Source organism: Carlito syrichta, unplaced genomic scaffold (assembly GCF_000164805.1).
Source record: "Carlito syrichta isolate Samal-C Ts95f unplaced genomic scaffold, Tarsius_syrichta-2.0.1 Scaffold283940, whole genome shotgun sequence".
Lineage (NCBI taxonomy): Eukaryota > Metazoa > Chordata > Mammalia > Primates > Tarsiidae > Carlito > Carlito syrichta.
This window is the reverse complement of record NW_007228036.1, coordinates 1612-73700: the sequence shown is the minus strand read 5'-3', so window position 1 is coordinate 73700 and position 72089 is coordinate 1612. Positions and strand designations below refer to the sequence as shown.

The window sequence follows — 72089 nt, the reverse complement described above, 5'->3', positions numbered from 1 at the left end:
CTTTAGGTTACTTTGAATTCTATCACATTTTATTAATTCCAGAAATTTAATTTTGGGAGGAATGAATATTTCAAAAGTCTACCCTTCACCAAATCTTATTTAGTTTGCTCATAAGTGACTTGGCTTAGTCACCTCACCTACATCACTGGAAATTTATAAGTATTAAATACGATGATGCATGTAAAGTACTTAGCACTGTTTCTGGTAGGTGATAACTTCTGAATAAATGATAGTGAGTCATACCACATGTGCCTTGAAGCAGTATTACAGAATTACCTTTTTTTCTTAGCATGAGAAAATAAGTAAATTTTCTTCGTTTTTACAGAACACTCTGTATTTCAAAGCTAAGTTTTGAGAAAGTCTTCATTCCTGGTACTGTTATCGGTACCCCTATTATTGCCTCATTTTAAAGGTGTTTCTCTCAGAGCAGGTAAACATTTCAGTGTGACTCCATAGTGAGATTCCAAGAATCTCCCAAATGATCCAGAACATGCCAAACTTTATTTGTGACTGAATCCCTGTCTTTTAGCCATCCTTTATAAGGTTCTAAGAACATGATGTTCACGTATGCCCTTTCAACTGCAGTCTGCAGCAAAGGGGCCAGCTTTCTCATACCATTTCTGCCCTAGATGTCTAAATATTTTTTAATATTGGCTTTGTTAGAGATTATATTTTGTCCCCCCATCTTTCCCTAGCCCACATATTCACAAATCCTGGCAATGCTCTCATGAGAGAAGACAATGTCACCAAGTCTATGTTTCTTATTTAACACTTATGAGATGAGACAGGAAAAAATGGAATCAAAGCAAGAAGAAAGACCTATGTCAGTCTGATGTCAGGAAAAGTTGATATTTTACACAATCAAAATTGAAGTGGAAATGATGTGTTTGACTGAATACAAAATATTGTCATAGTTCAGGAAGATTATTAAATGTCTATGGGGTAATACTATGAAACTGGTTCACCAATACAAGAGAAACCACAATCTCTGCTCCTAGCAGAGTCCAGAAATGTGTCCTGTCTTCAGGGAATGTGGCTTAAGCTACACAACTACAGCTTTGATAATATGAAAATACATAGTAGAAACAGGATTATTGTAATTATCAACATGGAGATCAGAACTCCAAGAATTGAAACATATAACTGAAATTTTTATTGTATCAGGAGGACCCCAATGGTAGTTTCATTCAGATTTGATGAAATATCAAATTTTTTTAAATGTGAAGTTTAAGGAAGTCTGAGACTTAAGGCAGGAGACTCAGTCAGTAGGGTCAATGTTTGACTTGCTTGTCTATGCTGTAGCAACTTTGTCTGTATTTATAGTACCTCAACTGCATTCTTCATTTCTATCTATCGTCTATCTATCTACCTACCTACCTACCTACCATCTACATCTATCTATCTATCTAATCTATCTATCATCTAGAGAGGCCAGATAGCCAAAATTAGGATAAAGTAACATTTTCTAAGTAATATTGCTTAGCATGAAAGTACAAGATAAAGAAAATAAGGGAGGCAGAGAATAATAAGTTACAATCTACCTTTTAAAGAACTTACCTTACAGTATGTGATTCATTTCACTATTAAAACTCATCTGATTCTTTTCCCCAAAACTTTCACTTTGTACACACTACATACAGGCACAAGTTTGCAAGACATCACTCAAAGAATAGATACACAGTGTTGAGAAAGAGTGGTCCATATCTATGCAAGGACCAAACTAGTTGAAGCGCCAGTTAGTAGAAACTAACATGGGTAGGAACTTAACTTGATTTATTTTCTCAGGGGAAGTAATTGCTCTTGGGTTTTCAGGTTTCCTCAATGAGCACAAAAACATCAGGAAGAGACCAATGAAAGATTTTTCATAACTATGTACATATTTGCTCATGTGTTTCTTTTTTGAACCCTCCTGGAATAGCTCACGTCTTTCTGGAGCTGATATTTATTCCTAAGGGGAAAGAAGGACTTAACCTTTTCTCTCACCAGTAATTGAGAGACACTCACAACTGCTTGCTCTCCACTTAATATTTTCCAGAATCCATAATGGTTACCATCTCTTTGCACTCTCCAGTTGAATATCACTATTTAATTCACCATCTTTGTATGGAAGCTTGAAGCATCAAAATTTCAAACTTTTTGTTGTTGTTGTTTGTAGTTTTAGAGTATCTTTTTCCCAAGAGTTCTCATACATAATTATTTCCCAATTGTATAAGTAATAATTATATTTTATTACTGTGATAATTTTCATTGCTTTTGCAAGCATGAGTATACACATATTTCATGAATGTATAACATGTAATCATTCCATATGTGTACAAGTGTATCTTTTTTGTAAATTAGCTCTTTATGCTTTTTAAACATTTTTTGTTAGTAGTGTTTTTTTATTGCTTTGCCTGAATGATTAGATAATAAAAACATTAATTTATTGCTTTATTATGAGATAAAATGTGCTTACAAATTTGTCTCTTTAAATGTTTGGTTTTTTTGCACCTTTTTTTTTTTTTTGAGTTGGAGTCTCATTCTTTGTTGCCCAGGCTGGAGTGCAGTGGCACACTCACAGCCACCACAGCCTCGACCTGCTGGGTTTAGGCACTCCTTCCACCTCAGCCTTCCAAGTAGCTGGAACTACAGACACACACCACCACGCCCGGCTAGTTTTTTTTGTGATTTATTGTAGAGACGAGGTCTCACCAAGTTGCCCAGGCTGGTGTCGAACTCCCGAGCTCAGGCAATCCTCTCACCGCAGCCTCCCAAAGTGCTGGGATAACAAACTGAGCTACCACACCCAGGCTTTTGCAGATTTTTTCAACATTCTAGGAGATATTATCAATTAATTCCAGTCTGATTTTCAATGTTGGTATTTTACTCTAAAATAATTTTCCTTACAGCCACATTCATCTGTTGGCTTGTTTTTTATTTTTATTATTATTTGTTTGTTTTTGAGTCAGTTGCCTAGCCTGGAGTGCCGCGGCACAATTTCAGCCACTGCAGTCTAGACCTGTGGGCTCAGGCTTGTATTCCACCTCAGCCTTCCAAGTAGCCAGAACTAAGACACATGCCACCATGTCCAGCTAATATTTTTTTGTTTATTGTAAAGATGAGATCTTAACAAGTTACAGAAGCCAGTCTCAAATCCCTGGGCTTAGGCAATTCTTTCACATCTGCCTCCCAAAGTGCTGAGTATGTTTTCTACTTATAAAATATTTTAGTGCCTTTTTGAGGGTTTTTTTTTTACTTCATCTAGAATTAATTTTACTTTAGCTGTGATATAAGAATGTTTTTATTTTTTATATAATCTGACATTGTAACTGCAATTATTTCAGTAAATTAGTATTTTCTTAGGATTTGGGGTTTACATTTTTAACTTTTGTTTTCCTTATTATAATTTGTTTATTAAGATCTAGCTTTATTACATTATAATCAGAGAAAATGAGCTGCAATATTTACATTTCAAAATCTAATGTTTAGTTCAATATATCATTTTTATGGTTAGTCCCTTTTGTTTGTTTGCTTTCTTTAAAATATTTTTACCTAAATGAATGTCATAAAGAATACCACATCTTTATCTCATACCCAACTGTAACTGATTTTTTTGATATGTACATTGTGAGATTAAGGCAAGATTTAGGTTTTCTTCATCTGAATACCCAAATAATCCAAAATAATTTATTGAATAATCCAGTCTTTATTGCATCACAGGTCATCTTTGTTATATGAATATGTATCTGTTTATTTCCTTCTATTCTGATCAATTTTTCTATTTGTTTAGCTTCATACTACACTCTCTGAATTACTATAGTTTCATAATAAGTTTTAGTATCTTATATTGTGACTTTTCTGTTTTTATTGTATTTTATCTAGATCATCTCAGCCATTTTGGGATCCCATTCCATTTCAATATACACTTTATGATCCACATGTCCATATCCACAAAATTAAATGCTGAAATTTTGTTCGGAATTACATTGAACCTATAAAACAATTTGAAGATAATTCGCATGTTTAAAACAGGAGTCTTCCATTCTATGTCCACGTTACAATCCTTGACACCTTCAGCAACACATATTTTCCTCAAGATATTTTGTAAATTCTGTTGTCATAATATTACACATCTTTACTTTCGTTTATACCTGGATCAGGGGTTCTCATTCTCAGCATTATCGGCATTTGGGGCTAGATAAGTCTTATTGTGAGGGGTTATTCTGTGAATCGTGGGATGTTTAGCAACATCCCTGACTTCTACTACTAGATGCCACTATCTGTGACACTTAACCTCATTCATTCCTAGACATTGCTAAATGACCCTGGTGGGGCAAAACTGCCCCCTGTTGAGAGCCACTAATCTAGATATTTATTATTTTATTTTTGAAATTAAACTTTAACAAATGCAAACAATTGGACACAAACCATAAATGCATAAACATTTTACATAGAGCTGATGATCATACATTATCACTGCTGTATAGCAAGCAATTTATTAAGTGACTGTACCACAATTTATTTTTGTTAAACTACTGATAAGAATTAATAGTTTCCAATTTAACCTATAAAAATAAGTGCTATGCTAAACCTTTGGGATACGAGGGGAGAATCCCAAAAAATAGGAATTTATTTATGAAAAATTATGTATGTATTCTTACATGTTTAAATTTCAGCCACCTTCAAAGTACTCTCCATATGATATAATCCACCTATTGAGACTTTTTCCACTGCTCAAAACAGTTTTGAACTTGTCAATTTGATGCATTTTAGTGCTTCTGCCATTTCATTTCACCTCTTCTGCATCAGCAAAATGTTTTCCCTTGAGGACTTTTTCATCCAGGGAAATAAAAGAAAGTTGCTTCGGGCAAGATTGGGTGAATGGGGAGGGTGGGGCATGGGAGTCATGCTGTTTTGGTCAAAAACTGCTGAACACGTCTCAAAACTTCCAGATAAAAACCTTAGTTGACCGTTTGATTCAGAGGAACAAATTCCAAGTGTTCCACAAGGTGTCCGCCTTCCAAGAAAATTATACCAGGTTTTCTTGGGTTCCCCTTTTGTAGATAAGTACATACATACATAGATATATTGGATATAGTTATTGATGACATATATTTATGGAATTCCCATGGCAAATATATATTTGATATTATATGCCTTTCTTTGGATACACATTTGGATATGCATGCATGCAAATCTACACACATGTGCACAAACACACAGAAATACACTTTTATCACATTCACACACACCTAGGAATGTATCATAAGGAATGCATATAATTAGTTTTAGTAGATACTGCCACACAGTTTTACAAAACCAAGTTTTACAGTAGCAGTGCTTGAAATGTTCAGTTTTCCCACATATTGTCATCACTGTATTTTTAATTTTAGCTCTTTTTATACAGATGTATCTTACTGTGGTGTTAAAATCTGTATTTTTCTGATGAATAATGATATCAAGCATGCTTTAATTATCTGACTTTTTGGATACTATTATGTATGTTATTACTTTTTGAAATGTTAGTGATATTTTCCATTCTTAAATTTTTTATTTCTGTTCAATATAAGACAATATTGAAAGGGTAAAAAACTAGCACCAGTGTAAAAAGATGTGCAGTACATGTATTTGACAAGGGATTCAGATTCAAAATAAATTATTCCTACAAAACAATAAGAATTATATAGCCCTATCTAATTGGAATATTGGGCAAAGAACATGCATCAAAAATTCATAGCAGAACAAGTTTAAATGGCCTTTAAAAGATACTTAAGATGTACCTTGAACAATTATCATAATACTATAAGAAAGGGATTGGCAGTAACAGGAAACTGCCTGGGGAGCAGGGATGGGATTGACTGTTGAGGGAAACTGCCAGCGGAGGGAGGGGCACACTTCATCAACAAGGGTAACTGCATAATCAACATTTGTACACCTAACCCCGAATTGTACCCCACATCTTTAAAGTAAAATTTAAACAAATAAAAATAAATAAATAAATAAAATAAAAAGATGCTTAAGCACCACCCCCTCGAGTCCCCTCCTGCTATAGGAGCTTTTCTGTTCTCTCATTAAATCCTGGCTTCAAAAAAAAAAAAAATGCCTAAACTTATTATTAGTCAGTGAAATGCAAAATATTGTAACAAGTTACCAATTCCTAGTCATCAGATTGAGAAATAATGAAAACATCTATTGCTGTCTTGGGTGAAGAGAAAGCTTTATCTCACACCTTGCTAATATAAATGTAAATATTTACAGCATCTTTTTTCAGAAGACTATCTGACGATAATTATCAAATTTTAAAATATAAATATTCTTAGATCCAGTAATATCACTCCAGGAATATATTTCATTAAACTATAAGTATCAATACATAAATATGTTTATTCAAGTATTTATGTAAATACACATTTTACAGTGACAAAATAACTGAAAACCAATATCTCTAACAAAGAATAATTGAATAAATCATAGTGCTGCTAACTGCTACATAATGAAATATTAAACAACTGTTTTAAAAGGTTGAATTATTTGAGGGGTTTTCATGATGTATTTTCAGTGTGTGGGAAGGACAAGTACATTAGTGTGGTTAGCAATGTGTCATTTTTCTAAATGAAACAATAATAATTTGTATATCATATAGAGAAAGGGACAGAAAAATATCAGTCAGGTTATTAGTCTGAGTTTAAGGGATTGTGGTGATGAGAAGCAATCCAAAATGTTTAATATGACTAAGATAATATTATAGCATATATGACATAGTCCAATCACAATCATGCAAAACATAATAACATTTTAGTGAGCATCATAACACATATACAAAGATAGTATCATAAGATTTAATGGAGCTAAAAACTTTCTATCACCTGATGATAGCCATCCTAACATCATAGTGCAATGCTTTATTTACATGTTTGTGGTGATGCTGGTGAAAACAAATCCACGGTGTTGCCAGGCAAACAAAAGTCCAATACATACAATTACACACAACACATAATGATTGATAATGAAAACAACTATGTTACTGGTTTACATATTTACTATTCTATACTTTTTATAGTTATTAATGGGCATACTCCTTCTACTTGCACATTAAAAAAAGAGTCTCAGGCAAGTCCTTCAGGAGGTATTACAGAAGAAGATATTGTTTATCGTAGGAGATGACAGTTCCATGCGTTGTTTTCCCCCTGAAAAATTCCAGTGGGACAAGGGGCAGAAGGGGAAGACAGTGATATTGATGATCCTGACCTATGCATATGCATAGGCTAATGTGTGTGTTTGTGCCCTAGATCTTAACAAAAATGTTTAAAATTTAAAAAATTAAGAAGTTAAGAATGGGAAAAAAGCTTACTTAATAAGGATATAAAGAAAGAAAACTTTTGTACAGCTTGCCATGTGTTTGTGTATTAAGCTGTGTTATTATAAAAAGTTCGAAAAGGTTTTTTTAAATCTCCAATTTACTTTTTACTAAGTAAAAAGATTACAGACAGTAAGATAAGGTTAATTTATTATTGGAGAAAGAATAATAATTTTTTAATAAATTTATTGTAGCCTAAATGTACAATGTTTTATAAAGTCCACAGTGGTATACTGCAATGTCTTAGGTCTCTACATTCACTCACTGGCTCACCCAGAGCAGCTTCAGGTCTTGCAAGCTCCATTCATGGTAAGTGCCCTAGACAGGTATACCATTTTTATCTTTTATATAATATTTCTACTGTACTTTTTAATGTTTAGACCTATTTAGATACACAAATACTTGCTATTGTGCTATAATTGCCTACAGTATTCAGTACAGTAACATGCTCCACAGGTTTGTGACCTAGGAGCAATAGACTATACTATGGAGCTAAGGTATATAGTCAGCTATACTATCTAGGTTTGTATTAGTACACTCTGCAATGTTTACACAATGACAAAATCACCTAACGATGCACTTCTTAGAATATATCCCAACCTTTATGTGACACGACTATACTTTAACATTATTTACTTTAGTGCAAGCATAAGGAAATCAGCAGATAAAAGAATTGAATATTGATCTACCAGCTATTGGAATGTCCCTATTTTAAGTGAAAAAACAAGCTAAACAAATATATCTCAGTTAAAACACTACCCAGCCGGGCTCGGTGGCTCAGCCTGTAATCCTGCGCCTTTGGGAGGCTGAGATGAGTGGATTGCCTGAGCCCGCGGGTTTGAGACCCGCCTGGGCAGCGAGACCTCATCTCTACAATAAATCAAAAACTAGCTGGGTGTGGTAGCGCACGCCTGTAATTCCGGCTGCCTGTAATTCCGGCTACTTGGAAGGCTGAGGCGGAAGGATTGCCAGAGCCCAGCAGGTCGAGGCTGCGGTGGCCAGGAGCGGCCACTGCACTCCAGTCTGGGTAACAGAGTGAGACTCCAACTCAAAAAAAAAAACAAAAAAAAACACTACCCATTTCCCACACACCCTCATGAAATAAGCAGTCCAAATAATAATAATAATAACCAGTCTTGTAAAAGGAATGAAAACATGGAAACCCAAGTAGAATTAATGCAAAGTCATGCCTAATTAATATCTGATGAGGGTTCCACTATGGTTTCTGTAGACTGCTTAACACCACAGAGTGCCCACCATCCCCACAGGCATAAACTCTGAAAACACTGCTGGTCTGTTGTCACTGCTAAATTTGGAAACTCTATGTTGCTCATCTGAATTCATTCTCTCTGACATGTGCCTTTTATTATCCCATGCCTCACATCTAAAGGTTGATATATTTTACTGAGCAAGACAAGATCTCATGCCTATGTTCTCTATTTGCTAGAGTGAATGAGAGAGTATCTGATATTGTAGTTTCCATAGCAGAAGGCAGTCCTACTTACAGGAAGTGAGTTTGAAAGAGACACAGCCAAAATATATAAATAAATACGTACCCCTAAAAAGATCCATGACAGTCCACCACATGGACTGCACACCATTCCTATACATCCTTTCCTTCATATTGACATACCCCTGGACACACACACACACACACACACACACACACACACACACACACACACACATACACACACACACAATGTTGGCACCTAACACAATGCAACTTTATTCCTTATATTACTCCCTCCACAGAAGGAAGCATTGCAATATATCACCATTCACTTGATCCAGATCCAAGTCTGTAGTCTGCATGATATCAATTTAATCTCTAACTTGGAAGTAACTGTAACGTAACATCATGTCACATCTTGTATATAATAATGGAGTAAGCAAAGAGGAAAAATTTACAATAAGTAAACATATGTATGCCAAAGCAATGTAGAAAATACATGCAGGAGTACAACAGTTATTTTGCAAGTGATTATGAGGTAGTAGTTAACATTAGTGACTTCTGTCTTCAACAATTTTTCTTAGCAGAAAACTCAGCATGCAGTGTTGTCAGTGGGGTGAGTCAAACAATTATTCCTGAAATACCCAAACATGTTTTGATCTTGTTAATTTAAGTTGCAGTTATTTACTATTAATTTTTGCCCTCAGACATGGATATGTGCAGAAGCATTCCACAGGATTACCTAGAGTCACTGCCTGGGTAAGAAATAGTACGAAGTAGCAAGTCTTGTCTTATGCGCTAGTATAAGCATTTTGTTCAATTAAAATATAGCCAGGGGAATAAAAGCCAAGAATTCTGTAATTTTTGCTTTCCTATGACAGACTAGATATTTCTTGCCATGTAGTGTGCCAAGAAAATAAAGCCTTGAAGAGTTACTCTTTGTAAAAGTAGGGAGACCATGGGAAGTCGTGTCCTTCCTTCTATATCTGTACCTCATTTAGATCCTTCGAACTATTTACTTAGTACTTCAAAAATAAGATAAAATAAAAACATTTCAGCATGGTACAAGCCATCATTCTTGAAAATTATCAAAAGCCTATATTTTGTATACTAGTCTAACTAGCTCCAAGGCAAATAGGTTTCTAGAAATGTCACTGAGGAAACAATGTCTTTATTTCCATAGAATTTTCTCCTATAAATATGTTGCATGTGAATTTTCAAGATGTTTAGGATATCTTCTATTTCCCATTCACCAGGTCCTATTAGCAGGATGTTATAAATATAGTCAACCAACCCATTATCCTGTGAATTGGTAAGTGGACAAATTAGTGCAGATTAAATTGTTACACAATAATCATAAAGGCAAAACATGCCCCCAAATAGTATCTGACCCATAGAAAGTGATAAAAATTTGGTTTTGACTAAATTAATACAAGGTATAAAGACGAATTTTTCTTTAAAAGATACCAAAAAAGGGACAAAGTGAAAATTGATAGATTCAACTAAGTTAAAATTAATCTATTTATTGAAAGATACTGCAAAGCGAGAGAAAAGCTAAATTACACTGTGCAGAAACCTGTTATTATTCACATATTGTTTGGAAAAAGATAAAACAGTGTGAAAGAAGAGAATGAAAACAAGAGAGAAAAATGTGTTTTATTTGTACAATAGATACAACAAAAGTTTTTTAAAGTTAAACTATGCTACAGTCATCAAAATCAGTGAGTTTTAAAAAACATAATTTTTAGGAAAGAATATTGTTGTATGATTTTTTTCTATTTAAATTCAAAACAGGAATAGTTGGCAAACTTATTTTAAAAATAAGAGTTAACAGTAATTTCAGGAAAACTATTATCTCTAGTAGAGAAAGAAGAGGATGCCATGAGAAAAAAAGGGCAAAAAATGCTTTTAGTAATTTTTGTAACATTTTATTTTTAAATTGGATCATAACTACATACTTTGTTTTATCATTTTGTATGTGTGTGTGTGTGTAGGTCTGTGTGAATTTTGCATGGGAAAATTATTTACATATTACATATTTTGCATTTGTAAATGTTGATAAATTAAAAACATTCATCAGTTGATATCACTGTGCTAATGGCTGCATGACTATATTCTAGTAAGATCACATCTAGATCAGGAGATAAGATATTGGTGACTTCCTGATTAAACACAGTTCCCTGTCATTCTTCACCTATTAAACTTCAGAGTTAGATGGATATATGATTAAAATTGCCATCCTGGATCTTTCAGGAATGTGATAGTGGTATTAATCTCCATGAGCCTCACCAAAGATGCAGTCGTTTTTATGATACTTTTACTAGAAGTGAGAGACCCAGGGGTTTCCAGGTGTCCCTCCCTATCAAAACAGCCCATACTTACTCCAGATTTAGAGAGCAAATGTGGAGGTCTCTCAGTTGCTAAGAACATCAATTCTATTATAACTCCACGCTCCTGAACCAAGAAATAATTGTCAAGTAATTTGACATTCTACTAAAGTGGACTTTGTTCGGAACTCCATATGAATTTCTATATTATCTTTTTTAGATCTGTGAAAAATGATGCTGTTAGTTTGACAGAAATTGCTTTGAATCTGTAAATTGTTTTAGGCAGTTTGGACATTTTAACAATATTGACTTTTTCAATCCACGAGCATGGGATGTTTTTTCCATTTGTTTGTGTCATCTTTGATTTCTTTCAACAATATTTTGTAGTTCCCTTTGTAGAGATTGTTCATCTCTTTGGTTAGATGTATTGCAAAGTATGTTATTTCTTTTGTGGCTGTTGTGACTGGGATTGTGTTTTTAATTTGGTTCTCAATCTGTTTGATGTTGGGGAATAGAAATGCAACTGATTTTTGAGCATTGATTTTTGTCTTACTAAAGTCGTTTATCAGTGCTAGGAGTTTTTTGGTGGATTCTTTAGGGTTTTCTTGATATAGAATCATATCATTTGCAAAAAGAAATAACTTTCTTTTTTCCTATTTGGATACCTCTTTTTTTTTTTCTTTTGCCTGCTTGTTATGGCTAGGACTTCCACCAGGGAGAATATTTTAAGCTTCTGCCTGTTAAGTATGATGTTGACTGTGGTTTTGTCGTAGATGTTTCCGATTATTTTCAGGAATGTCCTTTGATGCCTAGAAGATTGAAGGTTTTTATCACGAAGGGAATTGGGATTTTATTAAATACTTTTTCTGCATCTCTTCAGATAATCTTGTGGTTCTTGGTTTTGCTTCTTTCTGTTTATGTGGTGGATTACATTAATTGATTTGCATATATTAAATCAGCCTTACATCCTGGAAATAAAGTTTACCTGGTCATATGAATGATCTTTATTATGTGCTTTTGGAAATGGTTTGCTAGTATTTTGTTGAGGATTTTTGCATCTATATTCATCAGGTATATCGATCTGCAGTTTTCTTTTTCTGTTGTATCTTTGCCATTTTTTGGTATCAAGATCTATTTGGATAAGACTGGACTTTTCTGTTTAAAAATTTTTTCTTCTCTCTTTTTTCTTTGAGATACACCAAAAGTAGAAGATAAGATAGTGTCTTTTTGGAAGATGTTTCTTCACTCCCTCCATGTTCCCCTTCACATAGAAAATTGAATGGAAAACAAATGTAGGTCTGGGGTGAAAACAACCATCTAGACTTCCTAATATAGAAAAATATATCTTTCTTAACTTCCTAAGGTCAAGCATTCATATTGGAATTTAGAACTGAACTAAAACTCCAGTTTATAATCAAGTATTATTTTGCCTAGTATTATTATATGTAATTATATAAGGTATTACCATAAGAAACAACACAGAACAGGAGAACTCTCATGTCTTATTCCAGGGAGAATGCTTTAAGCTTCTGCCTGTTAAGTATGATATTGGCTATGGATTTTTCATAGATGGTTTTTATTATTTTCAGGAATGACAGGGGAAATGTTGATGTTTGGAGACTTAAGTGTCTTCCATCTTCATTTCTAAATGTAGAATTATCGATTCAAAAAAACCCTAAATCTAATTTAAATTCAGTGTCATGAGGAGTACATATAAACTAGAAAATCATGTCCTTGAAGTAGAGGAATGTACTAATAAATACAAACTAAAATATTTAATGATGACTTTGTATGATTTCTTAAGTAAGGAATGGTTTATTCAAAATATAGACCAAGTGCAATGTGTGGCACAATATGCTACTTAAACATTGCACATTAGCAATAGCTCAAAACAAATAACTAAAACATATTAAACATAAGGCAAAAAGTATTTAACAGATATTTATTGGTCTGTAGTTTGCTCAGCACTAGTTGAGAGCTAATCTATTCTCAAGGTTGACTGGTGAATTCATATCATTTGTCTATGTAGACTTATATGAGATTTTATCTACTAATTAAGCAGTATGAGCTTTCACTTTTGGAAAAGTCCTTATTCTCTTTAGAATTCAGGTTTTTTTCAAAAGTAAAATGGAGGCGTGTTCTGGATCATTTCTGTAAAGATCCTTCCAGCTCTAACCTGTGTTTGACTCTTAAGGAATTGCTACATTTTTCATTTCATCTAGTTTAGTCTTCTATTTACATACTGGATGATCTAGACACTTTAGCTCAAAATAGTGCTGCCTATTCTACTGCAATGTTCTAGTCATTTACTTCTGAGTTAAATTCAAAGGATACTCTTAAAGTAATTAATATACAGCATTTACATAGTACATTTGACTTTAAAGTTCTTTCCATTCTGTACCTTTGTGGAATAAGTAAGTAAGGTATCATTATCTCCAACTTACAAAAGAAGAAACAAAAACCCAAAGAAATGAAAGGGGCCTCCTGATTCCTAAATCCCTGCCTTAGCAGTAGTCTATGCTACAAGGACACTACTAGCAACTATGTAAACTTCCTAGAATAGCCACAGTTCAGGTGTTGCTGTTAACAAAATCCACTGTAACCTATCTCCACATAAGTTAATTGCTCCTAAAGGGTGAAACAGAAGTGGTATAAGCCCCTTCTTTCTCATCCCATGGGGCCTAGAGGAAGGAAGAAATTATTTGCCAGAAAATGAGACTCCAGAGGGCAAAGCCTAGGGACACTGCAGTCAGCAGTTTCAAAAGGGTAAAAAAGGGAGGTACAAGTCCAGTAGCAAACAGAAAGAGCATAGTGACATAAGTAAAGGGGGGCATGTCGAAAGGGAAGACCAGAAAACCTGCTGATCTCAAAAAGGGGCCTCCACAAGGAGCAGTGAAGCGTGAGAAGATGCTGAGGCAAGCATCAGGCAATGGCCTCACAGCAGATTCACATCCAGGTAGTGGTCTCCAACAGAAAAGCTTCTGAAGGGGAGGTAGCAGTGCAGTAATGGAAATTCTTCTGAGATATATATGCAATAAAAGAATGTTAGAAATGGTAAGAACAGAGAAGGCATATTAGATCCTCCTCGGAGCACCATGCTTTTTAAATACCTGAGTTGGTATTTATCTTTGCCTTTGTACTCTCCTTACTAAAGGCCTGTCTACCTCTTGGAGTTTCTTGACACATGTGAGTTTCAGGGTCTGTCATAAGCCTAGTTCAGTTAATACAGAATTTTAAATAGTCAAATGAAGTATATGCATCCTAATGTCCTTCCTCCCCCTGCAACGCTTCTTGTGAAAATTGCTTCTTTTCCTATCACACAGATAAGTATATCATATGCTGATAATATAATGTGGTACTGACTAAAATGTATGAGTCAAATAATTGGAGCAGTTAATGGTAAGACAAGGGTAGTTTTTTGTCTTTCCAGGGATATAAAATTATATGTCTCCATAGAGAATATAGATTATAAAAGTGAATTACAACTGAGTTGTCAAGGTAGCAAGAAAAAAATATGGTACAGAAAATAATTGGGACTAGGAGGAAAATTGATTTTCTCTGTGTAAGAACAAAATTTTAAACGGGAATTTATATAAATGTAGAAAAGATTGGTATTCTTTTTTTGGTGAGAAATTAAAACTACCACATTCCTCTTAATTCAAATGAGAGATTGAGACTAGAAATTTTCAGAGATCTGTCCAAAATAATATGACTAGTGATGATCTCAATACTGAAATTCTTATGACTTTGGAAGTCAGATTATGACACTTAAGTGATATTGTCTTAGATTTAATGCCTAGATAATAGGGACATCCAGGTAGAGGGAAATTAATTTGCTCAATACTATCTGAGAATCTTTCTGTGAAAGATATACTGCAAACTTGGAATGAAAAGAAAAATAAAACAAAGTCCCTGTAGGAGCTCATAACCTAATGAGGAAATTAGGCACACACAGGATTGAATTGCAACATGGTTATAGTAAACCTATTATCAAAACATGAATGAAGTCATGTGGAGCCTATGAAGAATGAGTGATCATTTGAAAGAAAGGGAGGAAGGGCTTTACTGAGTAGGCAACATTTGAATGGGATTTTAAAAGATTAGTGGAAACTTTTAACACAGCAAAAGAGCATGATCATTCCTGATTAATGGGACTAATATATAAGGAAAGAGAAAAAACATGGTTAGAGCTCAGTTATAGGATGGAGTACTGAGGGTCACTAGAGAAGTAGGTCAACACGGAATTTTAAGATTTTCTGTTACTATGGACCATGCCAGTAAATTTGCTCTTTCTCCTTGGACGATGTGGCACCATTAAAGGCTGTTAATCAAGGAAGTACATAGGGAATTACGAAGAATTGCCTCAGAAATTGTTTCAAACTAGATTTTAGAGTTGTATTTTGGGAGATTATTCCATTTCTATGCAGTTCAAACCCTAATCTTAACGGGACAGACTGTTTTGGTTTATCTAGGACTCTCTAGGCTTAGCACAGAAAGTTCCAAGTCTCAGGAATCTCTGAGACTCTAGCAAAATTATTTTTACTGAGAAAGGTAGTCTCTGTGACACCATCGATTGAGAAGGTATGATGTGGGATACATCGCAACCCATAGTGCAGAAGAGGAGAGAAAGTGACCATATGACAGATGTAGCTGTGACCACAACTCCCTTGCCCCTGAGGAGTCCAGCTGGAAGCCCCATTTCATTCTACACCCTCTGAAACCTTCTGAGGGAATCTGGGTTGCCCTGGAGTCTGTGTGAGTGTGGCAAACCGTATGGATGTTTGCTTTCAGTTTGTAAACAGACTATTAGAGTACATATTGGTGGAAGGAAGGTGACACTAGGAAGAACAACTCACATGGCCTCTCAGTATCTAGGAGAGCTCCATCATCCCTCAGTCATTTCCTGATTTCTCCCTTTCACTGTGACTAATGCCACTCACCAGTAGTCCTGGGAGAAGAGGTCCTTTGTGATGCTGCTTACATCTGGAGGGCTCTCATCTATTAAGCAGTTCACTGGAAGCCACAGTTCACTGCAGACCTGAGGCACGTATGCAAAGAGTGACTTTGCCTAACAGTATAGCACCACAACACATATTTGATGGAAAATAATAGCTAATGTTTACTGGGTGCTACTATGAATCATATGAATTAATTTATTTAATCCTTTTGATAATCCTATGAAGTCGGCACTATTATTGAAACAGGTCAAAAATATGAAATGGATTTTCTAAGATTACCAGTCTTAGAAGGGCTAAGATAGTGGAAAACCTAGAATTTTTTAACCCAGTAAGACTTTAGAGACCATGCTTTTAAGATACAATATACAGTGCCCTACTGTATGGATAGATAGATGAACAAATGAATTAATGGATGGAAAAAATTGGCTATACTTGTCCAGAAGTACACAGAATAGAAGATAACCTGGTACCCTGTGTCTAGAATTTTATATTGCTTCCTTATTCTGAAGGATTATAACTAGCACGTGAATTTTTATATTGAGTTTTTGAAAATACATATTTATAGCAAACACTTCAGAGAGTTTGAATATGTTGGGTTCAATGTGCAACCTAGATAGTATTTTTTAATCTGTACAATTTTTTGCTGAGCACACTTACATTAGAAAATATAATTGTCACTCTTATGTTCCTAGAAAACCAACGGATGCAATCTAATTCTCTGCCATACAAATCAAAAATCAAACTGAAGGAAAACAAGAGAACAAATATTTCTTTATTAATTAATATAGATTTCATGCAATTATACTTATACTTCTTCCTGTCCTGAATTACATGCACATAATCTGTTACTTGTAACCTTGGAGAGATGACTGTTTTCTGCAACCAAGCAGAATCCTAGAATCAGGAGCTGAGGAGAGTGGTCAGGAGAGAGAACAACAAAGAGCAAGGTCATGTGAGACAAAAGAGAATGAGAGAGAGAGAAAGACAGAGAGATCCTCTCCAGTCCACGATAGAATAGATGTGCCATGCCCAGAGATTTTGAGGGGTATTGAGCATTTCCTTCTGCTATTTCTTTTGGCAGATGTGAACAGCAAGGAAATGCAAAGTGGAAACTGGACTTCCGTGTCTCACTTCCTTTTGGTGGGCCTGCACCACTCCCCACAGCTGGGGGTACCACTCTTCCTAGCTTTCCTTGTCATCTACCTACTCACTGTCTCTGGCAATGGGCTCATCATCCTCACTGTCTTAGTGGACATCCGACTCCACCGCCCCATGTACTGGTTCCTGTGTCACCTCTCCTTCTTAGACATGACCATTTCCTCTGCTATTGTCCCCAAGATGTTGGCTGGCTTTCTCCTAGATAGTAAGGTTATCTCCTTTGGGGGCTGTGTAATTCAACTATTTTCTTTCCATTTCCTGGGCTGCACTGAATGCTTCCTTTACACACTCATGGCTTATGACCGCTTCCTGGCCATTTGTAAGCCCTTACACTATGCTACCATCATGAACCGCAAAGTCTGTAACTCTCTGGCTCTTGGCACCTGGCTAGGAGGGACAATCCACTCACTTTTCCAAACAAGTTTCATGTTTAGGCTGCCCTTCTGTGGCCCCAATCGAGTAGACTACTTCTTCTGTGACATTCCAGCCATGCTGCGTCTAGCCTGTGCTGACACCACCATCAACGAACTGGTCACCTTTGTGGACATTGGCTTCCTGGCCCTCACCTGCTTTGTGCTCATACTCACTTCCTACGGCTACATCGTGGCTGCCATCCTGCGAATCCGGTCAACAGATGGGCGCCTCAATGCCTTCTCCACCTGTGCTGCCCACCTCACCGTTGTCATTGTTTACTATGTGCCCTGCACCTTCATTTACCTGCGACCTGGCTCACAGGAGCCCTTGGATGGGGTGGTAGCTGTCTTCTACACTGTCATCACTCCCTTGTTGAACCCCATCATCTATACACTGCGTAACAAAGAAATGAAGGCTGCATTACAGAGGCTGGGGGGCCACAAGGAAGTACAGTTTCACTGACTCCACTCATCACAGACATGCAGTAGACACTAAAATGCAGAGAAGTGGATGGGCCACCAAATAATTGTGAAGACTGAAAACCAAAAGTGAAACAAGGATTCACACAGAGAATAGTGGACTCCTACGAAGATAGCTGGGAACCTAGAAAGTTCTACGCTGTTACCTGCTCTCACACACGGTTTTCCACATGTCTTCCTTCAGTACCAGTGAAAATCAATCAGAGCAACTCAGGCAGGGTGGCACCTTGCAGGAAAAATACAAAATAAGTAAAATGTCCACATGAAAGCCCTGTCTCTCTATGGCATCTATCTGTGTGTATATTATTGCTTCTAGTTCCTGAATTGATAAAAGCCATAAATAACTTTTCTACATACCATCTGATTTTACCTTGACAATTATGTGAGGTGAGTGTTACTAGTATTCCCATGTACCTGTTGGGAAACTGGAGTCCAAGGAAATAAGAGGTTTTTCCAAACTATCTTATCTCTGCTTTTTACCTTGACAAAAACGGTACAAAATGACCTTGGACTTGAACTTAAGGAGGCAATTTCACCTCAATGTGATGGAGCTATTACATATGTACTGCATCATGACCTGCGTATGTTTAGACTTCTGAGCTTGCACAGGGCTTCATTTTGGTAAAACTGAAGTAAATGTGTCAAGAATAATCTTTTTTGCTCTTCAAACATAAATTGGGTCTTCTTAGTGCTTCCATGGATATTAATTAAGCAGAGTATCTGAGATGAGAGACGAATGCATGTGCTACCACGCTCCTGCGTGTAGTTTCTGGGTATGAGTGTGGGCACGGTAGAATGGGGCATGTACCAGGTTGCTAACAGATGAGCAAATAGCCTGTCCTAGTAGCCTTTCTCATAAAAAAATGTTGCCAGTGTCTAAAAATAGATCCTTCACTCACAGAATCTCCTGAATGCCAGAGATGTTTTTGGTAATGTTTCAAAAGTACGTGGGCAAATACAGCCTAAAAGGATCACTATATTCCCCAAACTCTGTTCCAATTGTTAAATAAAAAAACTCTCTGGGATAATAGAGTAAAACTGATTTCTATGCACCAGAAGCTTGTTAAGAAGACATGGGTGTTGTCAGTGACTTCTTGTTGTCATAGCAGGGATGCAAGGTTAAACCCCAAGATATGCATGAATAAGAAAACCAATTCAACTCAACACAATTTTTTTCAGTATAAATCTAAAACCATGACATTGTCAATTTCAAATAAGCTTATAATCTTGTGAGAATAAAGCATTTTATATATGAGGCAGGGAGATAAAATATATGACCAGAAAATCAATAAGAAATAATTGGTATAATAAGAACTGATACAGAGAGAGAGATCATTTGGTCTGAAATTTATAAAGCTGGCTTCTTGAAAAATGTAAGATAATCTGTGGTTTGAAAGTCTTGTAAGCTCTAGTCAGCAAGAAAAGAAAGGAGATACAATTTTTCTTGTGATGGGAGCAATATAAGCCCTGGGGCAATCCTAGGAGAATGCTCTAGAGAGGCCTAATTAACTATTTTAGGAAGAACAGCCTGAGGCAGTTACAAATTCAATTTGGCAAACATTAAAAATTATAAACTCTATTTGGCAAACATACAAAACCGAAGCACAATGGGCACCTAAACACTTTAGGGTGCAAAGGGAGGTAGAACTTAGGTAATCAGCCCCAGGGCTAGAACAGAGCCTACCCAAAGTCAGATGAAAGCCAACACAAGGACCTTTTTCTCACCAGGGCCAATGATACACTAGGCAAAAAAATGACAGGTCACATAACAAAAAAATTTGATTGGTTGTTTTGCTTTTAATAAAGAAATATAAATAATCTCATTATTTTATATTCAAAAACTACCACATAAAAATAGCAAGCAACAAATTTTACTTTATTCTCTATTCACAAACAGCAGTGGAGTTAATACGTTAATTCATCTCTTTTAGTCCAGATTTGAACTCACCACTAGAAAGAACTACACAGAGTACTATTTCTTATGCAACTTCACCTCTTGAAAGGATATTTTGTTTTCATGTTTGTTTTGAGGTTCTCTAACCTGGAGAATGAGAAAAAAATAAAGCAGAAGAGAAAAAGTAGTGTTAACTTGTGTAAATATTTCTCCACTCTTGAAAATAGAAGCTAAAAATATATTATTGTTTAGGATTTGAATATGAAGTATACTTTGGCTTCTTCCTACCTTTGGCTTTTTATTATAAAATTAAAATACATATATGCCAACATTTATTCAGATTTTATTAATATATGTTTTTTAGTACCAAACTTTTTACAGTGAATCTTTTTTTTAATTTCAGACTTCTTTTTTTTTCCCCCTTTATTTTAAAGATGTGGGTGGAGTACAATTCAGGGTTAAGTATACAAATGTTCATTATGCAGGTATTCTTGTTGATGAAGTGTGTCCCTCCTTCCCCTGGCAGTTTCCCTCAACTGCCAATTCCACCCCTCTCCCAATAGTGAATCTTTAAAATACTTGTAAATATCCAAAAGGGCCACTTTCCCACTCTTTTCTATTCATGATAAGATTATTTCTGGCTATTTTATCATATTTGTTTAGGTTATTTTCCAAATATTTTTTACAAGTAGTAAACAAACAAAAACATTTCTAGCATCTTAGTTAAGCTCACACTGAAATTAGAAATCATTTTAAGAATAGTCACCATTCCCATTATATTCAGTCTTTCTGTCTTAGGACAAGATATGCCTATTCCTTTCTTCAAATCTTCTTTTACACACCTCACTAAAGCGTTTTACTTGTGGTTAATATATTATTTCTGGTCATGACCTGATAGCCATTCTAAGTTTACATATACATCTGTTCAGATCACTTGTGTAATGATTTCTAAATTTTAATGCTCAGCAAGAATCCTCATTATTCTTATTCTGAAATTCCTGGAGGACACTTCAACTTAACATTTTCCACTTAATATTTTCAAAATTCATTTTCTTTATCTATAAAATAGAGTTAAGCAAAATGATTTCTAAAGTGCCCTATATTTTGAGGTTCAAAAGTTTTATAATTGTTCTATTTCAACTACACCCATGAAAGGTTGTGATAAATGAGTGTTCAAATGGTTCCTGACTTATGATGGTATGAAATCATTGGGATTTTTTTCTTATGGTACAGTATACAATAAATTTTATTAGGCATCCAGCATTTTATTTTAAAATAAGCTTTGTGTTCAATGACTTTGCCTAACTGTAGGCTAATACAACTGTTTTGAGCACACTAAAGGTAAGTTAGGCTAATTTACTATGTCTGGTAGGTTAGGTGTATTAAAATGCATTTTCAGCTCTAGATATTTTCAATTTACAATGGGTTTACTGTCATGTAAACCCATTATAAGTGGAAGAGCATCTATAATAGAAAAAAATAGTCTTTTGAAAGAGATAAGAGATGTCACAGCAAAATCTCAAATTTTTGTCAAAATTGACAATCACTAACCACATATTTTCATCCACCATTTATGTGCTATGCGTAGAGGAAGAAATATAGTAAGTATAATTTGTTCAAAAATTTATTTCTATTTGCATTTATTGAGCATTTTGACTTTATTTCCTTGGGTTCAAAGGGCAAGGCTAGAACAAATTGATGTAAGTTTAAGTATCATAATTTAAATTGTATGTAAAGAATATTCAAGCATATATGAACCGTCCAGTATTGGAGTTGACTTTTCTATCCGGTAATGATATTCTCATACTAAAATGGTAATGGCAAAATCAGTGATGTGGGTAACTTGTTTAAGGTTAATGGCTACTGTTAATAGACATTCCTCTGTATTATTATTTTTATTTCAAAAAAGTAGAATTGAGGTATTTAACATGAGGAGATGAGGAATTGAGCAACGTGTCAAATATCCTTCAACCAATAGGTGACAGTTATAGGACAATAAGCCCAAATCCATCTGATTCCACAGCTAATGCTCTTTTTATTTCAATCTTTCAAAAATGCTTATTTTTAAAAATGCATAGCATTGTCCTTCCTCTTAGAAAACTATAATACATGCAAATAGAAAAGTGGAGAAACATGTTAGGATAATTTGTGAAAAGACTACATATCAAAATACACTATAAATGCCACTGAGTTCACAGAGGAAAGATTTTATGGAGGAGATAGGCTTGATTTTAACCTCAGATAGTAGCTTAGATTCTTGCTACTCCAAGTGAAATCCATGGAATAGCACTATGGGCATCACATCGGAGCTTGTTAAAAAGGCAAACTCTCAGACTCTACTCCAGACCTGTTGAATTAGGATTTGCATCTTTTTAGGGTCCTTTTATAAGTTTTAGATTCAGGGGTACATATACATGTCCGTTATATGGACATATTGTGTAATGGTGGAGATTGGGTCTCAGGTGGCCCATTCCCCAGATAGTGAACATTGTACCCCATTCATAATTTCTGAACTTTAGCCCCTATCCCCTTCTCTCCCCAGTTGGTGTCCCCAGTGTCTACCTTTTTTCATCTTTGTGACAATTTAGTTCCCACATATGAGTGAGAATTTGTAATGTTTGGTTTTCTGTTTCTGAGTCATTTCACTTAGGATGATTATCTCCAGTTCCATCCATGTTACTGCAAAGGACATGATTTCATTCCTTTCTTATGGCTGCATAGTAGTCATGGTGTATATATACCACATTTTCTTTACGCAGTCAATTGTCTGTGGACACTTAGGTTTGTTCCATAATTTTGCTATTGAAAATAATGCTACAGTGAACATACGAGTACAGGTATATTTTTATAAATTGATTTTTTTCTTTGGTTGGATCCTTAGTAGTGGGATTGCTGGGTCAAATGATAATTCAATTTTTAGTTATTTGAGAAATCTTCAGACTGTTTTCCATAGAGGTTGAACTAGTTTACTACTACAACAACAACAGCGGATGAATTTTCCCTTTTCTCCACAACCACACCAGCAACTGTTTTCCTTGATATCTTTCTAATAATAGACATTATGACTGATGTGAATTGATACCTCTTTGTGGCTTTTCTCTGATATTTGCATTTCTCTGATAATTAGTGATGATAAGCAGTTTTTATTTATTTGTTAGCCACTTGCATGTCTTCTTTTGAAAGTTTGTCTATTCATGTCCTTTGCGCACTTTTAGATAAGGTTATCTGATTTTTTCATGTTGAGTTGTTTGAGTGCCTTGTAGATTCTGGATATTAGTCTTTTGCCTGAGGCATAATTTGCAAATATTTTCTCTCATTCAGTCGGTTTTCTGTTCACTCTGTTGATTATTTCTTTTGCTGTGCAGAAGTTTTTTTAGTTTAAGTCCCATTTGTTTATTTTAGTTTTTGTTTCAGTTGCTTTTGGGGTCTTTGTCATAAATTATTTGCCCAGGCCAATGTCCAGGAGAATCTTTCTAGGTTTTCTTCTAGGATTTGTATAGTTTCATGTCTTACATTTAAGTCTTTGTTCCATCTTTTGTTAATTTTTGTATATGGTGAGAGATAGGGGTCCAGTTTCATTCTTTTGCAAATGGCTAGCTAATTGTCACAGCACCACTTATTGACTAGTATATCCTTTCCATTGTTTATTTTTATTAGCTTTGTCAAAGTAAGTTGGTTTTAGGAATGTGTTTTATTTCTGGGTTCTCCATTCTGTTTCATTGGTCAGTCTGTGTATTCTTATACCAGGACAATTTGAAGTCAGGAAGTGTGATGCCTCTGAAATAGTTTACAGGAAGTAAAATTATCTCTGTTCATGAATGGCATGCTTGTATACCTAGAAACCTCCAAAGACTCTTTCAAAAAGCTTCTAAAACAGATAAATGACTACAGTTAAGTCTCAGAATACCAAAGTTATTGTACAAAAATTGGTAACATTTCTATACACCAAAAATGCTCAAGGTGATTACCAAGTGAATAGCTCAATCACATTCACACTAGCCACAACAAATAAAATACCTAGGAATATAGCTACCTAAAGAAGTAAAAGATCTCTACAAGGATTTGCATTTTAACAAGATTCTCAGGTGTTTTATGTGCACAATAAGGTCTGAGAAGCTTTAGGTAAGTTATCAGATAAAGATGAAGTTCATTTCATCAAGGTGGAATAGAGTAGGATGAGGAGAACAGGAGGAGATTATGGTAAATTTAGGAGAAAATCTACTTGAAAGAGAAATACCTATTGAATAGAGAAATGTACTTGAATAGAAAAAGGTTATAGGAAACAAGAATAGATACTAATCACATTTTAAACATTTTTTAGTTACAAGTTAAGAATTTTATATTGCTTGTAAATCTGTGTGTGAGGTTGAGGTGAATCGCATTCTAGGAAGGGACCAATGAGATAAACTCTTGAGATTTGATCAGTCAGTGATGTTCAGGATGGAGTGATTTATTAAAGGATAGAGGTGAGAGTCAAGAAGAGTTTGTAGGGGATTATTATTAATATCCAGCTACAATGAAATTGGAGACTCAGGGTAATCGTTACAAAAATTAAAATGCACATACAGATAGGAGATACGTTGCAAGATTAAAGACTATTTACAGCTAAAAGGAAATTATGGAAAACTCATATAGAACTCTGGTATTGTGCTTGAGCAGCCTGTAATCCTGTGCTTTGGGAGGCTGAGGTGAGTGGATTGCCTGAGTCCATGGGTTCAAGACCCGCCTGGGCAGCTGGAGAGACCTCATCTCTACAATAAATCAAAAAAATTAGCCGGATGTGGTAGCGTGCGCCTGTAGTTCCAGCTACTTGGAAGGCTGAGGCGGAAGGATTGCTGGAGCCCAGCAGGTGGAGGCTGCGGTGGCGAGCGGCCACTGCACTCCAGTCTGGGTGACAGAATGAGATTTCAACTCAAAAGAAAAAAAAGAAAAAGAAAAAGTATGTATAAAAAAAATTTCTAAACATTTAAAGGGCTGAAACCCAAATAAAAGCATACTATAACGCACAGAAATTACCCTAATTATTTAGTGAACATAAAATTCCAAGGTTTGAGAGAGTGTTTGTAGCTCAAATTCTAAAAGTCTCACTCTGGGTGAATGGCAGGTAGGACTGCTGTATGTATTTCTAATAAAATAATAAAATACAAATTTCAGGCAAGAGTTCACAGGAGTTGGATAAAATTTACCATACCTCCATCTGTAGCTCTGCTAAAGAACATAGCAAAATCAGAAACACAAAATTCTGGAAAAAATCAACCTTTCCAAGCCTTTCCATGGGAGATGGACTTCCCAGGCCTTCTAGACAATCATGTATTTATTCAGATAGGACATTAGTACTAACACAACCTGGTTTTATTTTGTGTGCTTAATGTAGCTAACAATTCTTTTTACTGAGATATTCAAACAGAAATGCAGACAATAGTAACATTCTAGGATCTTTAAGGACCTACACACAATAATTCTACGTATCTTTATATGAACAATGGTACAAATTGTACTTGGAGGTGGCCTCTTGGGGAAGGGAAATGTTAAAAATGCAAGGAGTGGACTCAGTTAAGTAAAAAGGGGAGTAATTACCAGCTACTATGAGTGAAAAGATGGTCAGGGGTCAAATAGCCCAACCACAATACCCCTATTCAGTGTCACTGTGACGAGAATCTCTTATCTTAATGACTGTGAGCTTCAAACTTCAACCTCTTCCCCTGTATCTCTTTCTTTATCAATATTGTATAGGTAGCATTTGTTTAGCCTTTATCAATATTGTATAGGTAGCATTTGTTTAGCCTTTATTAAACCATTTTTATTGAATATCTAAATTTTTTTTTTTAAAGCATCTCTAGGCTCTGTAGGTGACACAAATATGACTCAATGAAGGGCAAAACACTAATAAAACGTATTGGTTATTTACACAGAAAGAAAATACTATGCTTGGATAACAGGGAGAAAACTAATTTGCCTTAAAAAGTTTAGAATATGCCTTGGACAGTGGTATATTTATCTTTTAAGTGGAGAATAAGGAATGGTCAATGTAAAAGCATTGTATGGGAAAAATTTAAAGGATGGTGACAGATGTCAACGTAAACAATTAAGAGAAATTAAAATAAGCCAAGTGTGAATGTTTAAGTTATTAACTATAGTTATTAACTAAAGTTTAAGTTGTTAATTAAAAAATTTAAAAGATGGATGTCAGAAAACTATTGCAAAGAAGAACATGAAATCATAGAATGCTAGATTTATCATAATAAAGACTACTGTATACCGAGCAAATTACTCAGCAATTACTATTTTGCACACACACACAAATATATATATATAATTCTTGTCAAAATGTTCAAGTTAATTATTTTAAATCATTTTTCAAATAAGGAAACTAAAGTTTATACATTTCAAGGAAACTTACCAGGTCACTCAACTTGTATGAAGCCTAGATTTAAATGTAGGTCTACTTTTGCCCAAACCTCATAATCACTTTCAGTGTATCATAGTGCCTTGAAGGTCATCAAAAACAAAGTCCTTACTACATGAGATCCTAATTTAATCAGAGCATTGCAAGTTGTGTTTTGTCTTTCTTTCAACAGCTTTATTGAGGTAAAATTAACTCATGTTAAGTATATATTTCACTAATTATTTAAAAGTTTACACCAGCCGTGCAACCATGTTCGTGGACTAGTTTTAAAACATTTCTATCACCTTGTACCTACTTGCTGTCAGTCTGTGTTCAACCACCCACAGCCTTAAAAATCCACTAATTTATTCCAACCATTCATTCATGTTTACTCATTTCATATAGACATAATCATAAAGCATGTGGTCTTTGGTGTCTGATTTCTTTCACTTGGCATTTTTCAGAGGTTCAGACACATGCTGGAGTATCAGTACTTCGTTTATAATTGCACAGTATTTCATAAAATCCACATGCTATAATTGATGTCACTTGGATTAGTTTAACATTTTGGCTATTATAAAAATACTGCTTATTAGAATTCATATTCAAATTCTTATGTGAACATACATTTTCTAATATTTTAGGTATATACCTAGGGGTGAAATTGCTGTGTCATGTGGTAATTATGTTTATCTTTTGAAGAGCTGCCAAACATTTTCCCCCCAGTGGCTATCCCATTTTATATCCTCACCAGCAATTTATTTCTTAGTGTCCTTGCCAACACATAAATAACACTTTCTTTTTCTTTTGTGATGGCCACTGTAGTAGGTTTAAAATGGTATCTTATTGTTTGATTTTCATTTACATAAAGAATATTTTATGGCTTATTTAGTCATATCTTATTTGGTGCAATGTCTATTCAAATATTTGCACATTGTTAAATTGGGTTTATGAGTTCTTATTACTGAGCCGTAAGAGTTCTTTACATAGCCTACACAATTCTGCATTAAATGTAAGACATGAAAATATTTTATTCCAGACTATATGCTTTGTCTTTTATATACAAGATGCTTTAAAATTAGAGTTGTCACAGTTGGGGTATAACTTTATCTGAATATTGCACTCAACAGCAGGTTAATGATACTTGGCCTTGAAAGAAAACCTAGAAAACAAAATTTTTAAAAATTTAAAAGATGAGATAGTAGGAACAAACATAAAAAAGAATGAAAACAGTATTATTAATATTCCCATAGGGAGGTAACTTGTTAGGAAGTTTAATTTACAGGAATTGGTAAAATGATCTATAATAGTCAGCTAGCTCAAATTGGTCGATAGTCTCATTCCAGTCATCTATCTTCTACTTAATTTTTTTTACTTTCTAATAATTAATGGCATATGAGTGTTGAATCCTTTATTTTGTGGTCTAATGGCAAAGAAATTTTTCTACTTTTGCTTGTCTAGAAGTCTTTATTTCATCTTCATTTTCATGAGATATTTTACTGAATATGAAATTATAGGTTGACATTTTTTTTTCTTTTGTTGCTTTAAAGTTATTACTCCCATGTCTTCTGGTTTGCAATATTTCTGATAAGAAACCTCATTCTTATCTTTGTTCCTTTGACATAATGAATGTTTTACTCCTCTGTCTGTTTTTAAAATTTTCTACATCAGTGATTTCCAACATTTTGATTGTGGTACGCCTTGGTATAATTTTCTTTATGCTTATGTTACTTGGTGTCTATTGAGTTTCTTTTATCTTAGAGTCTATAATTTTCATAAAATTTTAGAAAGTTTGGCCAATGTTTTTTCAAATATTATTTCTATCTTACTCTTTTCCTCTCCTTCTGGTATTCCAATTACATGCATGTGAAACTGCTTAAAATCTCCCCTCAAGTAATTAAGGCCCTGTTAATAAAACAAAGTTATAAAAATAAAGATGAAAAACAATTTTGGTAATTTCTAAAACTATGTCTTCGAGTTCACTAATCTTTTTTTCCGCAATGTCTGAACTACTGTTAATTTAAATTTCTTTTTAGTTTCAGTTATTATATATGTATGACCTATATAATCTCCATTTGGAATTTTATGACAGGTATAATGCAGTTTTTACTCTTGGCCTAATATGTCCCACTATTAAGATATTAGCCTTTGAGGAATCTAACCAATGCTGCAGGTATCATTGGGTGTAGCAACCTGGAAACTGCCAGGAAATCTTAGAACATACCTCATTTGCTTCTCTTCATCCAGGAATCATAGTCCTGTGCTGCCTTTTGTCCAATGGCTGAAAGAGTTAATTCATAGATATTTGTCTGGTTTCCTATACTTTATAGTTAAATATCATTTCCTTTAGCAGTTAATTTTTTTATGAACAGATGCGAAATCTGCTATTGATTTTTGAATGGTGATTTCATATTCGAAGCATTTTCTGAGTTACCCTATTTAATATAAATATCTGTCTGTGAGATCTCTGTTTTATTTTTGAACATTATATCTGAAATAGAAAAAATAAAATATGAAATAATTATTTTATAATTCTCCTTTTGTCCAGTCTTTATTTAAAAGGAACAATAATTATTCTGCATTTTAAAAAACTATCTCACTAAACTTGTGAATATGTGGTTCATTTAAATAGAGTGCTCTGTGATACAGTAATAAAAAAACATTAAAATTTAACAGAAGAGTTTTGGTTATCTAATTAAACAAATAGAAACAAGATTCCATTGAGATTTAATTTAACTATTTCTTTCACTATACCCTAAACACCAGATTTCTTCTTTTAGACTTGTATTTACTACAAAGAGATAAATGTCAGCCAACTGGACTTATAATATACAGATCTATGCACCTATAGTGTATATTGGACCTCTAAGTTTGTGGTAGTTCTTGAATTCTAATTTTACCTTTTTCACAGTAAAGAGTATTAGTTTATTAATTATTTGTTTACTATTCTTTATGTAGCTGCAGTGAATATACATCAGTATATCTATATTTACCATTTATTTCCCTTTTCTATTCAATAACCCAAGAACTATTCATGCTTTCTGAAAAAAAACATTCTAATGAAGAAAGAAGATCTTTAAAATTTCATAAAGAAGCTACTAATGTTTATATCAAGATATGACTCTGGTTTGTTTCTGATTTGAAAATAAAGCAAAGCTTATTTCTTCCACATAACCAGTCTCTCTTTTTCCTATATTACATTGACTAGCAATTTTTTTAAAATGTTGGTTATAATTGGCAAACTTGCTTTTTCTCTGACTTTAAAAAAAATTCAGTTGAATTTTTCCCATTAAATATGATGTTCCTAGACAAAAAATAATTTTGCAAGTTATTCTTTACCATGTTTTTTAAAGTTCCTTTCAATTATTATTTTACTAAGACATTTTTTCTTATAATGAATGTGGAATTTAATGTAATGTTTTTCTGAATTTATTTTATATTTTGTCCTCCCATTAATTTATTAAAATGGTAAATTTCAAAAAAAGTTTTATGATATTAAGATATCCCTATAGCATGTGAAAATATCATTTCATGCTGACATATTTGCTTCTATTAGTTGTATCTATATTCATAAACAATACTAGTCTATAATTTTGTGTACTGTCTTTACTTGAAACTGATGTCAAAGTTATGTTAATTTATTTTTACCGGGCTTGGTGACTCCGCCTGTAATCCCACGCTTTGGGAAGCTAAGGTGAGTGGATTGCCTGAGACTGCAGGTTCGAGACCTGCCTGGGCAACTTGGTGAGACCTCATCTCTACAATAAATCAAAAATCAGTCAGGCGGGGTAGCACATGCCTGTAGTTCCAGCTACTTGGAAGGCTGAGGTGGAAGGATTGCCAGAGCCCAGCAGGTCGAGGCTGTGGTGGCAGGGAGCGGCTACTGCACTCCAGTCTGGGCAACAGTGTGAGACTCCATCTAAAAAAAAAAAATTATTTTTATATATATTTTTTTATTTTAAAATAGTGGGTACAGTTATTAAGGGTTAGGTATACAAATATTCATTGTGCAGGTACCCTTGCTGATGAGGTGGCCCCCCTTTCCCCAGACAGATATTGATTACCGTTAGTCTCACCTCCCTTCCCCTCCCTGCCTTCCCCCCAATAGTTTCCAGTCACTGTCAATTCTTTATTATAGTATTATGGTAGTTGTCCAAGGTCCACTTATGAGTGAGAACATGTGTTACTCAGATCTTTGTTTCTGTGAGAGATCACTCAGTATTATAAACTCTAATTCCATCCAGGTTGCTGTGAAATTCATGATTTTGTTCTTTTTTATGGCTGCATAATATTCCATTGTGCATATTACCACATTTTTTTAATCCAGTCCTCTTTTGATGGACAGTATGGTTGGTTCCATGATCTCGCTATTGTGAGCAATGCTGCGATAAACATATGTGTGCGGGTAACTTTTTTATAGAGTGACTTGAATTCTTCAGGGTATAGTCCCAGTAAGGGGATTGCGGGGTCATATGAGGGGTTGATATTTAGAGCTTTTAGGAATTGCTACAGTGATTTCCACAGAGGCTGTACTAGTTTACACTCCCACCAACAATGTAGAAGTGTTCCCTTTATGCCACATCTTCTCCAGCATCTGTTATTTTTTGAGTTATTGATGATGGCCATTCTGACTGTTTTAATTTGCATCTCCTTGATGATTACTGAGGTTGAACATTTCTTCATGTATTTGTTGGCTTTTCGTATGTCTTCTTTTGAGAAGTTTCTGTTCATATCTTTTGCCCACTTTGTAATGGGGTTGTTTGCTTTTTTATTTTTAGCACGTTTGAGTTCCTCGTAGATCCTTGATGTTAGGCCTTTGTCAGACATGGAGTTGGCAAATACTTTTTCCCAGTCTGTGGGCTGTCTCCCCGCTCTCTTGATGGTTTCTTTGGCTTTGCAGAAGCTTGTCAGTTTAATGAGGTCACTTGTCTATCTTATCTCTTATAGCCTGTGCATTTCGGGTTTTGCTCAGAAATTGGATGTCAGTTCCAACTTCCATAAGGATGTGTCCTGCATTTTCTAAAGTTCTTATAAAGTTATGTTAATTTAACAAACCTTTTTAAATGTAGTCTCTGAAAATGCTTCATAACGTCAACTCTGAGAAAGATGTTAGTAAAAAAAGAAAGGAAGAAAGGAAGGAAAAAGGAAGAAGAGAAAGGGAAGAAAAAAGAAGAAAGATGGTAAACATCATAAGTTACAAAAATGTGCATGTAAGACTGAAACAAAGGTGGGATGAAGGTGAAAGACCAATGTAAAAACTTTATTATGATAGAGTAGATAATGCAACTAAAAAGTGAAAGGAGGAAAATGGAATAAGTTCATTGTTGCATAGCTAATATATGGATGTTAAAGGATACTGAAAATAACTGGTAAGCCTGGCGGCAACTAATGAAATAATAGAATAGGAGATTAAACCAAATAAAGACAGTAAAACTAAAGAAAATTATAGAGCAAATGTCAGTTCAAAATTGCTAAGTAAAATAACTCTAATGCCACATTAAGAAAATAATATACCACGACCAAGTAGAAGGTATTACAGAAATACAAGATTGGTTTAATATTAATCTGTTAATATCATATCAATATTAATAGATTTACAAAATAGTCATATAGTTATCTTCACAGATACTTTAAAAATCTTTGACAAAATTTAAAATTTTTTAAGGAAATAGGATATGATAAATACATTTTTCATCTTTTATAGTTTAATATCATATTAAGAAATTGATCAAACACTATACCCCAAAAAAACCATAACAAGACCATATTTGCACAAAAAACAAATTTTGATATTGTAACTCATTTCTTAATAGACTTAACTTTCCAAGAACCAACATCCATGATAAATACTTAACATGATACCTTATGTATGGGTGTATTACTACTACAACAAATAGTATCTTATTTAATTGGAAGACACTAGAGACATTTCCAAAACAACAAGAACAAGAAAAGGATACCAAATCTCTCTGCTAATACATAACACTACTAAAAGAATTAGCTAATGCAATTATGCAAAAGAAATAAACTAGAGAAATAAGAGTGGGTAAAAAAATATACTTCTATATGCAAATTATATGATATTATAACTAGAATATTCCAGAGAATAATAAAACTAACTCAAGTAACAAAAGTAACTAGTAATGTAGAAGGATTTAACACCAGCATGCAGGAATCAAAGTTTTCGTATATACAAACAATAAAGAGAACAAATTCTCTTCACACCAAATAGGGAAAATTCTATTTATAAAAAATAGAGAAAATTCTATTTGCTAAAGCAACAAAGAAGATTCAATATATAGAAATAAATTGAGTAAGAAATGTTCAAATTTATATGAGGATTTTTTTTTTTTTTTAAGACAGCAGGATTTATTGAGAGGACAGAAAAGTTCCCACAGTGAGAGGGCACTCAATGGGGTTGCCCTATAAGGAAAATTTTTAAACATTCCTTAAAAAACATAAAAGCGTATATAAACAAATGTAAAGTATCCTGGGTTCTTTAATTGTATGAATTCCCATTATAGAAATGACAGTTCTTTCTAAATTAATGTATAAATTTGACACAGTCTCAATAAAAATAACAAGTAATTCACAAAGTTTGACAAGTTGATACTAAAGTTCATATGGAAGCACAAACTCGCAAGTTTGTACTATAAAACACAGGGAAAGAAAACTATTAGGGAGACTACCCATATCTAGCATTAAAGTACATAATAAAGCCTCTATACTTTAAACATTGTAGTACTGATACCCAAATAAACCAACTGACATGTAGAATAGACTAGAAACTCAAAAAAGAGCTTCAGATACTAATATAAATTTAATATATGACAAATATGGCATCTTAATCACTGGGGGAAAAATTGACCTCAATAAATGATGCTGGGACAACTGGGTATTCATTTGAAAAAAAGATAAAATTAGGTCTAGATCTCATTCCCCATATAGAAGAATAAGCAGCAAAAACAAAATATGAAACCATACAAATACAAAATGAAAATATGAGTGAATTACTCTTTCACCATGGTATAGGAAAATACTTTTGAACTATGTCTCAAAATCCACAAGCAATGTAAGAAAACATTTTGAATGTGTAAGTGACTTTATTTGGATAATAAGAGTCATATTTCTCACTGCTTGAAAAGAAAGCATAAAGAGAGCCTGACATATATAAAAGTAAATATAGATGTTGTATACAGATGGGCTAATATTTATTCACATATTTTCTGTTTGCTGAGAAAGCCTAGGAGTAATGACATCCAAGTAGCAATGAGTGCACCTAGAAACCAGATATTGGCTTATAATACCATTTTCCAATGAAGGAGCTCCTTAGAGAAGTCACAGAGTCTAGGGTTGGGCAGGGAAAGTACAAGAGGAGCCTGCAAAATCTTGTTGCTCTGGGAAATAAAGAAGCATATAAAAAAGATAGAACACGTCAACTGGATATAAATGATAACTGATGTAACTCCAAATAATCAAAGCTAGTATAACTTGAGAAATAAACAATTATATTGGATTATAACATAGAATAAAATACATGAGCATATAGACATAACTGATAGAATAAGTAAATAAATGAGTAAGAAGAAACAGTTCCTCCTTATAGAATAATTCTAATGAATAATGTAGAAAGATGAAGGATTTTTTAATCACCATTAGACATTGGTATAAGAACAAGCATATAGATGAATAGAACAGGATAGATATTCTGGAAGCAAAGCCTCCATTTCTCAACCAACTAATCTCTGACAAAGCCTCCACCAACAACCACTAGGGATAGAAGAACCTATTCGGTAAATGCTGGGAAAACTGACTGACCGCATGCAGAAGATTGAAATAAGACCCCTACCTATCACCATACACAAAAACCAACTCTAAATGGATCAAAGACCTACATGTAAAACCTCAAACTACGAGAATCTTAGAAAATGCAGGAGACACCCTTATGGAAATTGGAACTGGCAACTAATTCCTGATCAAAATCCCAGATGTCTATACCACAAGAAATAAGATAGACAAGTGGGACCTCATCAAACTGAAGAGCTTCTGCATAGCAAAAAAAACCATCAAGAAAGCAGGGAGACAGCCCACAGAATGGAAAAAAATATTTGCCAACTGTATATCTGACAAAGACCTAACAACCAGGATCTACAAGGAACTCAAACATGCCCAAAGGGGCGGGGGAGGGGGGAACCCCATTAAAAAGAGAACAAAAGACATGAATAGACTCTTCTCAAAAGAAGACATATGGAAAGCCAACAAGCACACAAAAAAGTGTGCAGCCTCACTAATCATCAGAGAAATGGAAATCAAAACTACATTGAGATACCACCTAACCACAGTAAAATGCCATCATTAATAAAACAAAAACAACAGATGTTGGTGAGGATGTGGAGAAAAGTGAACACTTCTACACTGCTGGTGGGAATGCAAACTAGTTCAACCTCTATGGAAAACAGTGTGGCGATTTCTAAAAGAACTGGACATTGACCTTCCATATGACCCAGCGATCCCCCTCCTAGTAATACCTGGAGGAACTCAAAGCATTCTACAAAAAAGGTACCTGCCCACACATGTTTATTGCAGCACTATTCTCAATAGCAAAAATATGGAACCAACTGTGCTGCCCATCAAAACTAGACTGGATTTAAAAAAATGTGGTACATACACAAGATGGAATAATATGCAACCATAAAGAAGGACACATTTATGAATTTCACAGCAACTTGGATGAATTTAGAGTCTATAATACTGAGTGATCTATCAAGGAACTGAGTATCACATGTTCTCACTTATAAGTGGACCCTGATTATTAACCATGATGCTATAAGAAAGGGATTGGCAGTAGCTGGAAAATGCCAGTGGAGGGAGAGGCGGGCACATAACATCAATAAGGGTACTTGATCTCAAAGCAAGCAAAGTGGGGAACAAAGGAAGGTCCAAACTTTACTTTTACAATGACCACTTGTATACCTCATCCTGAATTGTACCCCACATCTTTAAAGTAAATAAATAAGTAATCACCATTAGACAAACCTTAAAGTAACATTTTTTGGCAGGCAAAATACACTGAGAGATTCTAAAAACAGTGTGGGAACATTTGTGGAGATAAAGAATATAAGCATAGTCAAAGTATCACCCCCATAAAGATGTTTGATACAATTAGTTAAAAAACATACTGGCATCATGTATGATACAGGGTCCCTCTGGATGCTCTGAAAAAGATGCAACATTACTTTTCTGGTAACACTGCCCAAAATTCATGACCTCAATCTATTCAGGATAAAGCATTATCCATACCCAAACTGAGAGACATTCTATAAAATTATTGCCCAGTACTCATCAAAAGTTTGAAAGTCTTGAACAATGAGTAAAGAATAAGAGATTATCATGGATTGGAGAAAATTAGGGAGACTTAACAAATAAATGCAATTTAAGATCCTGAACTAGATCCTAGAATAGAAAAAAGTTGTTGGGAGAAAAAACTGGTGACATTTAAATATGTTTTGCAGCTGAATTAATAATATGTTTCTAAGGTCAATTTCTTGATTTTTATAATTTTACTATGACTCATAAGTTGTTAACGTTAGAGGAAGCTGGGTCAAGGCATATGTGAATACTGATCTTTTTGTAACTTTTCTGCACGTTTAATATTCTAAAATAAAGAAGATATTTCTAATTAGAAAGAATTTAAATATTTTACTCATTATTAAGCAAGGGATATTTTTCCATTTATGGAAGTCATTTTATTTGCATTGCTCAGAAGACTTTCCTTCGTTGGATTTTCTTCTGACTTTTTAACAGCATATTGAGGTATAATTTCCATATTGTAAAATTAACCTGTTTAAAGTGTGTAATTAAATGATTGCTAGTAAATTTACAAAGTTGTTTAACTGTTACCACAATCCAATTTTAGAACAATTTCATCACTTCAGAAAGATTCCTTATTCCCATTTGTACTCATTTTCTGTTCATCCCCAGTTCTAGGCATTCACTAATCTTTTTCTTTTTACAGCTTTTTCTTTTAGTACACTTCATAAAAATGGATTCCAAATATAATATGTAATCTTTTTTTGCCTGGCTTCTTTCACTTTGCATAATGATTTTGAAAGTCATCCATTTTATAAACTATATTAGTATTTTGTTTCTTCTTATTGCTGAGTGGTGTTCTACTGTGTAAATATACTTATTTCATGTATCCATTCACCAGGCGATGAACAGCAAACCTGATTTCCAGACTTTGGCTACCATAGGTAATTCTGCTATAAGCATCCACATGCAAATGTTTGTATGGATACAAATGTGTGTTTTTCTTGTATAGATTCTTAAAAGTGGAAATGCTAGGTCATATGGTAAATTCATTTTTAACTTTTTAAGAAACTTCCAAACTATTTTCCAAGATGGGTTGTCTATTTTACATTTTCATTGGCAATGTATGAGGCTTTCAGTTTCTCCACATGCAATCTTTGTCTTTTAACATTACACCCAAAATGGCAAACATAATTGGTTCAAATATCAAGAACACATATACCAGACTGCCAAAAAAATACATATTTTAAGAGATGTTATCTATGTATTACTTTTCAAATTTGAATCAAATTACAGTAGCAACATGTAGTATGACACCCGCTCAACTGTGCTTCCACCATTTTCTTTGACTGTCCTGCCTGTCACATGGTGATGTTAGCATTTATTTGACTAATGCCATCTTTTGAGCAAACATCATACTTAAAATGTGTATACATTTTTTGACATGCCTGTATATAACTGATATAAATAACATTATGTGTTGATTCACACAACATTAAAAGGAGCTGTCTTGTGAAATAGGAATTACTTCTTTACTAAACCTCATCAAGCAGAAGTTCTATAACTTTTTGTCAGAAACATCATTGGACAGATCATTACATTAAATGAATTACTAGATATAAAGAAATGTAAAGTCCTGTGCTGTGTGTCCTGTTCTATTCTAAAAAATAAGGATGATGGCTATATAAAATGAAGCATCAATAATAATATCCCATTTTAAATATGAGAAATGAAGGAACAGAGAAATCAAGTAGCACAATGCATATATTTTAGCTAATAAGTGACTGGCCAGGGGTTTAAACTTAATTTTATAGGCATCCAAAAAAATTTTGTTCTTTGTTATTTCTACTGTTCTATCCCAAATATATTAGAGAAAGTATACTCTTTTTTTCCCTTTGTTCATCTTAGGGAGACATGACCTATGCTTATAGATAATTAAGACAGTTCAAAGTAGTGCATGCTTAAGTATTTATTAATAATTATTATAAATACCATCAAGTTTCAGAAATTAATAAATCAATGTGAGAAAAAATATTAGAAAAACTCCTAGAGGAAGTAAAGTTCAAACTTACTCATTGAGAGTACATTTGAAAAAGTAGAGATTAGAGATACATCTAACATATTAGGCAGCAGAGAACATTAAGGAAGAAAATTATGTTAAACTTATTGTTTCAAGAAGACTGACAAACAAGTTGAATATGAAATCATTTTATATAATAGCGAGTAAATAAGAGATGAGACATAAAATGCCATTGTGAAAATCTAGGTTTAAAATATGCAGAAGTGGGGTTAGGTAAAATTCATGGGAATTGAAGGGATAACAGGAGAAAAAAAGCAGTTAAAAATTTTTTTTTCACATAACACAATCTAATTAGGATCAGGAGGTGAGAGGTGGGAAGAATAAGGAGAAGTCTTACATTTTGATTATGGCCTGGTGGAAAGGCTCAACAAGAAAAGGATAGGTAAACAATGCCCAAAATTTTGAAACCATGCAGGAAGAGCAAGAAATGTACTGAATAAATTGTCCCAATAATTACTCATTCCACTCTCCAAGGCTTCATTGTCATACACTTGAGAGTTGTGGGTAGCTGACATTCCAAAGAACTCCTCTGAGTGAAGAAGGATAGGCTGTTGTGTTCTTGGCTGATGCAATAGCACCTGAACTCTGGGCAAGACTCGCCCAAAGATGGGCTGCAACTCCCTGATGACTTAGCAATAAGAACCTGCCTATTCACATCTGCAGCATGGCAGAATAAATGCGAAGGGCGGAGGCATCACAATTTTGGAATACATACAAATTTATATTCAGTAAGAGCAAGATTTATAATCCATATTTATACTGCTATTATTTAGGAAGTACATTTCTGCAACTAAGACTTACAGTCCTTTTTGTACCTCACAAAGACTGCAGAGCTCATGGTGAAAGATTCATTATGAAGAAACAAGCAGCAAGAAACACTAGAACAAATCAAAACTGTAATTGAATCTGCTTTCCGGCAAGACCAAGATGAAGTGACCCGATGAATAATGATACTTTAGGAAAAGAAAACAGCTATTTACTCTGCTAATGTCAGTTTTATTGCAAAGGGGATGACTAAGCAATTTGTGTGAGAAGAAGGCCATGGCAATGGAGTACCCAAACAGGACTGTGGTGAGCCACTTTTTCCTGGAGGGTCTGATGTACACAGCTGAACATCCTACCCTCTTCTTTGTCCTCTTTTTCTTTGTCTATAGCATCACGGTGACAGGGAATCTCCTCATTCTCATAACTGTGGGCTCTGACTCTCACCTCCGCTCCCCCATGTATCACTTTCTGGGGCACCTTTCCTTTCTGGATGCATGTTTGTCTACAGTGACAGTGCCCAAGGTCATGGCCGGCCTGCTGACTCTGGATGGGAAGGTGATCTCCTTTGAGGGCTGTGCTGTACAACTTTACTGCTTCCACTTCCTGGCCAGCACTGAGTGCTTTCTGTACACAGTCATGGCCTACGACCGCTACCTGGCCATCTGTCAACCCCTTCAATACCCAGTGACCATGAACAGGCAGATGTGTGCAGGGCTAGCTGGGGTCACCTGGGCCATAGGTGCCATGCACTCTGCAATCCATACTTCCCTCACCTTCTACCTGTTCTACTGTGGGCCTCACCACATTGCCTACTTCTTCTGCGACATCCCCCCTGTGCTGAAGCTGGCTTGTGCGGACACCACCATAAATGAGCTTGTCATGCTTGCCAACATCGGCATCGTGGCTGCAGGCTGCCTGATCCTCATCATCACTTCCTACGTCTTCATCGTGGCATCTGTGTTGCGCATCCGCACAGCCGAGGGCCGGCAGCGAGCCTTCTCCACTTGCACCGCCCACCTCACCGTGGTGCTCTTGTACTATATGCCACCTGTCTGTATCTACCTGCAGCCTCGCTCCAGTGGAGCAGGAGCTGGGGCCCCTGCTGTCTTCTACACAATAGTCACTCCCACACTCAACCCTTTCATTTACACCCTGCGGAACAAAGAGGTGAAGCATGCTCTGAGAAGGCTTCTGTGCCATGGCTCTCAAGAGTCTCCAGCAGGCAGCCTGCCCACCTAACCTGTGTTGTCACACTGTTAATTTGCCTGCCAGGAAAGCAACTGCTCACATCTCAAAGTGAATAGGGGAAATCATTTAAGTGGAAATCCGAATAACTGAGTTTCAGCACAGCCACAAACTTTTCTCCTACTTTGGCCTAGTGGCCTGCCTCAATGTGTCTTATGAACTTTTCATCCATAAGACAAAAGGACTGGATTAGGTGACGTCTAGAGTCTCTCCAAAGTAAGTTCTATGACTCAGAGGTATGTGAAAGGCTATTCATATCCTTATTTATTTTAGTAATTCTTTTACTTCTTATGAAATAGTTTCGTTAAATATATATTACATAGTAAAGAGTACTGTAAACAAAATATAAGGTACAAACAACAAAATGAAGCTTGTACATATATCCCCCAGTTTAAGAGAAGAAAATCCATTTTTTTAAATGATAAAATACAAGGAGAAAAGTGACTAGCCCAAGGTTACTTAGAAAGTGTCATTATCTTTATTCTCCTACCAACTATATAACTAAGGCCATACTGAGTAATAGAAATAACATGGATTTTGTAGTCAGTAGAACCTATCAGTATTCTACTTCTGATCCCACCAGTCACCAGTTGCAGAATTTTGCATAACTTTTATCACACAGTGTTTCAGTCTCCACTTTTAAAAGTAAGTTTAAAAATAACCACTTTTTAGGATATCATAAGGACTAAATGAAATAGTTAAGTACCTAGGGGTGTTCCAGTTTCTTACCAAGCAAGCTAAAGAGATCAAAGAGAGTTTATCATACAAGCTAAGGTTCAAACTGTCTGAATATTTGGCAAGCTTTTGATGTCTTAACTGACAACAAATTATAGAGCAACAATGAAAACAACATTTCTGGACGTCAAAATGATAAAAGGTAACTTAAGTTTCTAACTAAAGTGGCTTGCCATATAAGTGGGAGGAGTCATGCTGTTCAGAAAATGAGTGAATGGCCCTAAACTACTCTATGGACTGAAAGGGGCCTTTAATGCCAAACTAAAGAATTCAGATTATCCCCTGGGCCTATTACCTGTTTATTTTTCCTCTTCCTCATCATCCATAGAAATACATTCTTTCTGAGAAGTCACTTCTTTAAATGCTAAATTGTAGGATAAATGAAAAAAGAGAGAGAACAAAAAGACAGGTGGTAGAATGACTAGTTTATAATCTATTATAACATCTTAGACAAAAGAGGAAAAATATTGTTAAACTTGGGTGATGATGTTGGAGATGAAGGATTTTAAAGTATTTTAAAGAGGAAAAACAAAGACTATAAGTATGGGAATAGTAACTAATCATTTTTGATACACATATGTGCAGGACACTATGCTAGTTGCTTTATCTTTATTAATTCTCCTGAGAACTAGATTTCAAAGCAATATTTTTATTTTTATTCATATTATACAGATAAGAGAACTGAAACTAAGAGTGGTAAAGTAACTTTTACAAGGCCATGCTAATAATAGTAGTTGAAGCCAGGATTTCAGCTCAAATCTGTATGACTTCACAAACCACACATTTTAATTACACAATAGTTCCTTAGAGATCATTAAGTCCCACCTCCATTGTTTATTCAATTATAGTAGAAGTCTTACAACTTTTTAACCTTTAATCAAAAAACATCCTCTTTGAGATAAGGATTTCCCAACCTTTGAATAGTGCCTAGTCTTCTATAAATGCAGGGTTTGAATGTAGCGTTCCTAGAGAGAAGAAAATGCATTTTTAAAAGAGAGAAAGAAATTCAGTGAAGATGAAGCATTCACCCAGAATTCAGAGCTGTTCTCTCTTGTTCAAATATCTCAGAGTTACTGACAGAAGTAAATTCTGGAAGACCAGAAGTAACTCAGGCAAACTCATCATCCCCCTTAGGGTAGACTTCAAGTACAGGTAGAGTATATGAAGAGTCAAATATAAGAGGTGGTGCTAAAACAAGCTATAATTTTGTCTTACACCTTTCCTCGATCTTGTCAAATGGCTACCTTCTAGAAATTAAAGGATACATTATGGAAGAAGATTCTGGCTATATCATTCCAATCATATTGTTCTCTTCTCCTCAACTTTGGCCTTAACACTTTTATATCCAATAAGAATCCTTCACCCTCTTGAATTTTACTCCTCCATTTTCAGTCCTGTTGCTTTGGCAGCATGGATTCTTCATCACATTGGCTTATTATGTGCCTTCATCATAGCACTAATTGACATCCTGCTTTATATTGTTATTAATGTTTTATGTGTACAACTAGATTGTAAAAACTTTAAGAGCAAAAACCACTTATCCCTCTTAAGTGTCCTGAGCAAAGCAACTCAGCAAAATATTGAACTCAGTAAAATATTTGTTTAGTCCAGTTTTTAGGATCCAGAAATAAAATAATACACATACATATTCTTCACAATAAGTTGTTAAGTAGGAATTTTTGTTTTGCGTTCAGTAAGGAAAAGAGAAATTATTCATCTCAATTGTTTTCTACTTTTAGATATTTCTATTTTGGTGTTTAGTTTTCAGATTTAGGAGATTTGGTGTATGTGCTAGCATAGGCTTACTTGAAATTTGAAGAGAAAGGGGACTAAAAATTAATTAGCATTAATTAAAATTTTAAAACTTGACCAAAGGAGAAGTACACAAGATTATTATTTTCCCAGCCCCTATAATGCAAATACTATAGGAACCTGTATTTTTCCTTATGATGAATATGTGTCAAAATGGACAGGAAACAAAAGTATTATTTGGAAAGGATAATTTGCAGGGAAAGGCATGCCATAAGCGTAACTACCTAAGCATTCTTACTTTTGATCATCCTATGGCATGGAGTTTTTGAGGCAGAAGTTTATCAGGCCTTTTGAAAGTGGAGTGTACAAAGGAAATTCTGATACATGAAATCAAGTGTACTAAACATCCTCAGAGAAGGACTTCCAAGGAATCAATTGCATTCAAATAATAAATATACAAGTGATTTATGATTTTAGGTTATAGTTTAATCAAGTGAAGATCTGTAAAACGTATACTTGTGTCCCTCTTGCTGACAGTTTCAGAATTTGATAAAATAGCATTACTTTATAAATACTACAAATATTCTGGTACTTAGAGTTTTTATTGCTAAGTTTACATCCACCTATTATTTTAATTATTATTTACAGTACTGCCATGTAAATTAGAATAAATGTCTAAAAACACTAAAAGAAGCACAGCACAGACTGTAGCTATGATAAGGTAACATAGGAATGTTGTAAAAATGTACAGACTTTGGAGTCAAAGGTTCCAGACAATCAACTTTATCGCTTTTTAATCAAGAGAGGTTCTTTCTGACATAAAGATTTCCCAATATTTTAATAGAAGTCCTTGAACTTAGATCATTCTCTATTATACACACACATACACACACTCAAAAGTTTATCAAATTCTAATACATTGGGACAGTTTATATTTTCCAAAAGTGACTATAACAAACTCCCCCAAACCAGTATCCTTCATCTTTACCTTGTTCTTGATCTTAAGAGAAAACCATTTAGGTTTTTTCATGATGTTAACTTAGGTTAGCAATAAATTATCTGTGGGATTTTTATAGATGTCCTTTATCAGCTTGAGAAAGTCCCCTTCTATTCCTAATTTGCTCAGAGTTTTTCTTAAGACTGAATGCTATTATTGTCCAGTGTTTTTTCTTCAACTACTGACATGGTGATATACTTTTTCTCTTCAAATCTATTCATATGATGAGTTAACAATGTTTGGTTTCCAATGTTAAACAAATCTGTACTCTTGGAATAAACCCCATTTGATTTTCATGTATTATCTTTTTACATATTGTTTAATTTGACATGCTAAGAGTTTAAGTGTTCTGTATGTAGGTTCTTGAGAGATATTGGTTTGTATATTTTGTTTATTAAATGTTTTTGTCTACTTTTGGTATCAGAATAATACTGTCCTCACAAACTGAGATGGTATTTTAAATTTTTTAATTTGGGGGAATTGACTGTTTCTCTCCTTAAATGTTTGCCAAGAGTTACTAATGTGATTGCTGTTGTCATACACTGTACTTCTACTTATACATTTGTTAAAAACTCTACAATACCCTCTTATTATTTCTGGTCTGAATTGATCGTTTTTTTTAAAAAAAGAGATTAAATAATAACAAAATGGCTTTATATTTACCCATATATTTACCATTTCTGGCACACTTTATTTCTTGATGTAGACAGCTTTCAATATAGTGTTATTTTCAACATCTTTACCACTTTTCAATGTCTATAAGAATTCCAGCACCAGAAGTTTTCTGGTGATAAATTCTTTTGACTTTGTTATTTTTGGAAAAGGCTTTACATTCATTTATAACTAAGCTTTTATTTTTTGGTAAATTTAGACTTACAGGAAGTTATAAGAGAATACAAAAAGAATACCACCAAATGGCAGAAAAGGAGTTTTTTGCATTTGTTCTAATACAAAAACATCAATTTAGATAGGCAAAAAAATGTTTTCATAAGAGCTAAGGAATTCATGTGACAATACCTTAGTGAAGCACAGAATAAGAAGAAAGGAGAGAGAATAGTTTTACATTACTTGCGTTAACCTTTCCCCAACCCCAGGCAGCACAGGAATGAGAAAGATACTCTCCTTGTGAAGAAGGAGAATGACATAAGCACCAGACTTTGCATGAATCAGCACCACCCTCCTCCCCCCAAGTAAACCCCAGCATCAGTCCAATCCCTGCAGCCCCAGGCTTCATGCTTACTCTCAGAGGCCCAGGCTTCACATCTATACCCATTGGCAAAGTGAAGAATAATAAAGATCAGAACAGAAATGAATGAAATGGAGACTAAAAAATTTTAAAAGGTAATTGAAGCTACAAGTTGGTTTTTTGAATAGATAAACAAAATTTATACAATGTAGACAAAACTTACTTTTAAAAGATTCAAATAAATTATAAACAAAAAAGATATTACAACTGATACTGTAGACATATAAAGGGTCATAAAAGACTACTATGAATAATTATGTGTCAACAAACTGGATGACTTGGAAAAAATGACTAAATTCCTAGAAGCATACAATTTATCAAGATCGAATCATGAAAAAAAAAAATAACACCTGAACAGACAAATGACAAGTAAAAAGATTGGGTTAGTAATAAATAAGAAGCCTCCCATTGAAGAGAATCCAGAGCATGATGGCTTCACTAGAGAATTCTACCAACATTTAAAGAGGAAATTAATCTCAATTCTTCTCAAATTCTTACAAAAAACTGACAAGGAAGAAAACTTCCAAACATATTTGATAAGGTCAGCATTACTGTGTACCGAAGTCACAAAATAACACTACAAGAAAATTACAGTTCAATATTTCTAAGGGATGTAGATGAAAAAATTCTCAACAAAATACTAACAAACTGAATTAAACATCACAGTAAAAGGAGCATACACTATGATCAAGTAGGATTTATGCCTAAGATGCAAGGACAATTCAACACACCTAAATCAAGAAATGTCATACACCACATTAAGAACAAAAATAAAATTGTAAGATCATCTCAATAGATATGGAAAAGGCATTTAATGAAATATCCTTTTGTGATTAAAAACTCTCAACAAATCAAGTACAAAAGGAATGGTCCCCAATACAATAAAGTCCACATATGACAAGCTCACAGCTAACATCATATTCCACTATGAAAAGCTGAAAATTTTTCTCTAAAATTAAGAACAAGACAAGGATGACCACTCTCTTCACTTCTTTTCAACATAGTACTGAAGTCCAAACCAGATCAGTTAGATTAAAAAAAAAAAAGAAATTAATGTATTCAAATAAGGAAAGAAGAATTAAAATTGCCTGTTTGTAAATAGCATGATATATAGAGAAAACACCATAAACACTACGTGAAAGAAACTGTTAGAACTAATAAATTAGTTTGTTAAAGTTGTAGGATACCAAGTCGACCTACAAAAAGTAGCTGTGTGTTTTTGTACACTAGAAGTGAATTAACTCAGTAAAGTTAAGAAAATAATCTCATTTATAATAGCATCAAAAATAAAACAGGTACTTAGCAATAAACAACCAAGGAGATAAAGACTTACACAATTAAAACTAGAAAGCATTGATGAAAGAATTAAAGCAGATACAAACAAATGTAAAGACATTCCATACTTATGGACTGAAAAATAAATATTGTTAAAATGCTCATGCTACCCAAAGCAACTTATAGAGTCAATGCAAGCTGTATCAAAATCCCAATGGCATTTTTTGCAAAAATAGAAAAACAATTCTAAAACTCATATGGAACCACAAAAACCCCTGAATGGCCAAAGCAATCTTGAATAAGAAGGCAAAGCTGGAGTCGTCATACTAACTGATATTAAAATATATTACATAACCACAGTAGTCAAAATATAATAGGATTGCCATAAAAATGAACATAAAGATAAATAGAACAGAATGGAAAACCTAGAAATAAACCCATCCCCATATGTATGATCAACTGATCTTCAACAAAAGTGAAAAAAGTACACAGTGAGGTAAGACAGTCTCTTCAATAAATGGTATTGAGTATCTACATGCAATAGAATGAAATTGCACCTTTATCTTATACCATACACAAAAAATAACTCGTAATAGACTAAAAACTTAAAAGTAATCCTTGTAAGTATAAGTAAAATTATAAAACTTCAAAAAGAAAACAGAGAAGGAAATCTTGAAATTTTTCCTAACAATGATTTCTTGTATATGATCTCAAAAACACAGCAACAAAGGCAAAAATGAATAAGTGGAATTACCTCAAACTAAAAAGCTTCTGCACAACAAAGGAAAAAATCAACAAAATGAAAAGGCAACTCACAGGATAGGATAAAATATTTTCAAATCATACATCTGATAAAAGGTTAATATCTAGAATCTATAGGAAACTCTTACAGCTTAATGGTAATAAAATAAAACAGCCCGATTTTAAAATGTACAGAGAACCTGAATGAACGTTTCCCCCAAAGAAGACATAAGGGCCAACAAACATACGAAAAGTGTTCAATATCACATGCAAGACACAAACAATAGCATTATGTGCAAAGAAACAGGAACAAGTATGTTTACTCTTTTAGTAACTGTCTTGAATACGCAAGTGGACATTACTCCAAGGGCATCTTGACCAGATACAGATAGTCTTGGCCAGGGGCCATCCTTCCTATCAGGGAATAGTCATCAGCAGAGGAGGAGCAGGGCATGTATCTTGCTTTTACCCCACAAAATTAAAGCTATAGTGAAATATCAGCTCACTTCTCTTAAGATGGCTATTATCCAAAAAAAAAAAAGGATAGCAAATGTTGATGAGGATGTGAAGAAAAGAGAATCCTTATATACTATTGCCAGGAACATAAATAAGTGCAGGCAATATAGAACTGTGGAAGTTACTCAAAAAGTTAAAAATAGAACACCATATGAATTAACAATCCCACTTCTGAGTATATATCTAAAAGATTGAAATCAGGATCTTAAAGAGATATCTGTACTTCTGTGTTTATTGCAGCACTATTCACAAAACCCAAGACATGGAAGTAACTTAAATGTCCATCCATGGTTGAATATGTAAAGAAAATGTGATATATACATACAGTAGAATATCGTTAAGTCTTTAAAATAGTAGGAAATCCTACCATTTGTGACAACATTGGTGAAGCTGAAAGACATTATGGTAAGTAAAGTAAGCCAGACACTGAAGAGCCAATACTTCATGATCTCACTAACAAGTGAAAGTCTTTTTTAAAAAATGTTGAGCTCATAATAACAGACAGTAGAATGGTGGTCGTCAGGAATTGGGGGATGGGGAAATGGGAGGTATTCAAATGTACAAAATTTCTGTCATACAGGATGAATAAGTCCTAGAGATCTACATCACTTGACAGTGCATCTAGCTGACAATATCGTACAGTATATGTAAAAATTTATTAAAAGGGAAGATCTTAAATTGCTTATATCAAAAAATCAGTTAATTAATAATTAATAGACATGTTTATGGCATTGATTGTAGCAATGGTTATAGATAGTTATAGGGGTGTGTACTCATATCTAAGCTCATTGAAGTGTACAAATTAAATTTATACAACCTTTTATATGTCAATTATGCTTCAATGAAGTTAAAATGTTTCTTTCAGTGTACTTATTAGAACTCAAAAAAGCTTAGGAAAAATGAGTGAGCTTGAACTTGAAGATAGGGCCATCGGAACTTCCTAAACATAAATTCAAAAAAGAAAAAAGTGAAAAAACGAACAGAATATTTGCTAATACTTTGAAACTTTCCAACAGTGTAAAATATGCATGATTAAAATAGTTCCTTCCTTACTGCAGATATATTCAGTTGTATAAATATACTACAATATTTTCCCACTACCTTGTTGATGAACATTTGGATTATTTTCAGTTTTTGCTTTTGCAAACAAAGTTACTGTGAACATTCACCTACACGTTTTGTTTAATATATATTTATTTCTCTTGGGTAAATATATAGAAGTACAATAGCTGAATCATATTATACTTGTATGTTTAACTTTTTTAAAGCCTGTCAAAATGTTTTTCAAAGTTTTTATCATTTTGCATTCCTCTCAGCAGTGCATAAGAATTCCAGTTTTTCTACAACCATGCTCAGTTAGTATGACCATGGTCCATCCTTTTTAATTTAAGACATTCTAATATGTGTGTAATGGATCTCTTTACAGCTAATTTGCATTTACTTAATGAATAATGATATGGAGCATTTATCTATTTATTTTAAATATGTGGGGTACAATTTAGGATTAGGTATGCAAATGGTCTTTGTTCAGGTCCTTATGTTTGTCCTTCTTTAAGGTTGCATAATATCCCATTGTGTGTATGTACCACATTTTCTTATCCAGTCCAGCTTCGATGGGCAACATGGTTGGTTCCATGTTTGTGCAATTGTGAACAGAGCTGCAACAAACATACATGTGCAGATATCTTTTTTGTAGAATGATTTGAGTTCCTCCGGATATGTTCTCAATAGGGAAATTGCTGGGTCACATGGAAGGTCAATTTCTAGTTCTTTCAGAAATCACCACACTGTCTTCCAAAGAGGTTTGCATTCCCACAAACACTGTTGAAGCTTTCCTTTTTCTCCACATCCTTGCCAGCATCTGTTGATGTTTGTTTTATTAATGATGGCCATTCTTACTGGGTTTAGATGGTATCTCAATGTGGTTTTGATTTGCATTTCTCTGATAAGCAGTGAGGCTGTGCACTTTTTCATGTGTCTGTTGGCTGCCATATATCTTCTTTTGAGAAGTTTCTATTCATGTCTTCTGCCCACTTTTTAATGGGGCTGTTCGTTTTTATCCTATCGGCACGTTTGAGTTCCTTGTAGATCCTAGATGTTAGGCCTTTGTCGGATATACAGTTGGCAATTTTTTTTTTTGCCCATTTTTTAATTCAAATTTTTTCTTGTTGATTTTTGAGAATTTTTTAGGTACTCTGAATACAAATAATATCAGACATTATTTACAGATACTTTTTCCTAGTCTGTCTTTTATTTTTGTTCTTTAAAGAATAGAATAGTTCTTTGTTTTTCAAAGAACAGAAAAAAAATCTTAATTTTGATGAATTCTAATGTCTCATTTATTTATTCTGGATTGTGTTTTGGTGTCATATTTAAGAACTCTTTGCTAATCTCAAAGTCCCAATAATTTTTTCTTATGTTCTATTTTCAAAGCTCTATGACTTGAGGTTTACATTTAAGTCTACAATCTATTTTGAATTTTTTTTATATGATATGGGTAATAGATCTAAGTTAATTTCTTGCATATGCATATTTAATTACTTACACCATTTGTCAAAAAGCAGTTCAAGCTCAAGTCAACAAAGATATCTTGATAAAGAGATTAGTGGTGGTGATTGGGTGGTTGGTGGGGAAAAGGAACTGGTACTGCTGGGCATTGATGGATGTCTTTGTGCTTCTGAGGAGAGTTAGCTAAATGAAGGAGTGTGGAGTGGAATTGCTGGGTTAAATGAGAGTTTATGTTTAACCATTTTCAAAAGAGGTTCTACTGTTTTTATATTCCCACCAGCAATGTATAAGAGTTTCAGATTATACACATCTTCATCAACACTTGGTATTGTCATTGTAGTGTGTTATAGAATCACACTTTGTTTTTAATTTTTACATCCTTAATAAAGAATTTTACTGAGCATCTTTTCATATGTTTATTAACCATTGGTATAAAATTTTTGATGAAATGTCTGCTTAAATATTGATCCTATTTTTTTATTTGGTTGTTCCTCTTTAATATTAAGTTGTAAGATACAATTACGAAAATAAAAAGTCCAGCCACAAACTTAGAGAATTTATTTTCAAAATGTTTATTTGATAAAGGACTTGTACTAGGAATAAACAACTACTACAACTTACATTTTTATGGTATATCTTTTTTTATTATTTTACATTCAACCCACCTATGTCATTATATTTGAAGTGAGTTTTTTTTTTTTTTTGAGTTGGAGTCTCACTCTGTCACCCAGACTGGAATGCAGTGGCCGCTCCCGGCCACCGCAGCATCGACCTGCTGGGCTCCGACAATCCTTCCACCGCAGCCTTGCGAGTAGCCAGAATTACAGGCATGCACTACCACACCCGGCTGATTTTTTTATTTATTGTAGAGATGAAGTCTTGCTGCCCAGGCAGGTCTCGAACCCGCCGGCTCAGGCAATCCACTCACCTCAGCCTCCCAAAGGCATGGGATTACAGGCTGAGCCACCGAGTCCAGCTGAGATTTTGTTTTTTTTTATAGGCAGCATTCTGTTGGGTCATTTTTAAATGCACTTTGATATATACCTTTTAATTGAGCTATTAATTTAGTTTATTTACATCATTTTATTGTTTTATTGATGTTTAGGACTTACTTCATCATTGTATTATTTGTTTTCTATTTTTTCCCTCTGTTTCTTGTTCTTCTTTTTCCCATCTTGCCGTCCTCTGGGCTATTTGATATTTTTCAGAATTCAATTTCAATTTTTATAGTAATTTAAAGTATATCTCTCTGTATAAGTTTTTAGCATTTGCCCTAGATATTGCAATATACATATGTAACTTAGGTCTACTGGCACTGATATTCTACAATCTTTAGTGAAGTATAGAAATCTTGCTTCTATTTACTTCCTTTTACCCTTTTTCATTTTACAAAATCTTCTTAAGTATTTCCCATATGTACACTGAGTGTCACATTAGATGATGTTATTATCTGTTTTGGCTGTCAAAGGTAATTTTTAAAACATGTGATGATAGCGTATTACATTTATATCTATTTTTACCTATTTTAATGTTCTTTTTTTCCTGGAGAACTTCTGTTATCATTTCCTTTCTGTTTGGTATACCTTATTTATTTAGTTATTCTATAAGGGTAGGTATGCTTGTCTCAAATTATATTAGACTTCCTTTATCTGAAAATGTTCTTATTTTTCTTTCATTCCTGAAGATTATATTTGTGGAATAAAAATTTGAGATGGTTTCTTCCTTTCAGCACTTAAAAACATTGAGTGACTTTTTCTGGCAATTATTACTTAAAATAAATAATTCCCTGCCATTCTTGTTATTGTATCCCATTTTTTCTCTACCTGCATTAAAAAAATTTTTGATTTGGGTTTTTTGCTTGTTTGTTTATAGCTTCCAAAGTTTCATTGCAATAGATTATGTCATGAATTTCTTTTAGATTATTCTGTTTGTATTTGCACAGCTCTTGAATCTGTAGGTTTCTGTTTGGATTTGCATAGACCTTGAATCTGTAGGTTCATGTTTTTCATTAAATTTGAGAAACTCTCAGCCACTATGTCTCTGAATATTGGTTTCAACTTTACACTTCTGCTCTTTTCTTTCTGTAACTCCAAAGTCAAAAATATTAGATGTGTTGTACTGTTCCACTGGTCTCTGAGACTTTGTTTACTTTAATTTCATCTATTTTTTCTCTATTGTTCAGGTTATGCCATATCTCTTGATTTGTCTTTGAGTTCACTATTTCTTTCCTTTGTGGTCTCCTATTTACTCTTAGGCCCATTCTGTTAGTTTTAAATTTTTATTTGCTTTAAATTTTATTTGTATAATTTCTCGTTTTTTGTTTTAATAAAATAATGTTCATATGTATAAGTACAAAAAATATAATGTATATGTATAAGAAGTAATAGAAGTCCTATGTACCTTTTCCCCAATTTCCCCTCATGGTAACATCTTGCAAAATAATAGTACAGTATCACAGGATCTTACAATTGCCCTTTTATAGCCATACCCAATTCTCTCAACCTACTTCCTCCTTGACATTTACAGTCACTAATCTGTGTGCCATGTTTATATTTTTTTTTATTTCAAGAACGTTATATAAGTAGAGTAACATAGTATATAATCTTTGATATTGACCTTTTATTCACTTAACGTATTTCTCCAAATATTTATCCAGATTGTTGCATGTATCAGTAGTATGTTTTTTTTTAATTGCCGGGTAGTATGTCATGGTATGGAAATATAATAGTTTGTTTAACCTTTTACACTTGGAAGGAAATCTTAGTTATTTCCATATTTTAGCTATTATGAATAAAATGACCATAACAATGTATAGTTTAGGTTTTTTGTATAATTTTAACATTTCTAGAATAAATACCCAGGAGTGCAGCTGTTGAGTTGACTGGTAGCTGAATATTTAGTGCTTTAAAAAAAACTATCAAACTGTCTTTCAGAGTAGATATTATATCATTTAACACTTCCTTAAGCAATATATGCATGATCCCATTTCTTCAAATCTATGCCAACATTTACTATTGTTACCACATTTCATTTTAGTCATTCTGATAGATGTAGAGTTATGTCTTGTGTAGTTTTAATTTTTATCTCCTAATGACTAGTTATATTAAATATTTTTTCATGTTAAATTTTTTTGTTTGTTTGTTTTTTTGGTGTATGTTATCTTTGTAAGCTATCTCTTTATATATTTTGCTCATTTTCTAATAGGACTGTTTTTTAACTGTGAAATTTTGGGAGTTCTTTATGCTTTTCAGAATAATTCCATAAAGTTATTTACTAAATGTGTAGTTTATAAATGTGTTCTTCCTGTCTATAGCTTGTTTTTTCATCCTTTAACAGTGTTTTCTACAGAGTAAAAGTTTTTAGTTTTGATGAAATTGAATTCATCCTTTTTTTTTCTTTTCTGGATCAAACTTCTTGTGTCAAGTCCAAAAACACTTTGCTTAATCCTATATCCCCAAAAAAATTATTGCATTATTTTTCTAAAACTTTTATAATTATCTATGTCTTACATATATGTTTGTAATCCATTTTGATTTAATTTTTTGATAAGGTGTCAATCAAATTAACATTAATTTTTTAACTATAGATGTCCAGTTTGTCCTGCACTATTGTTTAGAAAGTTGTTGCCATTCCTCTATTGAATAGTTTTTCCACCTTTTGTAAAGTTCATTTTAACATATATTTTGGGGTATATTTTAGGATTTTCTATTATTTTCCATGAGCAATGTATCTATCCCTCCACTTATACCATGTGGTCTTGACTATTATAGCTGTATAATAACATATATAATAAGTTTGAAATCAACTAAAATGTTATTTTACCAGTTTGTTCTTTTTCAAGTTTTCTTGCTATTCTAGTTTCTTTTCTAGATGATATTTATACGAAACTCTTGCATCTAAAAAACTCTTGCATCAAAATCTTGCTGAGATTTTGATAAAAGTTGTTTTAACCTATATGCTAATTTGGGGCAATTAACATCTTTATTATGTTGAGTCTTCTAATCCATGAAAAAAAGTCTCTTCATTTATTCAGAATATCTTGTGTTTCTTTCATCAACATTGTATGGTTATCAGCATATAAGCCCTGTGTCTGTTTTATTATATTTATACATAAGCATTTAATTTTTCTTTTTTTCTTTTTTCTTTTTTTTTTTGAGTTGGAGTCTCACTCTATCGCCCAGACTGGAGTGCAGTGGCCGCTCCCGGTCCTTGCAGCCTCGACCTGCTGGGCTCCGACGATCCTTCCACCTCAGCCTTCCGAGTAGCCGGAATTACAGGCATGCGCTACCACACCCGGCTGATTTTTTGATTTTTGTAGAGATGAGGTCTCGCTGCCCAGGCGGGTCTCGAACCCGCAGGATCAGGCAATCCATTCACCTCAGCCTCCCAAAGGCACGGGATTACAGGCTGAGCCACCGAGCCCGGCTGCATTTAATTTTTCAGTGATGCTAACTGGTATTGTTTTAATTTCAATGTCCATGTATTTAGTGGTAGTTTAATGCATGTAATAATTTGTATGAATTTCAAAATATTTATGCTGAATGGAGAAAGGCAAGCCAAAAAAATGCGTATTTATTTTTATGGCATATCATAAAATGCGAAAGAGTCTATTATGACACAGAGCTTAGTAGTTTCCTGGGGATAGAACTAAGAGATGGACAGATGTGAAAGAGGAGGATTACTAAGGGTTATAAGGATACTTTGGAGGTGGGGGAGGTGCTATAGACTGAATGTTTGTGTCCTCCCAAAATTCCAGTGTTGAAACCAAACTCCCAATGTGATCATATTTGAAAGTATGAGTTTGGGGAGTTGATTAGGTCATGGAAACAGCACCTCATGAATGGGATTAGTACTCTTATAAAAGGGAGTCCAGAGAACTTCCTTGACACTTCATGTAAAGACACAGGAAGAAGATGGCGATTGTCTTAATCCATATTATGCTGCTATAACAGAATACTGAAGAATGAATAATGAGCAGAAATGTAATGGCTTATAGTTCTGGAGTTGAAAAGTTCAATAACAAGGCACTGACATCTGGTGAGGGCCTTCTTGCAGAAAGACAAGAAAAGATGAGAAGGTAAAATTGCAGTCTCAAGCATTTATGTGTGTATGTGTATGTGTATTTCTTTTTTCTTTTTATTATTTTTAATGGATGCATAATAATTATATATATTTATAAGGTATAGTATGCTATTTTAATAAATGTATACTATGTGTAACTAACAAGTAAGGGTAATAGCATATCCAGTCATCCAGCCCCTCAAAAATTTATTTCTTAGTGTTGGGAATATTAAAAATCTTCTTTTCTAGATATTTAAAAATAGACAATAATTCTTATTAACTATAGTCACCCTGTAGTGCTATAGAACACTAAAAGTGATTCTGTCTATCTGCAATTCTGTAGCCATTAAACAACGCCCCAAGCCTCCTCTCACCCCACTTTTCCCAGTCACTAGTAACAACTGCTTTAATCTATATTTCTATGATATTAACTTTTTTAGTTTCTACACATCAATGAGAACATGCAGTTTTTATCTTTCTGTGTGTGGCTTATTTCATTTATCATAATTTAATTTCTGCAGGCTCATTCATATTGCTGCAAATGACAGGATTTCATTTTATATTGCTGAATAGTATTCCTGTGTGTGTGTATGTGTGTGTGTGTGTGTGTGTGCAAGCATGCATGTGTGTGTGTGTATCACGTTTTCTATGCCAATTCATCTACTGATAAAGAATTAGGTTGATTTTATGAACTGTAAATAGTACTTCAATAAACATGAGAGTGACATACTATTTTCTTTTCTTTGGGTATATATCCAATAGTGGAATTGCTACATCATTTGGTAGCTCTGTCTTTAGCTTTTTGAGAAAATTCCATGCTGCTTTTCATAATTTTTATTAACGGATGTGCTTGTTTACATTCCACCAACAGTATATAAGAATTCTTTCTTCACATCCTTGCCAGCATTTGTTTTTTGTTTATTTTTGTCATTTTATTAAAAGTCATTCTAACTGGGATGAGATGATACCTTATTGTGGTTTTGATTTTCATTTACCTGATGATTAGTAATTTTGAGCATTTTTTCTATATCTCTTGATTACTTATATATCTTCTTCAAAGAAATGCCTATTCAGGTCATTTGCTCAATGTCATAAAATCATTCCCCTGTTTTCTTCTAGTAGTCTTACAGTTTCAGGTCGTAAATTTAAGTCTCTTATCTATTTTGAGTTTTGTTTTCGTTTTTCACTATGGTACATAATAAAAGTCCAATTTCACTTTTCCACAGGTGGATATTTAGTTTTCCCAATACTCTTTGTTTAAAAGACTGCCATTTCTCCCATTGTGTGTTCTTGACAACTTTCTTGCAGATAAATTGATCATAAATGAATGAACTTATTCCTAGGCTCTCTATTCTCTTCCATTGGTCTATGTCTATTTTTATGAAAGTAACATGCTGTTTTGATCACTATGACTTTGTAGTGTATTTTGAAATCAGGTAGTGTGATGCATGGTTGCTCACACCCATAATCCTAGCACTTCAAGGTGCTGAAGCAGGAGGATTGCTTGAGCCCAGGAGTTCAAGACCAGCCTGGGTAACATAGCAAGATATCATCTCTACAAAAAAAATGATCTGGGCATGGGAGCACATGCCTGTAGAGATGGCAGGATTGCCTGAGCCCAGGAGGTCAAGGTTGGTGTGAGCCTTGATGGTGCCACTGCACTCCAACTTGGATGACAGCGTGAGAACTCTACTAAAACATATATATATATATGAAACAAGAATATGTTTTCAAATACTTTTTTACATCTACTGAGATGATCATATGGGTTTTATTATTCATTCTGTTAATGCTATATATCACATTTATTGATTTGCATATGTTGAACCATTCTTATATCTCAGGATGATGACTCTTACTTGATCATGCTTTTAATGTGCTGCCCAATTAAGTTTTCTAGTATTTTATTGAAAATTTTTCATCTATATTCATCAGAGATAATACCCAGTAATTTTTTTCTTGTAATGCCCAAGACTGGCTTTGGCAATGGAGTAGTACTGATATCAAAAAATTAGTTTGGAAGTGTTGCCTTCTCTTAAAGTTCTGAAGAGTTTGAGAAGGATTTGCAATAATTTTTTTAAATGTTTGACAGATTTATCCAGTGAAACCACCTGTTCTTGAGGGGTTTTTTTGTTGAATGATTTTTGATTACTGATTCATTCTCCTTACTTGTTATTGGTCTGTTCAGATTTTCTGTTTCTTCATGATTCACTCTTGGTAGGTAGTAAGTTCTTTTAAATTTTTAAATTTATTCTAGACCACTCAGTTTGTTGGGTTATGATTGTTTATAGTAGTCTCAAAATTCTTTGTATTTCTGTGATATCAATAGCAATATTTCTTCTTTTATTTATAGTTGTGTATATTTGAGTATTCTTTTTCTGTCATTAGTCTAGCTAAAAGTTTGTCAATTTTGTTTGCCTTCTCATAAAACCACCTTTTATTTTGTTGATCATTTCTGTTCCTTTTCTAGTCTCATATATTCGTACTACATTCTTTATTGTTTTCTTCCTTCTGCCAACTTTGGACTTTGTTTTTCTGTGTGTGTTTTTAATTCCTTGTGGCATAAGGTTAGGTTGTGTGTTTGATATCTTTCTTTTTTCTTATTGTAGGTGTTTATTGAGAGCATTTGTACTGACAATTGTCACATCCTCTTGATTAATTGACCCCTTATTGTTATTTAAGTGTAGTCACTCCTACTCTCTTTCATTATCATTTGCATTGATTATCTTTCTGCATTTCTTCATTTTCATTTATGTGTGACCTTAAATCTAAAGTGAACTCTTATAGGCAACACATAGTTAAATCTTATGCTTTTATATATCCAGTCAGTCTATCTTTTGACTGAATATTTAATTAATTTACACTTAAAGTAATTATTGATAAAAAGGACTTACAATTGCCATTTACCAATCATTTTCTAATTTTTTTAGTTCTTTTGTTCCTTTCTCTCTTTCTGTCTTCCTTTATGACTAGGTGTTTTTGTGGGCTTATGTTTCTTTTTCTTTCTTTTCTTCTTTGGGTATCTACTAAAGATTTTTTTCTTTTTGATTACTGTGAATCTTTTATAAAACATCTTATAGATGTAACAGTCAATTTTAAATGATAATATAATTTTAATCACATGGACACTCAGCACTCTTACTTATCTCCACCCCCATATTTTATACTTATGTCACAATGTACATATTTTATATTGTGCAACCCTCAAAAATTATTATAACTATAGTTATTTTTAATATTTTAGTATTTCACCTTTAAGGCTAAAGTTTAAAGTGATTTATACACCATCATTACAGAATTAGAGCATTCTGAATTTGACTATATACTTCTTATCAGTTACTTTTATATCTTTTTATTTTTTCATATTGATAATTAGCATCCTTTCATTTTAACTTGGAGAACTATTTTTAGCACTTCTTATAAAACATGTAGTGGTGGTGAAATCCCTCAGCTTTTGTCTGTCTTGAAAAGTCTTCATCACTTTTTTATTTCTAAGGGACAGGTTTGCTGTGTATAGTAATCTTGGTTGGCAAGTTTTTCCCTTTTTTTAGCATTTTAAATATATATCTCACTATGTCCTATTCTACAAAGTTCTACTGAAAAATCCACCGATGGTTTTTTTTTAATGTTTCCTTGTATATAACAAGTCATTTCCTCTTGCTTCTTTTAATTTTTTTCTTTTTGACTTTGACTTTTGACAATTCTCGTACTGTGTCCCATTAAAGACTTCCTTATCTTTAATCTATTTGAAGTTCTCTGAAATTCATCAGTCTAGGTATTCATTTTCTTCAGATTTGGGCAGTTTTCTGTCATTATTTCTTTAAATAAGACTTTTGACGCTTTATCTTTCTCTGCTCCTCTTGAATTTCCATAATGCTGATAGTTTGCTTGATAGTGTCCCACAGTCTCATAGACATTCTTCACTCATTCTTACTTTTTCCTATTTATCTTCCTCTGACTGGATAATTTCAAATACCCTATCTCTGAGTTTATGGATTCTTTGGTTCATGTTATTAAATCTACTATTGAGCATTCTTTTGAATTTTTCAGTTCAAACATTGTGTTCTTTTTCTCCAGAATTTGTTTGGTTCCTTTTTATAATTTCTATCTCTTTATTATACTTCTTGTTTTGTCATATATTGCTTTCCTGATATTATTTAGTTGACTATTTGTGTTCTTTTGTAACTAACTGAGCTTCTTTAATATGATATTTTTAATTCTTATTAAGTAGCTTGTAGATTTTTATTTCTTTTAGTTTAATCAGTGAAACTTTATTTTATTCTTTTTTGGGTATCTTTATTATTATTATTATTCTTTATGCTACTTGAAGCTTTGCATTGCTATCTTCACTTTGAAAAAGTAGTACCTTCTCCAGTCTTTACTGACTGGCATCAGAGGGAAAACTTCTGTCAGTAAACCTAGTTAGAGATTCTATGGGTCTCTTGTACATTTTTTTATGTATATGCCTGCTATTCTTCCCTTGTTTTCTTTTAAGGGAGAAGTCTTAGGATTGTACATCTTCTCTCTATTCTGCAAAGCTCAAGCTTGTGCTTAGATCCTACAGTTTATTTTATAAGAAGGTGCCCTGAAATTTTTATTGTGTGCACATTCTCCTAAACCAGCAGAGTTGACCCAGTTGTAAGATTAAGATCTGTGTGCTGCCTGAGGAAGCTTAGGCAGGCCATGCAAGGAATGCATTGTGTACTGTCCGTACTAGAAAAGGTTAGACAGCATGCATGAAGCACTAGGAGTGCACATTGGTTGATTTTGAGATTCACAGGCAAGGGCCTTCTGATGGAGTCCATGAGTCAGTTAGCAGGATCTGTGGCAGGCTATTGAGTTTCACACCCTGGTTTCAGTGAGTCCCCATCTGATGCTGCTCCCAGCTGTACCCAGACAATCCAGCCACAGTGAACTCCTTAGTGTCTTGGGTAGAAGAAAATCAAAGTGAGCTTCCTAGGCAGAAGATTGGAAGGCTGGAGAAGCCAGGAAATCACTTCACTTATACTTTTGCTCATGGGAAAAAGTCACAAACTCTGGGAGCCTCTTTCAGCACTATGCTATGCCACCTTGAGGGAAGAGTAACATGAAAAATGTGTAACTTCCCTTCTTACTCTCTTTAATGTGTTCACTTTGGGGTCTTCAGCTCCACTGAGGTATTAGAAACTTTTAGCTAGATTCTAGAACACTTACAAAGATATTCTTATCCTTGAATAGTAGTCAAAATTGGTGTTTCTGTGGGGTGATAAGGGCTGGAAACTCCTATTCTGTCATCTTACTGGCATAATTCACCTCCACTCATTTTTTAAAACTGTCTAAAATTTTAACAACCTATAACTCATTTAGATTAATCTCTGGTTTTTTAAAAGAAATTAGTAATTCTGGAAATGTTATGGCATAAACAGTAATTCAACCTTTTATGTATAACTCACCCATATAACAAATAATGGTAAATTTTGATAGCAAAGGAGGAAAAATAAGAAGCACTTCACTGTCTTTTGCACATTTATTTTGTACTCTGAGACTTTGCCAAAGACCTTTATTAGTGCAAGGAGGTTTTTCACAGATTATCTTGAATTTTGGAGGAATAGAATTATCAGGAAAGAAGGATAACTTAACTTCCTCTTTTCCTATTTGGATATCCCTGATTTTCTTCTCTCATATATTGTGCTAGTTAGGACTTCCAACACTATGTTGAACAGGAGGGGTGAGAATGGGTAGCCTTGTCTTGTTCTGGTTGTTAGGGGAAATGCTTCCAATTTCTATCCATTTAGTAATATGTAGGCTGTGGGTTTATCATAGATGTCTTTTACTATTTTGAGGTACGTTGCCAGTATACCTAGGTATTCAAGGGTTTTTATCTAGAAAGGATGCTGGATTTTGTCAAAAGCCTTTCCTGCATCTAATTATAAAATTATGTGTTTCTTGTTTTTTACATCTGTTGATGTATTTAATTATATTTCTGGTCTTGTGGATGTTGAACCAGCCCTGCATCTTGGGGATGAAGTCTACTTGGTCATGGTGGATGATTTTCGAGATGTGTTGTTGGATCTGATTTGCTAGAAAGTTATTGAGAATTTTTGCATCTATGTTCATCAGGAATATTGGCCTGTAGTTCTCTTTTTCAATTTCTCAACAAACTCACCTTCAACAAAGCTTCCACCAACAACCACTAGGCACAGGAGAACCTATTCAGCAAATGATGCTAGGAGAACTGGCTGACCACATGCAGAAGAATGAAACAGGAACCCTTCCTATCACCATACACAAAAATCAACTCTAAATAGATCAAAGACCTAAATATAAAACCTCAAACTATAAGAATCTTAGAAAACACAGGAGACACTCTTATGGAAATCAGAGTGGGCAACCAATTCCTGATCAAAACCCCAGATGCCCATGCCATAAATGCCACAAATGATAAGATAGACAAGTGAGACGTCCTTAAACTGAAAAGCTTCTGCAAAGGAAAAGAAACTATCAAGACAGCAGGGAGATAGCCCACAGAGTGGAAAAAATATTTGCCAATGTATGTCTGACAAAGGCCTAGCATCCAGGATCTACAAGAAACTCAGACATGCCAAAAGGAAAAAACAAACAGCCCCATTAAAAAGAGGGCAAAGGACATGAATAGACACTTCTCAAAAAAAGATGTATGGGCTGCCAACAGCCACATGAAAAAGTGTTAAACCTCACTAATCATCAGAGAAAGGCAAACTAAAGCCACATCGAGATACCACCTAACCCCAGAAAGAATGACCATCATTAATAAAACAAAAAATAACAGATGCTGGCAAGGATGCAGAGAAAAGGGAGCACTTCTACACTGCTGGTGGGAATGAAAATTAGTTCAACCTCTATGGAAAACAGTGTGACGATTTCTTAAAGAACTAGAAATTGACCTTCTGTGTGATCCAACAATCCCTCTACTGGGAATATACCCGGAGGAACTCAAATCATTCTACAAAAAAGATACCTGCACACACATGGTTATTGCAGCACTATTCACAATCGCAAAAACAGAAAGTCAATTATGCTCCCTATGGAAACTGTACTGATTTTTCTTAAATGTGGTACTTATACATGATGGAATAACACACAATCACAAAAGAGAACAAACTTATGAACTTCGCAGCAACTTGGATGGACATAGAGTCTATAATACTCAGTGATCTATCACAGAAACAAAGAACTGAGTACTACGTATTTTCACTCATAAGCAGACGCTCAACATTTACTATAATACTATATGTAAGGTATTGGCAGTAGAGGGATATTACCAGGGGATGGGAAGACACAACAAAGGAAGACCCAGACATTACCTGTACAATAACCACTTGTATGCCTGAATTGTACCCCACATCTTTAAAATAAATAAATAATAAAATATTTTAAAAAGAAGCACTTCACAAGAGTTTTTAAACAGCCAATCAATAATCTTGTTCAGGAGAAGAATAATCAGATTTCAGAAAAGGATCTAGAATGCTATGCACTTTATATTCTTCAACTTATATCCCCAGTTTGGGCAACATTCATAGAATAATTTGATACTGTATATTAGTTTTTGAGGTCAATCAGGTAATCAACAGACATTTCAGTTTTTCCTAATCCATGCACATGTATTAACTAAATTAAGAAGGCAAATTAAGTTAAAAAGAAAACTCATTTTTTAAAATAGCAGTGCTATTAATCCCTCCACAGACTGAAATTCCATCTTTGTTCTAAGATAAAGTATTGTCACATAAAGACTTGCTTTCTCAGAATGAATGCAGACGTCATCAGATGTGATATTGAACGATTCATTTTAGAACCATTTCTTATGTGTTGACTGTTTCTATAGGATGCCACTGGGATATCCCAAAATCATTTCAAGGAGGGTATCAAAATATCCTCTAGTTAAGTTGATTATTTGCCATAGTTTACAGACATCAATTCTTATTGACATTTGTATCTATTAGGGTTCAGTGAGGGAAACAGAAATGACTTTAGAAATTTTAAACAAGAAGGAGTACAAGGAATTAAGTACTTACAAAATCATCAGGTGTGCTTATAAAACTCCGGGATTGACTCCCAATCTTCTATAGCACTGAACCACCAGAAAAGGTAGAGTAAATATGATTGCATCAGTGGTCAACATTCTTAGTGCACACTTTCTGTAATTCCTAAAAATCAGACCAAGGCTGGTTCCTCATTTACCTTCTTTTCCCATAGAAAAGTATATGCATTTGAGGAAAGGAAAAAGATGGTGGTGGAGCCAAGTCAGACTGTGTGAATTCTTCTGTAAGTGAGTGAGGTATGGATGAATTTTCATGCGTGTCTGTGTGCAAGTTGGCATGTGAGTGGCTGACTGAGTGGGGACTCAGGAGCAAGTGTCCAGGGTTTTCCTGGTGAAGTGGTTGGTGCTGGCAGTTGCTCTGCTTGGACCCTAGTGCCTCCTGAAGCACAAAAGCTGAGTGTCATTTTCTAAAATCAATAAACCTTTTTGAGGAAGAAGCTGCCAGGAGCAATGGCCATTGCCAGACTGTCTGGCCACCACAACACCAGACCAGACAGTGGCAGTGAGGGCTGCAGAGGGAACACAGTGAGGGAGCCAGTGGCAGAGTCACACTGGAGAAGATGAATCAAGCACCCTGTCATCATCTTGAAAACTGAACAGGGAAGTGCTCTGGATTGCTCTCCATGGAACAACAGATTCACTTTCTGTTACCGGCCAGTTAACTACTCAGGGGTTAATTGTGACCCAGAAAGAATTTTCTGAAAGCACAAACTTCAGAGGGATAGGAAGAGTGCAGAGTCTCAGGCATCCCACTCCCTACTCTGATCCAGTCACAGGACAAAGGTTGCAACTAGAAAAGGACAAGGAAGGTCCCTCTAGAGATCAGCGGTGAGTCCTGGGCTGACCCAACCTCCTCCTCCCCAGCAATCCTCTGAATGTTGGTCCCACATAGCTGGAGTATGACAGAGAGGGACAAACCCAGATGGATCCTGGATGGCAACCAAACTAGAAGAACTCTACTCTGTGATAACCCTCACTGGGACGCCCACCAGAAGTACCTGGTGTAAGAAGCAAAATTGTGATTCATTTTCAAAATGGCAATTTTTTATTTCACTTCCTGATCTTTCCTTCTTTCCTGGCAGATTTTCTCTTTTGGAAGACTTCCTTTGGTGAGCATTAAGACCCAGTCGGAATCTAGAAACATGCATTTTACCTTATTTGTGTAGAAACTTCTTGTGTTTTACCTTATTTGTATAAAATTATTGCTTAGGCGACATTTGGGTAGTGGTGTAACTTCTGAAGTAGTCAGCCAATGAGGAACCAGGCTGGAGCCTTGCACATTGAGGCATAAATACACCGCCTGTAACTGCCTCAGTGTGCCTGCTCACCCGAGAGGATGAGTTCTTTAAAGAACAAGATTAAAAGAGCTGCTTTACTCCCCCAATCTCTGAGTCTCCATGTCGTTCTTGGACGATGAAGGTGAGAATGGTCAATTTCACCTCCCATACCGGGAAGGAGACAATTCTGCACCTCTCCACCAGAGGGGATCCCTCTGACCTTATGAGAGCAGGAGGGGAGGAATGATACCCCGCCCACCCTCACCACCCCCTCCTCCCCACTGGGTCATGCACCAGGAAGATTGTGAATGAGATCATAGCCCCATAGAAGACAGCAGGCAGGCTTACCTATGAGAAGCGGAGAGGAATAATTATGGAGCCTGCCACAAGAGGGCAGTTAGTACCCAGAAATTATTTTTTTGTTCTTTTCTGTTCTTTTGGTCTTGTGTGTGTGTGTGTGTGTGTGTGTGTGTGTGTGTGTGTGTGTGTGTATGCGCACATGTGCATTTGTGTGTGTGTGTATGTAAATGTGTGCATGAGGGTTTGTTTGCATCCCTCCTCCTTTTTTTTTCTTTTTGTGCATATTTTGTTTTGGATTAATGTGTGTGTGTGTGTGTGTGTGTGTGTGTGTGTGTGTGTGTGTGAATGTGTGTGAGAGTTCAATTTGTATTTCACCTCCTTTTTGTTTTTTGTTTATTTGGAGGGGTTGGGATTATTCTTTTAGTTTAGAGAGTGTGTGTAAATGTGTGTGTGTGAGGGTTCAATGTGCATCCCCCCTTTTTTCTTTTTTTTCTTCATTTGTTTTTTGGTGTGTGTGTGTGTGTGTGTGTGTGTGTGTGTGTTCAGTTTTTCTATTTTTTTGATTTTTGGTTTTGTGTGTTTTCTGTTTGCTTTGGTTATTGTTTGTTTTTTGTTTTTGCTTTTGCTTTTATTTTTCTGTAGATTATTTTACTTTTTTTTATTATTTTGTTTGTTCTACTTCATTCTATTTTTCTCTGCTCCCCTAATTACCATTACTTTACCTTGGACTCAGGTACTTACACGTATCCATTGCTTCATCATATAGAGTGGTGGTAGAAAGTGCATCTCAGGAAAACCATACACTAGTTTCTGAATTCTAGCTCCCACTGTCCACCTTATTCAACTCTCAAAACTACAAGAAACAGCAGAGCTTCCCACCCAAAATCCTGTTTCAAAACGGAAAAAATCTGGGTGCTCTGATCAGGACACAACAGAGGGTTGAGCAAACAACATAAAAGAAAACCCCACCAATTACCACTGAAAAAATTGAATTAAAGAGAAAAAGAAGAATCTGTCTCAAATGAGGGAAAAATAAGTAAAAGAACATAGGTAATTCCCAGTGTACCAGAAAGACAACACCAGAAAGATCAGACTTTGGAGCCCAAACAAGGGAAATCACCAACAAATTGCCCCAAAATACAACAGGGATTGTATGGAAATAGTGAATGAGACTCAAGAAAGATGCAACACTGAAAGAACTTGTAACAGAGATTTGGGGCATAAAAAGTTTCATTCAGGAAATAAATAACAAGATAACATGCATGAAAAACAGAATCAATGAATAAGAAGAAAGAATCTCAGAGCTTGAACACTAAAATGTGTAATTACCCCAATCTGTTAAAAAAAATAGGAAAAAAAACTCAGAAAAAAAGAACAAAGCCTCCAAGAGATATGCGATTATATCAAGAGGCCAAACTTGCACCTTATTAGTATCCCAGAAGAAGAAAGGAAGTGAAGGACACATTGGAACAAGTATTTCAGGAGGTTATTCAAGAAAACTTTCCCCATCTGACCACAGATGTGACCATACAAACACAAGAGATTCAGAGACCCCCCCCCCCACAAGACATCAAATGAGAAGACCAACCCTAGGCACATAGGAATTTGCCAACACAAAGCAGATATAAAAGGAAAAATACTAAAGGCAGTGAGAGAAAAGTCAGACTATCTACTGTGGAAGACCAATCAAGATAGCAGCAGACTTATAAACAGAAACACTACAAGCTAGAAGAGACTGAAGTTCAATTTTCAAAGTCCTCAAAGATAAACAATTTCAACCAAGAACTTTCTTCCCAGCCAAGCTCAGCTTCATCAGTGATGGAGAATTAAAATCCTTCCCAGACATCCAATCCCTAAAAGGTTATGCTGCTTCCAGATCAACTCTACAGGAGTCACTCAAGATGATATTAAGCCCAGAAGAATAAAAAAAAGAAAGAACAATCATGTATTTCCCAAGAATGCAGGAAAACAGAAAGAACACAACACACTTCAAGACTACAAAAGTGAAAACACACACATATGTCAACCCCAAATTTAAAAGAAAACAACACAACCTTATAAGAACCACATGATAGAGGTAAACTCTAACATTTCAATAATCAGTCTAAACATCAATTAATTAAATGCACCACCGAAAAGACATAGAATGGTAAACTGATTTTAAAAAACAAAGGAAAACATGACCCAATAATATGCTGCCTCCAGAAAATATATCTCACTACAGAGGACACCAAAGACTTAAAGTTAAAGGATAGGAAACAAACTTTCAGGTGAACAGAAAATACGGAGGCAGGAATTGTGATTTTAACATCAGGCAAAACAACCTTTAAGCTATCAAATATTATTAAAAAAACAAAAGAACATTACATAATGATAAAAGTTTTGATCCATCAACAAGAAATATCCATCCTAAATATATATGCACCAAACACAGGAGCCACTGGATGTATAAAGCAACTACTAAGAAAACTAAAAAATGACACTGATTCTAACACTATTATAACTGGGAACTTAAATACCCCACTAACAATCCTATACAGATCATTGAGGCAAAAAAAATCAATACACATATCTGGAACCTGAACTTGACACTTGATCAAATGAACTTAACAGAGCACTCCACTCAACAACCACAAAATACACATTCTGCTCATCACCACATGGAACATATTCCAAGACTGGCCACATCCGAGACCATAAATCAAGCATAAACAAATTGCATAAGATCAAAATACTACCATGTACCCTCTCAGACCACGATGGAATAAAAATAAATATCACCACCAACAAAATTCCCCCAAAATACACAAAGATGCTAAACAGCACAATGCAGAAAAACTGGTGGGTCAACACAGAAATCAAAACAGAAATTAAAAGATTCTTGGATACAAATGAAAACAAAGATACATCTTACCAAAAGTACTGGAATGCCATGAAAGTAGTACTAAGATGGGAATTTATACCTCCATGAACACACATCAACAAATTAGAAAAATCACAAGTCAACAGCCTAACAAATCTCCTATGAGAGCTGTAAAAGCAAGACCACCAAAATCCTAACTTCAGCAGAAGAATCCAGTTCAAGTAAAAACCACCAAAATAAAAGACCACCAAAGTAATAGCCACCAAAGTAAAAGGCCACCAAAGTAAAAGACCACCAAAACCCTAACATCAGCAGAAGAATCCAGTTCAAGTAAAAGCCCCAATGCAGGACATAGAAGACAAAAATATCATACAAAAATATCAATGAACTAAAAAGTTGGTTCTTTGAAAGCATAAACAAGATTGATGGGCCCCTAGCCAGACTGACCAAGAAAAAGAGACAAAAAGTCCAAATAAACACAATCAGATATGCAAAAGATCAACTCACAACTGACCCTGAAGAAATACAAAAGATTGCCAGATATTACTACACACACCTGTATGGAATCAAATTCAAAAACCTAAACAAAATGGAGGACTTTCTGACATAACAAAACCTTACAAAGTTGAAACAAGAAGAAAGAGAGACCATAAGTAGACCAATAACAACCCTGGAAATTAACTCTGTCATAAGAAAACTACCGACAAAAAGCCTGTACCACATGACTTTCCAGCAGAATTTTACAAAACATACAAGGAGGATATGATACCAATCCTATTGAAAGTATTCCAGGAATAAAGAAAGACAGAACTCTACCCAAATCATTTTATGAAGCTAACATCACACTGATACCCAACCCAGGCAAAGATCCCACAAAGAAAGAGAACTACAGGCCAATATCCCTATGAACATAGATGAAAAAATTCTCAACAAAATTCCAGCAAATTGTATCCAACAATACATCTCAAAAATTATTCACCATGACCAAGTAGGCTTTATTCACAGGATGCAGGACTGGTTTAAAATCTATAAGACCAAAATGTAATTAAATACATCAACAGATGTAAAAACAAGAACCACGTGATTATATAATTAGACATAGAAATGACTTTTGACAATATCCAGCATCTTCTCTTGATAAAAACTCTTGAATACCTAGGTATAAAGAGAACATACCTCAAAATATCAAAAGCCATCTATGATAAACCCACACCTAAATGGACAGAAATTAAAAAGGAGAAGCATTTCCTCTGAAAGCAAGAACATGATGAGGCTGTCCATTCTCACACCTCCTGTTTAACATAGTGTTGGAAGTCCTAGTTAGAGCAATCAGACAAGAGAAGGAAATTAGAGGTATCCAAATATGATAAGAGTTAAGCGATCTCTCTTTGTGGTTGATATGAGTTAAGCTATCTCTCTTTGTGGTTGATATGATCCTGTACCTGGAAAACTCAAGGGAATCTCTCAAAAACTTCCTCATGCTGATAAAGGACTTTGGCAAAATCTCAGGGTACAAAATGAATGTGAAAAAGACAGTCACATTCTTGCACACCAACAACAAAAAGGCAGAGAACCAAATAAAAAGTACAATCCCACTCACAATAGACACACACACACACACACACACACACACACACACACACTGAAATACGTTGGCATCTTCCTAACCAGAGAAGTGAAAGACTTTTACAACAAAAACTACCAAAAAAAAAATGCTCAAAGAAATCAAAGACACAAACAAATGGAAAAATATTCCATGCTCATGGATTGGAATAATTAACATTGTTATGATGTCCATCCTACCTAAGACAGTCTACAGTTTCAATGCAATACCCATTAAATTACCAACCTCATTCTTCTCAGACCTGAAAACAACATATGGAAATATAAATGACCACAAACAGCCAAAACAATTCTCAGCAAAAGAAACAAAGTGAGAAGTATCACACTACTAGACCTTAAACTTTATTATAAGGTTACAATAATCAAAACAGCCTGGCAATGATACAAGAACAGAGATATAGACCAATAGTACAGAACAGAGATTCTGGAAGCAAAACCTCAATTTCTCAACTAACTCATCTTTGACAAAGCCTCCAACAACAACCACCCGGGAGAGGAGAATCTATACAGTAAATGGTGCTGGAAAAATTGACTGACCACATGCAGAAGAATGAAACAGGTCCCCTACCTATCTCTACACAAAAAAGTCAACTCCAAATTGATCAAATACCTACACATAAAGTCTTATTCTTTAAGAAAACACAGGGGCCATCCTTATAGAAATTGGAATAGGCAACCAATTCCTGATCAAACCCCTAAAAGCCCATGCTATAAGAGTGAAGATAGATAAGTGGGACCTCATCAAACTGAAAAGCTTCTGCAAAGCAAAAGAAACCATCAAGAGAGCAGAGAGACACCCCACAGAATGGGAAAAAATATGTATCTCACAAAGGCCTAATATCCAGGATCTCCAAGGAACTCAAATGTGCCAAAAGAAAAAGACAAAGAGCCCCATTAAAAACTGGGCAAAAGACATGAATAGGACTTCCGGCAAGATGGTGACGGGGCAGCCTGGTCTATGAAACCCTCTGCAAAGGAGAACGCAGAGGGTCTCTGGCTCTCTCCCCAGGGACTGCGGATCCCAACGTGGGCAGCCTGCTCTTCACACGGAGCTCGGTGGTCACCGCCACTGGGGCATTGCAGCGGTCTGGACAGCCACTGCAGCCACAGATGCAGCAGCCACTGGCGCTGTGCGACCTCCGTGGCAGCCATAGCGCATCATGACACCTGTCCCTGAGGCGATCCATGACTTCAGTCCTTGAAGCCCCTGCAGGCAAGATCTGCTGGGATCACTGCCACCTCTGCTGCCACCGTGACGTCCTGCCAGTAGTGGGTCTCCTCCTGTGTGCCCTGAGGCAGGCTCCCATCTCCCGCCTCTGCCCGACTCTTGTCCAGCTCCACCCCCTCTGGGGTGTGCAGTTGAGATAGCACCACCTGGTGGTGATACAAGGTAACAACACCGAAACAGGAGAAACAAGCTTGAAAAACAGAGGCCAGATTTGAATGGTGAACTAAGGGTGATCTGAACTGTCCTTCACAGCAGGCCAGGGGCAACTGACCCTAACTGCAAACTAATTTACCAGCTTGAAAATATAGCTAGAAATCAGAGCTGAAAGGACATTGGACTTAAACGAAAAGTCTCAGAGTGTGCTCGAATGGTTCTGTTAGTTTAATGACTTAATTCTATTCCTACTGTTTTGTTCCTTTTTTCTTTTTTTTCTTTTCCTCTTCCTTTTCTTCTCTTTTCTTCTCTCTGTAAACCATATCTTTGTATAGAGGAACAGCATTCCAATTAGGTGGTTGGTTAGCCTGTATGTTAGCATCATTGTATGTTTTATTTTTATTTGTATGGGAGTTGGTTAGTCTGTAGCCATGGACTATTGTTTTTAACTGTTTCAGTTTAGGTCTCTCTCTCCATTTGTTGGTACACTTATCTGTTTCTCCCCTTACTCCTCTCTGTCTCCACCCCCTCTTACCCCCACTGACTGCTACATTCTTTTCCCTCTGCTAACCACATTTTATTTCAGGGAGTAAACCTACAGCCCCATTGCATGGACAGATTCCAAGGCAGTGGAAAGTGGGTTTCAGATTATCCATACACCTGTCAGGGAATACCAGAACCTGTAGATAGATTTTGAATCACAGCTCCCCCCTTAAGTAAATCTCAAAACAGCAAAAAGGACCACCCCCAACCTACACTGCAACCCCAGAATTGAACAAAGTAAGAAGGCATACATAAAGAATAGGAGATTGAACAAATAGAAGTAAAATCAATCCCTCTACCCCTGAATAACAGCATTAAAGAAGACGGTGATGTGGAGGAAAGGAAAAAGTAGGGAGGGGAAAAAAACTGCACAAATGAAGAAAAACCAAAAGAAGAATATAGGTCTCACACAGACTCCTGGGAGATCAGACACTGAGAAAACAGATTCCAGGACACAAACGATGAAGAACCCAGAGAATGACTGGTCACATGCAACAAACCCAGACATCAAGACATTAAAAGAGAGAATTTTAAAAATTGAGGAGAGACAAGAGGAAAATAGGAAGGAGCTGATGTCAGAAATAACAGCAGTTAAGAATACTGTGATGGAAATAAATAACACACTAATAAGCGTGGAAAGCAGAATTAGCTAAGCAGAAGAATCTCAGAGCTCAAAGACCAAAACACAGAACTAAACCAAACTGTCACACGCATAGAGAAGAAGCTCAAAAAGACAGAACAAAACCTTCAAGAGATGAATGACCACTTCCAGAGACCAAACCTAAGAGTAATTGGCCTTCCTGAGGCAGATAGAGAAACCGAGGTCACACTGGAACAAATATTTCATGAAATCATTCAAGAAAACTTCCCTCATCTCATCAAGGATGAAAAAATTCAAACACAAGAGATTCAGAGAACCCCTGCAAGACAACAAATGAGAAGACCAACTCCCAGACATATAATAATTCGCCTAAACAAAATAGGTATAAAAGAAAAAATCCTAAAGGCTGCAAGAGAAAGAGGTCAGACTATGTATCAGAGAAGACCAATTAGAATAGTAGCAGATTTATCTACAGAAACCTTCCAGGCTAGGAGAGGTTGGAGCCCTATCTTCAAATTCTAAACAATTCCAACCAAGAATAACCTACCCAGCCAAGCTAAGCTTCATCAGTGAGGGAGAATTGAAATCTTTCCCAGCTATCCAATCCCTAAGAACCTACGCTGCCACAAGACTACCTCTACAAGAAACACTTACGAAAGTACTGAACACAGAAGAAAAGGAAAAAAGAGCAACAATGTTCTTCACAAGAGTACAGACAAAAGATTAAAAACACACATGATCCAACTCTAAAACCAAAAGAAAGACAATACACAAACAGGAAGAACAATAACTCTGTAAGAACATTATGATA

At 34.8% G+C, this 72089-nt stretch overlaps 2 protein-coding genes across 2 annotated transcripts; both read left to right on the top strand.

Annotated features, from left to right (window-relative positions):
* The first annotated feature begins 13948 nt into the window (after window positions 1–13948).
* LOC103254534 (olfactory receptor 10G6) lies at window positions 13949–18108 on the top strand. The gene is made up of 2 exons (XM_008052604.1): window positions 13949–14072; window positions 17108–18108. Exons 1-2 carry the CDS (start codon window positions 13949–13951, stop codon window positions 18106–18108), a joined length of 1125 nt encoding a protein of 374 aa, XP_008050795.1.
* A 20611-nt stretch (window positions 18109–38719) lies between these two features.
* On the top strand, window positions 38720–39825 carry LOC103254529 (olfactory receptor 10S1). The gene has a single exon (XM_008052600.1). The coding sequence runs from the start codon at window positions 38835–38837 to the stop codon at window positions 39795–39797; it is 963 nt and encodes a 320-aa protein (XP_008050791.1). The 5' UTR covers window positions 38720–38834; the 3' UTR covers window positions 39798–39825.
* Window positions 39826–72089: the final 32264 nt, after the last annotated feature.

Bases quoted from the DNA above. Each gene is read 5' to 3' on its own strand.
- LOC103254529 (XM_008052600.1), top strand. From the start codon at position 38,835: ATGGCAATGGAGTACCCAAACAGGACTGTGGTGAGCCACTTTTTCCTG.
- LOC103254534 (XM_008052604.1), top strand. From the start codon at position 13,949: ATGTCGAAAGGGAAGACCAGAAAACCTGCTGATCTCAAAAAGGGGCCT. The intron at 14,073-17,107 runs GTAGTGGTCTCC...TGCCATGCCCAG, and splicing joins CACAGCAGATTCACATCCAG to AGATTTTGAGGGGTATTGAG.